The 59,624-nt window shown below is 46.6% G+C and overlaps 1 protein-coding gene across 1 annotated transcript; it reads right to left on the bottom strand.

Annotated features, from left to right (window-relative positions):
- Positions 1 to 978: 978 nt before the first annotated feature.
- On the bottom strand, positions 979 to 47,500 carry CCDC197 (coiled-coil domain containing 197). Its single transcript, XM_029597864.1, has 9 exons — positions 47,083 to 47,500; positions 38,739 to 38,784; positions 37,747 to 37,923; positions 28,290 to 28,447; positions 24,299 to 24,381; positions 15,423 to 15,595; positions 14,465 to 14,575; positions 4,138 to 4,254; positions 979 to 3,660 (listed from the first exon to the last, which is right to left on the bottom strand). Exons 1-9 carry the CDS (start codon positions 47,187 to 47,189, stop codon positions 3,454 to 3,456), a joined length of 1,179 nt encoding a protein of 392 aa, XP_029453724.1. The 5' UTR covers positions 47,190 to 47,500; the 3' UTR covers positions 979 to 3,453.
- Positions 47,501 to 59,624: the final 12,124 nt, after the last annotated feature.

The following is a 59,624-nucleotide window of genomic DNA, read 5'->3' as shown; positions in this document are numbered from 1 at the left end:
ACATAAAAAATGATTTATTCCAACAAAAAATGTTTTCAGTGCAGAAAGCATTTTATATGCACCTAAATCATATATATATGATTTAGGTGCATATTTTTTAACTCTTTATTTTAAATAACTCTTTATTTTAAATAATTTTTCCAGCATACAATAATAAAATGACAATTATAATCACAATCACCAGTGGTGCACTGAGGACAAACCAACATATCTAGTTACAAACTTGAGGCCCAGGTGCAGCAAATAAGAAGAAAACATGAAGAACAATAAAAGGAAAAAGAAGAGACTCTTCCAAAAATATGTCTCTCCTTTACACAAGCACACACATCTTATTTCATGTGTGGAAAACATAAAGTAACATAAGCTCTGAAAACTTTACTCCACCTCAGACTAGAAGTTATGTTCCCAGCCCTAAGAAAACATGATGTAAGCCAGCACACCTTTGCATTGGAGGATAATAGTTAAAGCCGTCTTTAACATGGAATTTCCATGCGAAGGCACTAACTTAAATGCACATTTGGGCCGATACTGTAAAGTGCGCTCTGGAGGAGCGCACTGTTAGCCCCGCGTTTGGCTGCGCGTTTTCGACGCGCTATTTTTACCCCTTATACAGTAAGGGGTAATAGCGCGTCGAAAACACACAGCCACCCCCCCCCGAAACTAATAGTGCCCGCAACATGCAAATGCATGTTGATGGGCCTATTAGTTATTCCCGCGCGATCCAGAAAGTAACGCCTGCCAAAGGCAGGCGTTAATTTCGGCCGGCACCAGGAAAGTGTACAGAAAAGCAGAAAAAACTGCTTTTCTGTACACCCTCCGACTTAATATCATAGCGATATTAAGACGGAGGCCCCAAAATTAAAAAAAATTAAAAATCTGCCCGCGGGTTGGAAGACAGACTCTCAACTTAGCCGCCGTCCGTTTTCTGAACCCATGGTTGTCAGCAGGTTCGAGAACCGATGCCGGTAAAATTAAGCGTCGGCTGTCAAACCGTGGTCCCTCATTTACATAAATTTATTTACTGGATCGCACGCCCAGGAGACCGGGCGCTCGCCCGCTCTCCCGCGAAGTTTTCTGTATCGGCCTGATTGTTGTACACACAATTTTGGTGTGCAAAATTCCTTGCTGCATTGGCAATAAAGTTTGTGCACAAAAATTAATGGCACAACTGCGAGCACGCTTTACACGTCTTCAAAAGAAACAGGTACAAAGGGAAAGCTTTCTACCCAGCTCCTAACTAGTGAGCCATTTTATATTTTAAAAACAGCACCATTATCTTATCCAAAAAAGCCAAAGCAAACTCAAAATAAAAATACTAGCCCAGTGCAAAGTGGGTAACTCCAAGTGATCTAAAAAAATTCTGATTTTGATGGAACTGAATCAGAGCCAGATCAGAAAATGGGAGCCACGCCTCTTGAATGCAAGACAATTCATGGCCAGCAGGCTTATCCATTGTTTTGGAGCAATTCTTGTCGCCACCCAGGCAGTAGAAGCCACAAATTAAACTGCTGTACATATGAACTGTGAACACAAACCACACTCTACTTAAATATTCCACTCTTTAATCAGGACAACAAAGCAAACAGAGAAATAAACAGGTTATGCCCTGAACAGCTATATTGCTAGGCCATACAGTTTCCTGCTGTCACCTTTTGCAGCACCAGTATTTCACCATAACATCCTATAAAATAGTTAGAGATTTCACTACTAGGCCCAGAGAGATGATCCACCATCATTTGGAAAAAAAATATTTACTAGACCAGTATTCCTAGTAAATCATGGAAAGATGAGCAAAATTAGTGATCGAGACGGCAAAAGAAGGCATTTCTGCAGGTAAAACTGGATTTTACCCAGAGAAAAGGGGCTCTGCTAACTGCTCCCCCTCGATGCAGAAATGAGGCATTTCCATACCTGCAGAGAAAGCAGGAGGGGGAAAGAAAGCAAACATACCTGCATAGTTTTGCTTTGACCTCGCAGGTAAACTATTCCCATGAGGTTTGCACCAGCTTAAGTACTGGATTTATTTTTACTTTGTAACGTCTGTCCGTTTTGCTAATGTATAGTTTCCGTTTTCAGATTTTAACTTTTTTAAAAAATTTGCACACTACTTTGGGCCTCCAATTTTGGTTGGGTAAGCGGTAGAGAAGTATTTTAAATAAATAAAGACTCTGATTATTGCCCCCAAAGCAATCGGAAACCCTCAGATTAGTTTACAACATGCACTGGCACATATAAATAAAAATAAAATCAACTTGGTCAAACAAGTGTCAAAATCTCTACTATGTTCCTTTTTATGTGCAGCCAAATGGAATGTGCTGTGTGTCACCTCCAAAAAGGACTGGATGTCCTGGGAAGAAAAGGACTGAAGAAACTAACAGATGTTTTTGTGAGATTATTTCTTCTTCAAGGGCCGTGCTATTCTCATTTTGCAAATGTTCCAAGACAAGCTGTTTTTATGAGCATTTTATTTTCACATGAACCCAGCGTCCTGCTTCCAGTGGCTTTGTGGGAATAGCAGAGCTGGACCTCATTCTCAAGAGTGCTGGGCTACAAAGTCTTCCCTGGGGACCACCACCAGCAAAATCCAATAAATGCAAAGAAAGAAGGTGCACACCACAGCCACCCTGAAAAAAAAGAGAACGCACCTTCATGTTCAACCAGGCGCAGCGAATGTCTTCAGCCCCAGAATGCATTTCACCTGAGCTGAGGGGCATGAACTCCTTTCTCCTAGGAGTACATTCATTTAATACGTGCTAGGGGCTGCCTTGGTGTGCGTCTTCTTTCTCTCCTATAGTAACTGCTGTTCTTTCACAGGTTCCAGGCACCACAGTTTGGCTCCATTTGCCCTGCAGTTTCCATGGTGGCACTCAATTGACAACTGTACTGTAACCGCAACAGCAACAGCAACTGCATGCTTTCTCCCAGGAGCCTTCCTGTTGCTGTTTACACAGCTCTAGCTGTGCGGAAAGGGCCTGCCACTCTAGCCCCGCTTCCCAGCTGGCTTTTTCGCTGGCTGCCAGGTTCCGTGAACTCGGGGGAAAAAAAAGGAATGCTTTCACAGTGACTCTGCGGGAGTCGGAGATCTTACCGACGTATCATGAATGCAGGCAACGGACATTATGGTGAGGCCAGGGAGAGCCCACTTTGGTGAAACTGTGGTTATTTATGCCAATAAGTTATTGAGAGGCTCTGTGAAGAATGGCTATCTAAATACCAAGCCCCCGTTCGTATGTGTGTGAAGTTAGGCCTGTGTCCGCTGGCTTTGCACGCCATAGTTGTGCATGATGAAGCGCTAGCAGCGGCAGTCAGTATTGGAGATATCCATCGTTCCATAGCAATGAAAGAAGTTAAAGATACAAAGTGAATTAGGCAAAACTTCAACATTACAATGCCAATATGTAACCATCTGTAGCACTGCTCTCCCTGTGTAAACAGTGTGACTGTCCCTCCATGTCACCTCTTCAGGTTTGATATTTTTTGACTGTTGTTTAGCTGGGTCTGGATGATGCTGTTGCTACCAACTGCTGCAACTTTGCCCTTCAGCTTTTGCTTGCTGGGTCCAATATTCTTGCTTTGAGGTTTGTCCCCAGCAATAGACAGTCGTGCTTTCACAAGTTGTGAAGTGAGTTGTTCAACATTCATTCTTTCCAGAATAAATTCCTAGTAACAAAAACAGATGCATTATAGACAGATAATAACAAAATGAGCTGTGCGGTGGAGGCAAGCAAGTTCCTAGGTTTTCTCTGGTTGATGCTTGCTAGGCTACTATCGGCCTCAGGTTTACAGAACTGGTTCCCAATGTCGTATCCCAGTTTAGAAGGAGCATCAGGCAGACTTTACACATAAGCAGCAGGAAATTTTGATTCCAAACAGAACTTTATAGTCCTTTCTTGCTCAGATACAGAAGAGCTGCCTCTTGCCTACCACCCCTATCATCCCACCACTAACCTTCTGATCTCCCACAAAACACGGGACGGATCGCCGTGGCTGTTTTGGAAACAAAGATCTCACTCATGACCTGGGCAGGATTTCATCTGAACATTACACCTAAGTCAGCTAAGTAACAGGGCTCTGCTGCCAAGCAGTCATGAGACATGAAGTGGCCATGGAGAAGGATAAAGCGGCGACATTACCTACCTTAATCATATCAAGTTTTGGCAGTAATTCAATTTGTTGCAGAGGGCCATAATGCGGCATATGGCATTGTTCAGCAAGGTTCGCAATGGACATCAGCACCCTACCTAGTTCCACACTCTGTCGGAATACAAAGCAGAAAGCGCATGTGTTTGACAGAATTATCTAGGAAATGGACCTGAGATGATGGAGACAGTTAGTTTACACATTCTGTAACACACATATGGAAACTTAAGATCACGAAACAGGCTTTCTTTGTTTTTGATCTGGCAGATTCCTCCCCCTCCTCCTTTGGGTTTCCAATTCAATCGAAACTGGAGCTGGGATCCCCCAGTTCTGACTAAGCCTCCACTGGCAGCTACTCAGTGGGTTTTTTTTTCTTTTTCCATATCCCCCCGCCTGCTCAGCGCAGTGACAGTCCTGGGCTCCTTGTGGAACTCTACAATCATGGGCCTGAAATCCGGCCAGGCCACTAGGTCTCATTGTTGCATGATGACTACAATTCCCCAACTGACCCCTCCCCGCCCACCAGTGGCTGTGACTGTTGCCTCAGCCAAACTGGGGAGTTGAGGACATGAACCGGGAATGGCACCCAGGTTCCTCCGCATGACACAGAGCCAGCGGGCTGGCCTTAAACAGGCTTTCTGAGATAGTACACCAGATTGCTCCGTTTTTTCCTGACTTGGGGGTAATTTTGCAACGTTGCACATAAGTCAGCTGGCAAATATGAGCAAAAACTACATCAATTTTCAGAGCGGCAAATCTAGGCGCCTACCATTCCACTCGCTGTTTGGCGTGTGTTATTTTGCTGAAAGAATCTATGCATAGAACTTTTTTTTAAATTAAAGAGCATGCGCGGAAGTCCCAGCCCTGCCCAGACTCCTCCCCTGGAACGCCTCTCCCCTGTGCAAATATAATGGACTTCCACCATTCACATACACACAGTCATGCCACATGCTATCACTGCATACACTCTGATAAAAATAAACCAAAAACCAGGGATCAACACTTCAAAGTACTGACTGAATCCTTCAAACAAAAGGGCTATGACTCCAAAGTCATTTCCAAGAAGACTGGTGGTTCACTTAGAACACCCAGGACAAATCCTCTGCAATAGAAAGAAAGGGAAACCACAGAGCCAGTCCCCTTTTGTAGTCACATGCAACCCAGAGCCAGAAAAACCAGGAAAGACCTACAGCCACGACTCCTGGAGAATGAAGCCCTGAAAAGAACAGTCCCTGCTCTGCTGATACTGGCCTTCAGGCAACCACCGAACCTGAGGCAAAAACTAGTAAAGAGGAAGCTTCTAAGAGAAATTCAGAAGGAAGAAAATGGCACATACCTCTGCAATGCATCATGCTACAAACTACCAGCACGTTATCAGAGGACCCCGTAATCACCCACATGGGAAACACTTTCAGCACAAGGGGATCCTACTCATGCTCTTCCTCTGAGTGTATATTATTCAATGCAGCAAATGGGAAGAAGCCTGCTACATCGGTGAGATAGGCCAAACGATAAAGGCAAGAGTCATTCCCTGTACGTACCCGGATCAGTCCAGATAGTGGGTTGTGCCTCCCTTCCAGCAGATGGAGACAGAGAAAAATTCGAAGGGCGCCCTCTCATAACCTGGTGCGCCCTCTGCTTCCCTTCAGTATTTCTCTGTCTCCAGCAGATGTGGTTCCCCAGTAAAGCTAAAAAAGGATAGAATTTTAGGTGGTCTCCTCTCTCTAATTTTCTTGCTAAATTACAAGGCCGCTCAAACGCATCGCCAGCAACGAAACCCGGCCCCCAAACGAGTCGCACCGCTGATGTCACCAGAAACGCGACTGAGGGGATTTAAATCCCCACCCGCTCTCCGGGTGCCCTCTTACCTGCAAGCCGGCGAACCCGACGGACGTCCCCGGCTTCCCTGCAACCTCGTCTGTAGGCGCTGGGAGAAAGGGCCACGCAGCCGGCGCCGGGACCCATCGGGGTAAGGTCTCATTTCTCGCCCTACCACCGCCGGCCCACCGCCGGCCACGAGGCCGCTCAAACGCATCGCCAGCAACGAAACCCAGCCCTCAAACGAGTCGCGCTGTTGACGTCACCAGAAACGCGACCAACGAGGGGATTTAAATCCCCACCCACTCTCCGGGCGCTGCGCAACAAAGGAGCCTGCCCCTTTGTGCGCCCCTTCGTGCACCCCGGAAGTGCAGCCCAGCAGCACACATAATAACAAATCTCCTATAAACTGAGTCCTCAAGTAACATCCTACATGCCCATAACCCCAGGTGGTAGGAACTTCCACAATCAGAAAATCCACAACGCCTCATGTCCTCTACCTCTGTCATCTAACTTCGGACCCCCCACATTATCGATCTAATCATATTGCTCATACCTTAACACCTTATACCGCGATCACCACACACCCCTCCGAATCTCTTCCAAAGCTCATCACAATCTCATCCAACCGCATCCTACCCTCAACCATCTTACACACGATACTGATTCTAGGTACCTTACAGACCTCATAAAGTACGCATCCAGACGACACTCCCGACGTCATCCAATACTCACCCAAACCTCATCCAACAACCATCCTGACACCATCCAGCTCACATCCAGACCTCATCAAGAACTCAACCTGACTTCGTCCAACAAGCACCCAAATCTCATCCAATCCACAGCAAACTATCACCAGAATTACGTCCAACAATCGTCCTGACAAGCTGCCTGGAACCAACATCAACCAAATACCGGCACTCACCCGAAGCCCGACCAGCAGTCATCCGCTCACCCCTTAAAACAAGACTCAACACCCCACAAGACTCAATCCTAGCACCTCTCAACACTAAACCATCAACGTTCAGCCAAGAAACACCATTCTCAACAAAACACCACCTACCCAATGACATCAAAACCAGAGAGCAACTGAATTCAAAGACGACGACATCATCTGAACTCCAAAACACCAAACTAAATCATGATTTCCCCCCACAAAATGATGCTTCAGATGAGATTCAGGCACCTGATCAACGTCCCACTTAAGAAAAGCATCAAAAACTTATTTTACCTCACCTTCTTTCTAATAAACGCTTAATCTTTAACCAAAAGCACCTTCAACAACACCCCATCCACAGAGGAACAACTTGAAACAAAAACCATAACCCCCTGGTCATTTTTGACCCAATATCTAACACCGAAGCTGAAAAAATGCTAAGAAAAATCAACCCAACACATCACGATCTAGATGTAATCCCTACACGCAATCTGAAAGAAATGGCGCACATCATCACCCCAACCATAGCTGCAATTATCAACAAATCACTCGAAGAAGGTGAGCTTCCAACCGAACTAAAAACCGCAACTATCACTCCTATACTAAAAAAGAAGAACCTAGATCCTGCTGATTTGAATAACTACCGTCCTATCTCAAACCTACCCTTATTCGCAATGATGACTGAGAAAACGGCACTGATACAGCTGAACGAACACCTAGAGAACAACAACATTCTACATGTCGCACAACATGCATTCAGGAAAAATCGTAGTACGGAAACGCTACTCGTCAACCTTTCAAAAAAAATAATAAGGAGTTTTGACAACAAACGAAGCCACCTTCTAATCCTTCTCGATCTCTCCGCAGCATTTGACACTGTAGAGCACAAAAACCTGTTATCAAGACTTGAAAGCATCGGTCTTTCCAGTAAAACTCTCAACTGGTTCACATCGTTCCTAAAAGACAGATACTTCAAGGTCACCATTAACAAATTCTCTAATCCCCTCCCACTTGACACTGGAGTACCACAAGGATCCGCCCTCTCGGCCACCCACTTTAACATCTACCTATTCCCACTCTGCCACCTCATCTCAAGTCTCGGCGTAACATATTATATGTACGCCGACGACATACAACTCCTCATCCCAGTAACCACCACAATTGAAGATGCACTGAGCTCTGCAGCCAAACACCTAATCTCAAGCAGAAACATGCTGAACCAACTAAAGCTATGCCTAAACATGAACAAAACCGAATGCATCCTCATAGGTAGAAACAACTCAGAACAAACAACCCCAATACACTCCCTACAAATTGATAATTTCAACATCCAGCTGAAAAATTCAGTTAAAGACCTCGGAATCTGTATCGATAACAAACTTAACCTAAAAAAGAACATAACTAAAACTAAAGAAGGATTTCACAAACTTTACATCCTGAAATATCTAAAACCGTTTCTTCACCAACATGAATTCCGAACAGTGCTACAATCTCTTATCTTCAACAGCCTTGATTACTGCAACTCACTCCTGAATGGCCTTCCTAAATCTACATTAAAACCACTGCAACTGTTACAAAATGCCGCAGCCAGAATCCTAACCGGCAAGAAGAAATCAGAATACATCACCCCTGTTCTGAGACGTCTTCACTGACTTCCAATCGAGCAAAGAATCGAGTTCAAAACTCTTAACAATAATTCATAACGCTATATACAAAGCAGAAAACACCGCACTCAACAACATGATTCAACAACACAAACCTCGACGAACGACCAGAACCACCGACAAACTACACCTAGACATTCCCTCTCTTCCTTTGGCGAAGCTCACTAACACTAGGAACAGAGCCTTCTCCATAGCAGGACCAAAATTATGGAACTCTTTACCACAATACCTAAGCACACTGAGCGCCATCAAATCTTTCAAAAAAGAACTCAAAACTTGGATTTTCAGCCAAATGTACAGAGATGGCGTGGGTTAAGCGGCATACTACTACCATTACCCAATATCCATTTCTGGTTGCACACACTAAACGTGCTCAAATGTTCTCCTCTCCCACCTCTCACCTATCCAATTCTCTCTACTTTCCACTTTCTCCTTCAACGCACCCCTCTTATAGCTAATTAAAGATCCGATTCTCCCTGCCTACAATACCATTCATTGTGCCTGATGTTAGTAATTGTTCGGTTAAAATTTGCTACAGCTGTGATATTAAGAAGTTTCTCGTTCAATTGTAATATACTTTCCAATGTTAATTGTAATATACTTTACAATGTTAATTCGATGTATTAAGTTGTTATCATGTAAACCGGTGTGAAAGCAGATTGCTATACATCGGTATATAATAAACTTGAAATAAATAAATAAATAAGTTTCACTGTTTGGATGGATCAAGTTTAAAAAAAAAAAGGTTAATAATTTCTTGGTGCTCAGTCACTTTGAAACTTGCAGGCAAAACTGGCAGCAGTGTAACTTAGCACTGTTCAGGTTATTGTGGTAAGTTCTGTGCCTTTCTTTTACAGGTTTTTGTCTTACGTGGTGAAAATTGATGGTCCAACCTCTCCCCCTTCACAACGACACGCTGCCCTGAGATGCTGCATTCCTCAGGGCAGCGCTAGCAGAGAGGCGATATTCCTTTGCTTAAAAAAAAAATAAAAATAAAAATCCAGATCGTTGTTTGTCTGAGCAGAGGTTTCTAATCTCTCTTACCCGCTCCTGCCAGGCTCCGGGGGTGTTTTGGTTAGCTTCTCAGCTTCCTCCCCCATGCCGCAATCCTCGCGATGCGCTGCCTGTGGAAAGCCCGGAATGCTGCTCTCCCGCGAAGGCATATGTTCAAGATGTCTCCCCGGCGGGGAGGGTCCCTCGAGGCCGGCTGGATGTTCCACATCGTGCTCTCAAGCGCGCCTGCTCGCGGGTGGGGGGTCGGCCCCAGACCCGTCTAGCGCGGGAACGGCGGCCATTTTGTTGTCAGAGCCGGCTGCTCCGACGCAGCCAAATGAAGATTCAGACACCGGATTTTCTCCCTGTCCACTGGTTTTAACTGCAGTAACCTCCCCGGACCAGGGGGCAACTTCGGGAGACCTTCCTGACATTCCTCCCTCGGAACCTACTCCCTCCAGACTTTTTTCAGCTGATTTTGTTCTTTTTTTTTTTTTTTTATTCTTTATTTATCATTTTTCCATTACAAAAACTAAACATTTTTGCAAATTCGAAATAAATGAGTAAACAGTCCACAATTTAAACAAAAGAAACAGCCTATTTGGGCTTAATCTATTTAACAAACATTTTTCCCATTAAACCATAAATCAATAATTTCTAAATTGGACTCCCAGCAATTTAAAGAGAGAAATACAGGATTAATATTCATAGACAGGAAAAACCTTAACACGCAGACAACAAAACTTTTTTTTTTTTCATGTACTAATGGGCGTAGATGTAGCTGGTTTCCTCAAATCTATAAAAGACCTTAATTGCTCAAAGGAAAAAAATATAAAGATTTCTCCCCCCCTCTTTAGGACGCATTTACATGGAAATTTAAGCATATAGGAAAAACCCAAATCAAGAACCTCTTGACGAAGAGCCAAAAACCCCCTTCGTCTAGATTGTGTAGATGCGGCCAAGTCAGGGTAAGTCTTAACATTAGCATTCAAATATGAAATAGGAAAATTTCTAAAATACTTTCTCATTACAAATTGTAAATCTGTTAAGGAAATGAAAGATACCAGGAGCGTTGCTCTTTCCAATACTTCAATGGCTGAGTTCTCTATTATTTCGGTGAGATTCCCTTGCCAATTCTGGCCAGTAGTTGTTATTGCTGATTTAGGGAGAAAATAGCATTTGATAATCGATGGAAAGTCTTCTTGGGTAAAACCCAGTGTTTCCCCCATAAATTTTTTCAAGGTGGTATATGGGGTTTCCCCTATAACTCTGGGAAAATTCAGTATACGCAAATTTAATTGCCTAGATTTATTTTCCAATGTTTCAACCCTTTTCGCCAGAATTTCTCTGTCTCTAACTGTGGCCGCTTTGAAGTCTAAAGTCCCAGCTTCTTTCTCTTCTAAAGCAGCAACTTTAACACATAAAGAATTTATTTGATTTTGCATTTGCGAATTAGATATCGGGTTCTTTTGTATTGAATGCTCCATTCTGGTATTAAGAGCATTTAAAGCTGATACCATTCCAGCCATCATGTCCCAAAGTATGGCAAGAATGACTACTTGAGGTCGTTCAGGGATTACCAAAGGTACAAATTCGGGAACTCCTCCACAAGGAATTGGCAGAGATCTTCCTGTGAGTTCAGTCCCTATTGTACCTGGTTCCAGCCCAGGACCCCCGGAGTTTCCCACATCAGTTTGTCCAGCTTCAACCGAAGCCGCGGCCATCGATGTCCCCTTTGCACTTACTCCAGAAGAAGTTCCCTGAATAGCGGTCCGGGCTACAACACCTTCCCCGATCTTCTGTGTCAGTGCTTGCCTTAGATCGGGACTCTGCTGGCACAAGCGAAGCTCTCTCCTCGCTTGGCACATCGGGATCCTCATTCCTTGGTTCTTTTGTTGTCTGATTGAGGAAGTTTGTGATTTCTTCCTGAACCGCCGATGAAGGTAGGGAAATGGCTGGAAAAACCCGTATTTTCCCTTTTCTTTTTGCAGGCATATTCTCAAAAATATACAGATATTCGACGGAGCTTTGAAATCACTATTTCCCCCATCGCTCAGCGTGCCGCCATCTTGGGACCTGATTTTTTTCTTTTACTGCACATTGCTTACTTAGCCAGTTTAAGCCAGCACCAGGATTCAGCTTCAGGCCCCCCCTCCTCCCAAGGTGATCAGGTTGGCATATCCTCTGGATACTACTGGGGTTCCTCAGGGGTCCTCCCGAGTTCGGGTGGTTCCCCATCCTTTTCTCTCTGATTCTTCTCCTTAGAGTCCTCCTTTACCTACCTTGCCTGATCAGGGCCAAGATGATCCGGCTTCTTACATGCAAATGGAAGGGGATGACCCTAGGGTCTTACGCCTATTTCAAAGGGATCAGTTAGACCCTCTCATTCCCCACGTCCTAGCGGAGTTGGATATTGATGCTCCACAGGATCCGCCAGGCACCAGTGCAGGGACCAATTAATAGAATTGGTCCAGGCACCAGTGCAGGGACCAGTTAATATGTTTTATTGTAAAGTGCTTTGCTGACTTAATGTTGCTTGTAAACTGAGGTGATGTGCCACACGTGCCGTGGTATATAAAAAAATCTTTAAATAAATAATGGTACAAAAACAACTAGCTGAACACCTAGATAACAATAACATACTTTATCCCTTGCAACACGGTTTTAGAAAACACTATAGCACTGAAACATTATTAATCTCTCTAACAGACAATGTACTGCGAGGATTTGATAGTGGTAAACACTACATTATGGCACTATTAGACTTGTCAGCAGCATTTGACACAGTAAATCATATCATACTACTAAAAAGACTTGAAGAAATAGGACTACAAAACAAAACAATTGACTGGTTCAGATCCTACCTAAACAATAGATATTTTCAAGTACAGATAAAAAATGCAATATCAGACAAAATAGAGCTAAAAACAGGGATCAGCACTCTCAGCAACACTATTTAATATTTACCTGCTACCCCTATGTCACCTCCTGGCTGGACTAGGTATCATACATTACATATACACTGATGACATCCAACTAATACTACCCGTAGATGAAACAATTGAAAAAACATTAAACCTAGCACTGATGTACCTAGATATAATTAAACAACTGCTAAACCAAATGGAGCTAGTAATCAACATAAAAAAATGGAATTTATACTCCTAGAGCGAAAAAACATTGAGTTGATTCAAACCCCCATCAGACTTAAAAATGATCAGAAAGTAGAACTAGCAGAGAAAGCTCGAAACCTAGGTGTAATAATCGACACGGAAATTAGCCTTAAACAACACATATCAGTGAAGGTCAAAGAAGGTTACGCCAAACTTATGGTCCTCAGGAGGCTGAAGCCCTTATTAACCCAAACACACTTTCGAACAGCACACTCATTTTCGCTAGCACAAATTACTGCAATACACTTTTTGGGATTACCGTATTCAACTATAAGACCACTCCAAATCTTACAAAACTCTGCCGCCAGAATACTTACTGGTAAAAATAAAAGAGATCACATCTCTCAAACACTTGCCGAACTACACTGGCTGCCAATAGAACAAAGGGTTCAATATAAAACACTCTGCACAATTCACAAACTAATTAATGAAGAAAAAGCAGATTGGTTAAACACAGCGCTGCACTTACATGTCCCCCGGAGAAATCTTAGATCAGCCAATAAAGCCCTTCTAACCATGCCTTTAGTCAGGACAGCCAGACTGATTTAAGTCAGAGAGCAAGCCCTATCCTTAGCTGGACCAATTTTGTGGAACACAATGCCCCTAGAAACTAGATTACAGACAGATTTAAAACTCTTCAAAAAAAGTCTGAAAACCTGGCTTTTCAAAAAAGCTTTTTACGGTGAAAATGGAGAATAAGAAATATGAACTAACAGGCAATGGAACATCAAAAAACGAGCACAAAGTCATCTAGATGCGTATTTGCATATTTTATTATTTTCTCTCATACATTACTTTTAAAGCTAAATAGAGACAGTATAAAGTACTATACTTATATGGTTACCCTATTAATCATATATATGGACAAGACCCATGTCACCTTTCATATAGATTGTATTATTGAAACATGTAATCGAAACTATATTGGCACTTTGTAAGATAGTATGACCCAAGCTGAACATTAAATATATGTGCCTCTCTGTAAACCGTTGTGATGGTGCATACCAAACGACGGTATAGAAAAGATTTTAATTAATAAAAATAAATAAAAGGGGATGAATGTTGGGTGAGGTCAGGACGGATGAATGTTTGGAGGGATGACATAAAATGGACTTTATAACAGGGTATTATCAAGCTAGGGCGAGAGACATCTCTCACTCTCTCTCTCTCTCTCCCCAAGCCCCATTGCACAGCTTAACACCAGGAATAAAAGCTGTAGTTATTTCCGGTGTTACAAACGTGCGATATTGCCCCTCATTTTCATTAATCCTGCCCAAACCCCTCCCCAATCTTGCCCTTGTGAAAAATTTGCATTCGCGCCATGCAGTAACATAACTATTGCAGGCATTAACGCCGTGACTCATTTTGATGAATGACCCTATTTATTTGTTACGTTTTAACTTTGTATGATGTAATCTTACATTTATGTTTTATGTTTTTATGTATGTATTTCTTGATTGGAAAATGTGTTATCCGCTCTGGACAAATTGTTTTAGGAAGATGCGGCATGTATAAGAAATTGCAAACACCAAATAAATAAATAAAATTTGCATTGACCCGAAAATTCTCCTGATATTTTGAAAGACAATTATCTTCCAAAATCAGGGCTAATTATGCCCCCTGCGGTACTTCTAACCATACCATATATAATCAACTTTCATGCCAGCTGGACTGAAATGCTGTTTTAGGTTACGAATTGGCCAATAAAACCAAAGCCACGATTTGAGGCCACGCCATACCTGGTGTCGGAAGTGACTTCTCTGGAGGTTAATATTCAGCTCCAGGTGCTTGTTTCTCTCTTGCAGTTTGTCATGTTTCATTTGAAGCTGTGAAACTTCGCTGGTCATCATCTAGAGACAATGAAGGCAAAGATACGTTATTGATCTCTCTCTGCACTCTCACTTCATTAACAGGGAGTGTTCAATGTACAATTAAGTCAGCACCTCGATAAGGGCCACAGAAATGAATAACCTTGGTACATACAAATTACTGTCAGCCTCCGGACTTCCTAACGTCAGGTGGGTGATTGCACCCTGCAGAAGGGCACTTTCTGTACTGTGTCACCACAGCATCCCCTGCCCCGGCCAACCCGGAAAGCAAGAGACCAGAGCCAAGAATGGAACCCCCCAATCCATCCACCAGGCACAGCGTTTCCACTGAGCCACCAGACAGGCCCTAAGTGTGATGTAACAACAGATTGTAGCCACCCTTTATGAAAGGGCACCCAGTACGCCATGTTTTCTGCTTTTGTGATGACCACATGAAAAGCTAGGAAAGAAAGCGGACCTTAGTACAGTAGGTCATCTAAAGCAATTGACTCAGAGCGTGCCTGTCTGCAACCGCCCACCTTCGGCATACATAACGCTTCTTGCTCTATTTATTTGACGGTGCAATACAGAAAGAACAGGAGGAAACCCTATGCTAAAAAAAAAAAAAAAACCATTCATTTTTGTCTGTTCACACCCTGCTGTGGGCTCTGATGGGACCAAGGTTTCCTTGATAGGTGCAGCAGGGAAGACACCAACAGTCCCTAATGTATGATACCCCCCCAAATAGGCTAGGTAATATTATGAGCCAATGGCTATTAGTTCTATAAAACCAGTGCTACACACGTCAGAGAGCCTTCCACCCAGACCAGCTATTAGGCCTCTCTAAGTGAGTCAAGCAGTTCTAGGTGTAACACTTAAGTGCCATTACAAGCTTCGTGGTCTCGTGCTCATGGTGCAAGCCCTCCAACTTGTGCTGGGTCTTCTCACAGTCTTCGGTCAGGGAGAGGAGGTGGTCTAGCAAGGTCTTGTTTGTAGCTGACAAAGCCTCGTGCTTCCTGATGATGGCTTTTGCTGGTGAGTCCACGCCATATTCAAGGTAGTCTGTGACCAGAACAGGGCAGAAAATAGACATTATTACATTTAGAAGAAATGCTGAAAGGTTATCTGAAGGTCCAGCTATACTGAATCACTGATTACTGATGTTTTTAGGGAAAATAGGAAAATTAGTTCTTAACTGCTAATTTTCGTTCCTGGAATACCACAGATCAGTTCAGACTCCTTGCTTTTGCCTCCCTGCCAGCAGATGGAGACAGAGAAAGTTTCACTGACACTAACATGAAACCTAGTGCGCCACCTGCAGTCCCTCAGTATTGACCTGTACCCAAGCCAACATGATGTCAAAAGCATCATGCATTAAGAACTTTGAATTCTACCTCCCACACCGAGCAGGAGGGAGGGGAAGTTGTAAACAAAAATGTAAACTTGCTCCCATGAACAAAGTAGAACAACATTGAAACCACAACAACTCTGCATAATATACAAAATATCAGTATGAGCAAAGAACTCTTCTCCCCACAATGGGCGGATCTCTGGCCTGATCTGTGGTATTCCAGGAATAAAAATTAGCAGGTAAGAACCAATTTTTCTTTCCTGTTCATACCCAGATCAGTCAAGACTCTGTTGCATCTGTCGGTCTCAGACGGCTTCGACCTTTGTGCCTCACCTTTCTCTCTGCTCTCCCCGCTAGCCTTGGGAAGATGGCTACTGCCGCGTCTGCATGCCGCTCTCTCCAGCGTCCTCGGAACGGCAATGGCAAAGCCTCACTCCATGTTTCTCCTGAGGGTCTCCTAAGGTGCACGCGCACATGGTACCCACGTCTTTATCCACGTCATGGCGGGATCCTCAGGGGCATCCCCCTCGAGTGACGTCACGCCATCCGGGTATTTAGCCTGCCCTTGTTTGCTAGCTCATCGAGTTAGCAAGGATCGTGAATGGATGGAAAGCCTCCGGTCTGAGCTACTCTGCCGCTTCCTTGCTGCCACTGGAAGCTCTCTCTGCCCTTCGGGGTATTTCTCTAACCTCGGGGGACCCTCTGCTTTCCTTTCAGGTGCCTATCTGGGATCAGGTACTCGCTCCTCGAGGGCCTGCTCTCCCTGGCTCGGTGCCTGTATACAACCACTTCTGCCTGCTGGGATCTCCACCTATACAGCTACCAACTTAGTGAGTAATCTAACTTTCTCAGTCTGTCTCAGCTACAGCTCTGCTGCACTGGGAACCTGCATCTGGATCTCCCTATACTATCTCTGTGAGACGGGTCCCCTCTGCCGTGGGTCCCTGGACTGCTACCTCTGGATCACCTCACTACTGCCACCTCTGGTGGTATACCTCAGCTGTATAATAATAATAATCTCTGTGTTTGTGCATTTCGAGTCTAGTCTAGTACTGTGGTCCCTCACAGGGCTCCTCCCTGTGGGCGTGTTCATCTCCACAGTACCCAAGAATCCACTCAAAACACCTCAAAACCATAACAGACTCCTGGGATGTACCTAAGCTCCCCTAAACAGGATAGGAACTCGAGAGTCCCGCTCGTAAAACACTTTCACCAAAGCCAATGGAATCTGGAGCCCGGACATCCAAGCGATAATGTCTAGTGAAAGTGTGCAACGACTTCCAAGTAGCCGCCCTGCAAACCTCCTGCGGAGACTTCTGGTGGAACCCAACCCAAGAGGTCGCCTGAGAATGAGTCAAGTGAGCCCTTAAACCCTCAGGTACAGGACGACCCTTAGAAAAATAATCTAAGCCAATAGCCTCTTTCAGTCAACATGCAATCGTAGCTTTTAAAGCTTTTCACCCCTTCTTTGGAGCAGTGCACAGCACAAAGAGGTGATCCATTCTCCAAAAATCATTAGCAACCTTAGGATACCCTCAATAATGCCCACCTCACATCCAAGACTCGAAGCTCTTTCACGAGAGGCACAGACAAATCCAAATCCAGAAAAGCTGGAAATTCCATAGTTTGACTAAGATGGGACACTGAAACAACTTTTGGCAGAAAGGAAGGCGCCATGTGCAACGATACCCCAAACTCTTGCACCGAGCACAAATGGATTTCGACATGACAAAGCCTGAAGCTCCGAGATTCTCCTGGCTGAACAAATAGCCACCAGAAAAAAAAACAAACTACCTTCAAAGTTCATTCCTTCATGGTAGCCCTCTGCAGTGGCACAAACGGAGCCTCCCACGTTCCTCTAAGCGCCAGGTCAAAGTTCCAAGAGGAACCGATCTGTCTTACCAGCGGATGAAAAGTCTGCACTCCTCAAAGAAAACACATCACTTCCGGATGCACGCGCAGAGGATTTCCCTGAGAAATTGTCAGCTGCTCCAAGTGGCGTTCCACCCAAAAAAAAATCAACTCCTGGGCCTTCTGAGCCACTGCTCGACTCTTGGTTCCTCCCTGCCGGTTAACGTAGGCCACCGTCGTTGCATTGTCCGACAGAATCCGAATGGGATGGCCGAGTTAACTGTGGCAGAAAGGCAAGCAAAGTGAAGAGCACCTCTCTCGTCTCTAACCGAATGACAGACCATGATGCCTTCCGACTGATCCAGACACACTTCCCCCCCCCCCCCCCCCAGCCAGAAAGGCTAGCATCGGTGATGAGTATCGCCCTATTTGGAACCTCAAATTCCACACCATGCTTCAGACTGGAGCAGAAGGGAAAGATAAAACTTCTCTGATAATGGATTCCAACGGGAGAAAAGAGCTTTCTGAAGAGGTTGAGTAAGTACAGTACCCATGGCACCAGCTCCAACATCAATGCCATGGAGCCCAGGACCCATAAAAAATTCCAGACTCTGGGGCATCAAAAGCCTCAACAGGTGACAAATCTGACCCTGTACCAACAGCACCAAATGTGAGTTGTGGATGGATGCATGTGTTGCATTTTTTAGTGTATGAGGAGTGTGATGGTTTTATGGTACTATTATTGTCCTGGCATGAATTTGATATATTACTTAGTTTAGACAAAGAATTGTTACAAAATATCTTTGAAATGTTTGTAATAAAAATTATATAAATTGATGTGTTTCCCATTTTCTTTATTGTTGGTAATGCAACACTAGGTTCAGAGGCGGTGTCAGTGAAACTTTCTCTCTCCATCTGCTGGCAGGGAGGCAAAACCCGGGAGTCTGGACTGATCTGGGTATGAACAGGAACAGATTATTTGCTAACTACAAATAACAGTACTGTATTAAGAAAAATAAGAGATTGGTGTGATTTAATACCAAATAGCACAGAAAAGCTGTCCCCACCATCAGATATATCCAAACTCAAGCTAAAAGGAAGGATTGTGTCTGATCCAGAGAGAAATCAAGAATCTCTAAAAGGTGCTTTATGTTTCTGAAAACTTCGACTTCTTCCGTCCAACTGATCAGTTTGGGATGTGGACCCTGCATGACAGGAGGCTTTTGGCCAGATGAGGCTTATCCACACAGAAGCACAAAACGAGAGACAACTCGCCCCGCCAGATTCAAACTTATCAGGCCTGCACAAGCCCCATGTGCAGAGAGGAGAAACAGGCAGTAAAGTCCAAATCAGCTAATCTGACTGGCCAGTTCCTTTCCGTGAAGTTGTGCTCTGGCCTCAAGGAGCCTCACTATTAGAGTGGAGGAGTAGCCTAGTGGTTAGAGCAGTGGGCTATAAAGCAGGAGACCAGGGTTTCAGTCCTGCTGTTGCTCCTTGTGACCTTGGGCAAGTCACTTTACCCTCCATTGCCTCAGGTACAAACTTAGATTGTAAGCCCTCTGGGGATAGGGAAATACCTACAGTACCTGAATGTAATCCACTTTGAAGTCCTGAAAAAGGTGGAATATAAATCTAAATAAATGAATATTAATGGACAGGCTTTAGACATCAATATTCTGCGCCAACATCTGAATATCTAGCCCTATTCAGTGGCCACAACTTAACCGGATAATTACTTATCAGGCTAAGTGGTAAGCGGGACAGAGGCGTAATAGAGAGGAGCTCTAGTCAGCTAACAGACAGGCCGGTACAGTGCATGTTGATGGCCCTATTAGGTATGCCCGTGCGATACAGTAAGTAAAATGTGCAGCCAAGCCGCACATTTTACTTTAAGAAATTAGAACCTATCCAAAGGTAGGCGCTAGTTTCTGCCGGCACCAGGAAAGTGCACAGAAAAGCAGTAAAAACCCTCTGACTTAAGTCCCGAAGAGTAAAACAAAAATTTAAAATGGGCTGGCGCCTCCTTTTGCCCGTTTCTACCACACCACCTAATTTACATACTGAAGCACACGCACTGGCGAGTGGCCGGTGCGCGCGCCGGGACAGCGGGCGTTCGTCCGCTCTCCCGCGTTTTTACTAAATTAGCCCGTTAGCCGGATAAGTGGCGATATTCACACTCATCCAATTAAGTTCACTCTGATATTGAGGTCTAAAGTTAGCCAGATATACTGATCTGGCTAACTTTAAAGTTATCTGAGTATATTCAGCGGTGTGACTAGCCTTTCAATATCGACCTCCAAGATGTTAAGAGAGTTGGGATGATGCTTTGGAGATGACACATATCAGCTTAACTTATTTTCTTTCAAGGCAAAAAAAAAAAAAAAAAAGCAAGCTCTTTGATTTTAGATATGATGCTTTTTCTTTTCATGTTTCAGGGTGGGTTTTTTGGAAGTGCCCGAGGTAACATACATGATAGTGTTATGAAGCATCAAAAAAGAAAATTGAATTAAATTCAACTAAGAAGACTCCTGACCCCATTCACACCAAAATAATAAAGACAGGATTCTTAGCCATTAGCTCCTATTATCAGCAGCAGCATTAGCTGGATTGCTCAAAAAGGAAAACTGGTTCTTACTTGCTCATTTTTGTTCCTGAAATACCACAAATATGTTTTTACTCAACACATAATTAAGTGCTGGAATTCATTGCCAGAGGATGTGGTGAAAGCTATTAGTGTAGCTGTATTTAAAAAATGGTTTGGACAAGTTCCTGGAGGAGAAGTCTATAAACTACATAAACCACTAATAAGGTGGAGTTGCAGATATCTACTGCTTAGTCTTGGGATAAACAGCTTGGAATCTATCTACACCTTATGATCCTGCCAGGTACTTATGACCTGACTTGGTCACTGTTGGAAACAAGATACTGGGCTTGATGGATCCTTGGTCTAACCCAGTATGGCAAGCCTTATATTCTTATGTTCTAATCTGCCCCCCCCGATGGCCTTCACAGAAGACTGGGCAAGCCTAGCCTCATTGTGAGGCCTTACCTCCTCCAGCTCCTTGTCTGGAATTATCTCGAGAAGGTCTACATGCTCCTCAAAAGGACTGCTACCTTCCTGCACCTTGCTGTTGGTTCGAAGCCGAAGAGCTCCTGTTGGAATGAAATCTCCTCGCATCCAGAAAACGAGCGTGAGGCGGGAAAGTCTTCTTTTCGGGCTTCTTATCCTCCAGCAACTTATTCCCTTACGAATCCCGCAAATGCTTCAACAATTGCTTGAGGTCTTCCCCAAACAGCAGCTTTCCTTTGAAGGGACTGTACAGATGCGACTTGTACCATGTATCAGCCAACCAATTCTGCAGCCACAGAAGTTTCCACGCCAATACCACTGAGACCATATTCCTGGTGGAAGTCCTGACAAAATGGTCCAGTGCATACGCCACGTAGGCCACCTCCACTTCCAAATGGGCTGCCCGCTTGGCCTTGACCGAAGATCCCAACTCCTTCTCCTGTGCCTTCTGAACCCATCACAGACAGGCCCGCTGCATGACACTACTACAGATTGCCAATCACAGGCTCAATGCCGAGACTTCAAACATTCTCTTCAACTGAATCTCTAATTTCCGATCTTGGGCATCCTTAAAGGCAGCCGACCCTGCCACTGGAATGGTAGTTTTCATGGTCACCCCCGAGACCGAAGCATCCACCTTCGGCATCATCAGGAGTTCCAGTATCTCCTCAGGCAAGGAATACAACTTCACCATTGCCCTACTGCCCTTAAGCCCCACATCCAGAGAATACCACTCTCAGATCACCAGCTTCTTTACCTTCTTAGGAAAAGGAAAGGTTTTCAGGGATCCCCGAAGCCCATCAAGGACTGGGTCCACTCCTTCATTGTCCGATTCCTTCTGTGTGACCTTAATCCCCAGCTCATTCAGAATCTGAAGAATAAGAGGACGCAACTCCTTTTTCAGAACAAGTGGGTCATCCCCCTTCGTTATCGGCGCCTCCTCGGGATCCGACTAATTCTTCCTGGCATGAGGAACAGTAGCCATTCGAGCATCATCAGGATCCTCTGCAGGATCATCTCCAGAATCACTTCCAGAAGCCCCCTGGGGATCCCCCGCATCATCAGAATCTGTAGAAGACTCCTCGTCCTCTCCTGAACGGCCTCCAAGGCCCAGGAGATGCAGAATTCCCCCAGATTTCCCTGGAGGCCTCCCATTGCGCCTCTCAGCCAGAAGCATAGACTTCCGGGGCAGCTGTCACTTTCCTCCTACTCCCCACTTGGCTAAATAAGTCTTGTGGAGTAAAAGGACAAAGTCCGGCGAAATCACTGGCCTCCCTGCTATCTCAATCCCCAGGCAATCCCTGGGGGAGGAGAATCCCTGGCCTCCCTGGAAGCTGCCTGCTTACGACCACGTGGTGTCAAAATGGCTGCTGTTTCCTGGGTGTCCCCCAAGGCCTGCACGCCAACCCCTGAAGATCCATCCTGCTGGGATGGAGCCTCCACGGAGGTTCCTTCACCCCCGGACCGTCCCTGTATACAGCATGCCTGCAAAGAAACGAGGCTGCCTCTCTTCACAGGCCCGACAAGTTTTCCCGTGGTCAGCGGCCTGTGCCATGCCGCCGCGTGCCCTCACAAACGCCGCTTGGCTAAAAGTGCCCCTATTCGCTGGACTTTCCCATCCCCGAAGAGGCAATCATCTGTGCTCCCCCATCTCATCCTCCTGCCTTGACTCTCACGGCCCAGACACCAGCGCTAAGCTATGTCATCCCGGGCTGCTCCTTTCCTGTCGCTCGGCTGAACCTTTTCTTTTCTTTTTTTTTTTTTTTAAAGATACAGCCCCCAAGAAAAGGGGAAAAAAAAAAGGATACTTCCCTGTGTCCACTGGCAGACACCGGTGAGGGGATCCCAGACCAACTGAGGGAACCAGGGCTCCTGGCTTTCAACCCTCTAGATGCTTCGGGGGGGGAGGGGGGGGTAACTAACCCCCTGCTCGCCCAGTTCGACTAGAGGGATGGCCCACAAAGGCACCTAGCATCTCGGGAAAGTAATATTCTCTTCCAATCTTCTTCTTTCTTTCTTTCTTTAACTCCAGACTTCAGAATTTGCACCCCTACCAGCTGCTGGAGACAGAGAACTACTGAGGACTGCAGGTGGCCCTCTCGGTTATGTAGCAGTGCCTCAAACTTTTCTCTGCCTCCACCTGCTGGTGTGGATGCAAAACCCACTTGCCTGGACGGATCTAGGGTATGAGCAGGACCCCCACTGTTTGTTTAAAAGATGTGTTGTTTCCTCCCGTAATCATGAGATATTGTATTATAGTCTTACACTTTTTGGGGGATTAAAAGGCATGCTCCAATCACCTCCACTTTTCTATGTAATTCCGCTGTGAATTAGTAGAGCTGCACTGAGAGTTACTTAAATTCATTATGCTGAGAGTGGGACAAGGAGGAACTACTTTGTTTTTTTGGGTTTGGTTTTTTTTTTTACTGTAAACAGAAGTATTGTCTCACTAATGAAATAAAAGTCAAGAGCATGCAAGGGCAGAGTGTGCTCTGCATGCCAGTGGTGCTTTTACATTATTTTGGCTAGCGCCGTCCAACCCTTAACACCTCCAACGTTTTTACGTCAGTCCCGTATAGATTTACTCACCCCTGAAGAACTAAGTGTTTGTTTGATTCCCGACATGGTAACTCGCCAACTCGCCAAGTTAATTTATAAACTACTTATTGTTTACACTATAGTAACACTATGTTTGCAAATTCTTCCTTGCTCTCTTGTCCTGAATTGCACTACCCTGTTTTTTGTAACTTCCTCCTATACTTTTGGTTACCCCATGTTTTGCTGTAAACCGGTACGATAAGATATTTTTATCTTGAGCATCGGTATATTAAAAGATTCTAAATAAATAAAATAAAATAAATAGCGCATACATTCCAGGACCTCCCTTACAAGACCAAATACCCACTGGATCCTCTTTTTAAGGCTCTGTGGAATAAAACTAACTAACTATCTCTTTTGCAGTGACAACAGCTGAGGTGACATTGTAGGTTAGACCATGAGCCTCCGGAGGCCTGGCCTAAAATCCCTGCTAATGTCCCATCTGAAGCGACCCTGTCAGTCTGGAAACCGTCCAGAGAAGACGTCCCCCCTGCATCCCTGAGCCATGAAATCATCCGACACAAGCAGTTCTGCCTTTGGCTGCGAAGTCTGCAGCTGGACTAGCAGGGGGGGGGGAATGTTCCAGGTCAGGAACGGCAGAGTTCCAAGGGAGAGCTCCTCCTGCACGCATTCTGTCTGGCGCAAGTCTATCCTGTTAGCCCCCTTCCATCCCCCAGCTCCAAGAAACGCTCTCCCATCTCCAGGTGCTCTCTGATAAATTTCCATTGCCACAAAACCGTTTGATGCTCAGACGGGCTGGTTCTGAGGAGCGGCTTGGTGGGGAGGATTCGGCGGCATAGGCTTACATGGAACCTCACCCCCAAAAGGACTCCGTACAAGGCAGAATCAGCACAGCATTAGAACTTATCTGAGACTCTCACAGGGACGTACGTACTTTCAGGCACATTATCCACAACGTTCAGTAAGTAGTCTTCATAGATTTTGTACTTTGCAATCATTTTTTGCAGCTTCTTTTGTCTGTAGATAAAAAAACATGGATGAAATTCAACGAATGCACACTTTTTCTTTTATTTCTACGCTCCGTCAGTAGTTTGAAAGGACTGTATATTTCAGCATTCGGGAGGCTGACCTGAAGATACAGGGGAGGAGAACTGAGCTAACATAGAATTAGAAGCGTGATCTTTTTTGACTAACTTCTTACTCCTTTATAATACTGTTAATAAGTCTGAGCCTTTCATCCCCATAGGATCCCGATGCCCTTTCCAAGTGAAGGCTTCAGAAGCAGGGATGCGGTCACCTTTGGGGTGAACAGCCTTCGGGTGTACATAACCTGTCTGGACTGCATGAACATTTCCACATGGAAGGGGTAATGTTAGTGGTTAACAGGAGTACTCTGTGCCTAGTGACTAAATGGAAGTAAAGGGGAACAAAGGTCACTTAACCAAGGTCACACACAGTCATTAATGGAGGGGGATTTGAACTCGTGTCGCAGGAGTTCCCCTGATCTTTACAGCAACATTCTAACCATCTGACCAAATCTCGCTACACCTTAAAAGGGTAAATTTTTAAACTTGCGCGAGCGCATCCATGTGCGCACGTTATAACAGTCGCGCGCATGATATAAAATCAAGGGTCGGTGCATGCAAGGGGTTCACAATTGTGCACCTTGCACGCGCAGAGCTGTGCTACCTTCCTCTGTTCCCTCCCAGGACGCTCTGAAATCGGAGAGGCCTCGGAGGGAACTTCCCTACCCCCACCCCACCTTCCCTTCCCCTACCTCCCCCGCTCTTTCCCCCCTACCTTTTTCTTTTTTTGTCTTCTGTTTCAAAACTTACTTCAGCTCTGGGGCTGAAGTAAGTTTTGAAACAGCCCGCAGAAGGGAGGGAATCAGAGTCATTGCTGAAGGGTGACTCCTGGAGGCCACGTTCAGGGCCCACAATTACCAGATCCTGGGAAGAAGGCCAGAGCCCTGGTGCATGGCCCTCCAGCAACAACTGGACTAAAATGAGTCAGGAGGGAATAGAAATCCCTGCATAGCTGCAAATGAAGGCTCATGGTACAAGATCCAAGCCCCAGTCTCAGCTGAGCTGGCAGCCCAATGCCAGATCCCCCCCAAAAAGGAATCCTCTAAAGATGCAATGATGCAGGAGCTTTCAAGTCCTCATTGATCCCTTCATCAGATCTTAGTTCCCTGTGGTCTCATGACCCCACAGGCAAACACATCTTCAGGCAATTTTTAGGATGGACCAAGAAAAGGGATCAGAATCTTCACAAATCCATTTCATGTTACAATTTCTTTCCCTACCTTTCTATGACTGTTTTTAACGTGTATTCATCTTGCACATACATACAAAGTTATGATGGCTGAATACATGTTAAAATGGATTCAATGATTACACCCCACTCTTCCACCAGCTCCAGGGGGATCGGAATCGCTGGGACGGGGTGATTTTTCTTGGTTTGGACGCATTGCAGTAATTAAGATGAACATTCTCCCACGTCTAAGCTACCTTTTCCAAACCCTTCCCATTCTAGTGCCCGATAGCATTTTGGCCCAATGGCAACGTAAACTGCTCAGATTTATCTGGAAACGGAGGCCACCTAGGGTGGCCCGTGATATTCTTTTTCAAGAGAAATTGCGGGGTGGATTACAAGTGCCTAATCTAACTTGGTACTTTGCAGCATCCCAACTTGGCGCATTTTTGCAGTGGCACTCAGGTGGGGCGGATAGCATCTCCACAGCCAGGCAGGCCACCACGTCATATCCGGGCTTGGCAAAGAGGGGGCCCAGAGTATAGGGACTTATCTCCCTTCACTCAGCTTATCTTCCAAGTATGGGTAAAGTGGAAACCCAGAAGGTGCAAACAGGTTTCCCACTTGACGTCATTTCTACATGACAGCCGGTTCCCTCCGGGCACTACCCCTAGCCCACTTACCCGCTGGAGGGATAAAGGTCTCCATAAGTGGGAACAGTTATGGGGCAGACAGAAAATACTAAGTTTTACTGAGTTGCAGGGGATATACCATCTGCCCGACACTGATCTCTTTGCGTACAATCAAGTAGTTCACTACTTTGCCACCGCTCACATAAAGTCTGAACTCCTGAAGGGGAAAACCCTCTTTGAAAATGTGTGCTCCGTCACTACCTGGGTGGCCAAACCTATCCCTAGAATTCTCACTATTATTAAGGGGACCTTTCAAGGCAAGGCAGCTTCTCAGAAAGCGTGGGAACGTGATCTGGGAGGCAGCCTTGAGGCAGAGGAGTGGGACCACATTTTCTGTACTACTAGCAGGAGGAGTTCAGTCTCAACAGTTATTAAAGAAAACAGGTACAAGGTCTTATACCGTTGGTACTTAACACCGGATAGACTGAGTAAAATGTACGCGGGGAAGTCTAATTTCTGCTGAAAAGGGTGCGGGCAGGTCGGGACCTTCCTGCACATGTGGTGGGAATGCCCAAATATTAAACAATTGTGGACGACTGTCCATGGATTAATTCATCAGATATCCAATATCAACCCTCCCAATGAGCCCAGAGCCTGCTTGTTAGGTGCCCCCTTCGAGGCAGGCTCCTTGGACTACCAAAGGTGGATACAGCAAGTATTTGTAGCTGTTAAATGTGAAATGGCACTTTGGTGGAGAAGGACAGACACCCCCTTCTTTGCGCCAAATTCGCTCTCGTCTGGATAAACTATTTTACATGGGAAAGCAGACTGCCATCCGCAATGCCCGCCTTCACGGTTCTGAAAACGTCTGGCAGCCTTATATCCAATGGAAGGCTACACTGGACACTCAGTCCTCATCTTAATGGATATCTAGTATTGCCTTTTGTGGCTCCCTATAGTGGTGCCCCTTTCGGGACTGTACTCTCCATCTTAGGGGGGTGCCATGTGTGGGGTGGGCCATGCAGTTTACCTTACCATGTGTTTTCTCTATGTGTCCTGGTATTCTGGTACCTTGCTCCTTACACATTGCTAATTTCGCGTACTTCAGTTCGTGCGGTATTAATGTACGTGTGCACAGCAGTAGCCTTAGCATGCAATGTAATATTCAGGGGGGAGGAGGAACTTTCGGGAAGTTAAGTACACACCCAGGGGCGTATACAGTAGGCGGATGCCGCCACAATCTACAGGGCACTGAGCTACAATTACTGCATTTACTGCATGTTATTGACTGTTATTTCATGTTGCGCATTTTCAGTGTATTCTACTATATTCCATACAATTTTACGGTTCTTGGTCGATGGACACTTTTAGCATCTAGCATATATAATCTTGTACATGATGTCCATGTTGTTAGGATGCTGGCTTTGGTTCCAATGTCTGTAACATAATTTATGGATGTGTTAATAAACTTTAAATTACAAAAAAAAAAAAAAGAATGGATTCAATGGCTGAATATTTGGAACAATCTCCAGTCCAAAGATTTTAGGCATTCATGTCTCCCTCTCGCCCCATTAAATTTAAAATGATAAAATTAGCAACGTTAACCAGATGGTGGAAACGCCCTCCCCTCCCCCCAGGCACCAAAGAGAAGCAGGTGGTTTTTCTTGTACAAACAGGGTCCGCTTTCATTCAAACCCTTCACAGCCAGCTCTCATATCGAAGCACGAACCAAGCGTGGGCCGCAGTGGCAGATTTCCACCCCCGTGCCAGTTACGTTCCCACCCGCTGGTAACAATCTGAGTACAGCCTCCAGTACTGCTTCAAGTCAGCAAATATTGCAATGAGTTTAATGCTAAAATTAAACACAGACAATTCTTAATCCAGTCCCGGGTAATCGACCAACAACAGCAAGCTATCGGGCACATTTGGGATTAAGATTCAACTCCTCCACGCCCTCTTCAACGTCTAGAATTATCCCGGTTCTCTGAAGGGGGGCCAGGCTTGCATTTTTAACGCACGCTTAGTGAGCTGGACACGCACCTGACCTTGAGCTCCTCCAGCTGCTGGATGAGTCCATTTATCTCCTCCTGTTTACTCTGGTTCTGTTTGACTTCGCTCTGGTGTTTCTGCAGGGCCCGTCTTCTCTTTGCATCGTTATCCTTAAGGAACTTGTCAAACTTTAAAGCTCTTTCCTTGTACTGACAAAAACAAAAATTCATGCTTGATAGCTTGCTGGCCACATACACTTGAAATCGCAACTTGAAAAAACTGTTGTACTACCTCGCAGGAAGAGGGCAAACTCTTAATCCTGCTTTCCACCCTTTACTTCATCCAAGGTAGAAATGACACTTAACAAGGACCCAATTTCTAGACGGTGAGCATTAGGTCATGCAATCACATTTTCCGTATCAGAGATGGTGCATATCCCATGTCTAAAAACCACAGAGAGCATTCCCCCATTTACAGTTCCAACTGTACAAAGTGGAAATCTCAAGCAAACAAGAGAGGATGATGGTATTTATGTTACAGGAGCACGCTTTTGGCTTTTAGGGGAACGGGGAGCCCTTTGAGTGGCAAGGCTTAGTCCTGTGCAGGCACCCAGATAACAGTTTGCAGAAAAGCAGACAGGCAGTGTCAGGCGACCAGCAGCAGCATTGAAAGAGACGTTAGGGCGGGGGAGAGAAGAGAAGCCAAGGAGGAGGGAGGAACTTGGGGAAAAAGGCCTCAAACAAATAAGGAGTAGCGTGCAGGGTACGTGAGTACAATGCACATACAACATTCCAGGACCGCCCCTATAAAACACAGCAAGCTGAGGTACAGCGTCCAGTGGCTTAGTTTTATTGTGGGCTGCCGCTTACAATGAAATAGCGACATTATGGAAGTTCTGCATTAAAGTTCAGCATCCACACGACGGCCGTTCAAGCATGCGCCCAGGGTAGCGTGCTCTGCATGAAGACCCTGGCATGCATGCTAAACTGGAGCCAGAGGAAGTTAGCAAGTATATGAGAAAGTTAGTGTGTACCTGCATGAAAATGAGAGAATGCTGTATGCAAATTAAGTTTTATAGAGTACACAGTAAATAGTGAGGTAAGCCCTCATCCATGTACTATTTACTGTGCACCTCTAAAAGCTAAATGTTGAAAACTTGCCCTGGATCAGGTGTTAACTCCTTACACTATGTAAAGGGCTCAGCTAACAGCCAGCACCGGGGATTGCAGATGGACCAGATGTATAAGATGACACTATAAAGATTTACCCACAGGCCTTTGAGCTAGAACACAGCTCCCTGCACTTCTCTATAGAAAAGATTCCAATACACACTGGTTTTTGTAAACGTCCGACACAATACCACATTTACTTACAACACAAAAATGACTTTTCAAATAAAACAGTATGACATGACAACCGGTGATCAAAAACTGCTATACACGCCGCAAAGAGGAAAGAACAGGAGCAATGAGGTCTTCTGAAAGCCCCCACACTCTGTCGGTCCTGCTGCAGAGCTCTCACACCCTACTGGTCTGGATCCCTACGGCAGCTGCAGTCTGAGCTCCCCCCCCCCCCCCCCCCCCATCTGTTCCAGCTTCAGCCGGAGCTCGCAACAGCGAAGCCTGCCCTCCTAATAACTTGAGATTGCCCACGCAGTTCACTACTCGACTAGCCCAAACCTAACAGGATGCTCGCAGAGAGGGGACGGTGGGAGTGCCAGTGTCCTCTGCAGTGAGAGGTGGCAGATTTCCCTCCCTGACCTCAATAGGATGGATGTGTCGGGCCTGGAATGCACTGGAGGGGGGGGGGCTACGACGGGAGGGGTATGGCTGCTGCAAAAGGAATTATGGGAGATGTGGAGAGCAGGACGGGGTAGAGATGAAGCACAGGGAGAGAACGACAGTCCAAAGTATTTCCAAACACAAGGCTGCCACGGGGTGTTTTTTTCTAACAATGTAGTACACTACAGAATGTGTAAGGCGCAACGGCATCACTGTATAAAATAAAGGGCCATCCCACAAATTTGAGAGCGAGCTCCATGAAGTTACTGAAAGAAGGGCTATATAGACCGGGCCCGGGCCTTCCCCCTTCCTCCCTGCTTCAAAATCTTTAAATGGCCTCCCCTCCCTCCCCTACCCCAGGCTGACACCCAGCCCTTACCTTTAAATGTGACCCCCTTGCCCTTGCCGGGATCTCTGTGCTCTGCAATCCCGGCCACTTCCAGCATTACTTAGGTAATAAGGTAATTAGGTAATGTTTATTCCGCTGAATGTACTGGACAAGTTATCCAGCTAAAGTTAACTTGTCCACTAAACGGCCCACTGAATATTGGCCTCATAGTTTTTAAGCAAGGAGGCGGAGCAATGAAGAAAAGAGGACCGAGTATGTTCTGTTTAGCACATGTGCGCAATTTTCTGAATGGCGGGGCAGCGGCCATTAAGGTGCATGATAACAGCACATGTGCACCATTCTGGTTATTTTTCAGCACATATGCTAAAAGATTTAGTGCACTGCATGCCAAGTGACACTTTATCATGCATTCCATAATTGCTAATGTACACACCGTAAAAAAAAAATTTAGCACGAGTTTTATTGCAGCGGTTCATGCTAATGTCATTTAACATCTGAAGGTGGACCAAAGGAAGATTGGTTCTTACCTGATAATTTTCATTCCTGTAGTACCACTGATTAGTCCAGACTCCTGGGTTTTGCCTCCCCTCCAGCAGATGGAGACAGAGAAGTTTTCACAAACTCTGCCCTTTACCATGAGGTGCCACCCACAGTCCGTCAGTATTTCTCAGTAACAAAGCAGAATGGATCAAAACCATCTAACAAAATAACTGTAAACTCCAAACTGGCTCACTAACCCCCAAAAGGGCCTAGAACCCAAACAAACACTGTGAACAAATTGATCTGCAGAACCGAAATTGAAAAGGAACATACTGCACGAGCGGACTCTCAATTGCCATGATGCTGACAATGGGCGGGACTCTGGACTGATCCGTGGTACTACAGGAACGAAAATTATCAGGTAAGAACAAATTTTCCTTTCCCTGTACGTACCCGGATCAGTCCAGACTCCTGGGATGTACCAGAGCTATCTTACCTAGGGTGGGACCCAGAGAGCACTCCTTCTCCAAATCCCCCGGAATCCAGAGTTTGGATATGCAGCCGGTAATGCCTCGAGAAAGTGTGTTAAGACTTCCACGTAGCTGCTCTGCAAATTTCGAGGTGAAATGTGTTGACATTCTGCCCAGGACGCTGCCTGTGCCTGAGTAGAATGCGCTCTAAGATCCACCGGTGAGGGCTTCTCACGCATAAATAAACTGAGCTTATAGCCTCCTTCAGCCAACAAGCTATCGTACTCTTAGAAGCCAAATTGCCTCTTTTTGGACCACTCCACAGCATGAAAAGATGGTCTGATAAACGAAAAGCGTTCATAACCTCCAAGTACTGCAGTAACACCCTACGAACATCCAATTTCCGCAAGTCTCGCACGAGAGGATCCACACGATCCAAATCCACAAACGATGGAAGCTCCACCGACTGATTCAAGTGAAAGTAAGAAACCACCTTCGGAAGAAATGACAGGACCATACGCAAAGAAATACCTGACTCAGAGATCCGCAGGATGGGCTCCCTACAAGACAACGCCTGAAGTTCTGACACCCTCCGGGCCGACGAAATAGCTACCAGAAATACCACCTTAAAAGTGAGATCCTTCAGAGTTGCCCTCTTCAATGGCTCAAAGGGCGGACCACACAGAACTGTAAGGACTAAATTCAGACTCCACGAAGGACAAGGCGGTCAGATCGGAGATTGCAAGTGCTTCGCTCCTCGAAGGAAATGCGCCACATCCGGATGCATCGCCAATGACAAGCCGTGAATGGAACCCCGGAAACAACCAAGGGCTGCCACTTGGACCTTCAGGGAACTACAAGACAACCCTTTAGCCAGTCCAGCTTGTAGAAAACACAAAATGTCAGCCAGCGACGCCCAGAGTGGGTCTACATCCCATTCCACGCACCAAGCTTCAAAAACCTTCTACACCCTGACGTAAACTAAGGACATGGATGGCTTGCGTGACCTTAAAAGGGTAGCGACCACCGCATCCGAATATCCCTTGTTTTTCAAACGGCACCTCTCAAAAGCCATGCCGCTAGACAAAAGTGATCCGCCTCTTCCAAACAGACAGGTCCTTTGCGAAGGAGAGCCAGGACGTCCTGCAGACGTAGAGGGTCCGTCACGGCTAGGTTGAGCAGGTCCGCAAACCATGGCCGCCTCGGCCACTCCAGGGCTATCAAGATCACCTCCACTGGGTGAAGCTCTATGCGATGGAGTATCTTTCCGATGAGCGGCCATGGAGGAAACACATAGAGTAGCACGTCGGACTGCCAGGGGAGCACTAAAGCATCATGCCCTCGGCCCCTCTCTCCCTGCACCTGCTGAAAAACCGTGGGGCCTTGGCATTCTTGAACGTCGCCATCAGATCAGGCAGGGAATGCCCCATTTGTCGCAAATGAGCCGAAAGGCCTCGTCTGCCAAGTCCCACTCTCCGGGGTCGAGGCGGTTCCAACTGAGAAAGTCTGCCTGCATATTCTCGATGCTCGCTATGTGGGATGCCGCGATGCGGGACAAATGCTGCTCCACCCAGCATATCAGTCTCTGAGCTTCCTCCGCCACTGGCCAATTTCTGGTCCCTCCTTGGCGACTGATATACGCCACCGTGGTCGCATTGTCGGACAGAACAAGGACTGATGTTCCCTGAATCAGAGGAAGGAACGCCTGCAAAGCCAGGAATACCGCTCTGGTCTCCAGCCAGTTGATGGACCACTGAGACTCTTGTGGAGACCATTGCCCCTGCACCGAGCTGCGTAGACATACTGCTCCCCAGCTGGAGAGACTGGCGTCCGTTCTAAGTTGTCCGAGCAGAGCCACAACTCGAGACTGGCCCTCGTCGACTCCGGAAGTGGCAGTGGCAGATGAAACTGTTCGGAGACCGGATTCCACCTGGAAAGCAATGCCGACTGTAAAGGATGCATATGCGCAAAGGCCCATGGCATGAGCTCCAGGGTGGAAGTTATGGATCCCAAGACCCGCAGATAATCCCACACTCTGGGAAGGCGTTTGGCCAATAGGTCCAAACCTGACCCTGCAGCTTGGCAATGCGGTCTGTCGTAAGAAAAACTTTCCCTTGCTGCATGTCGAAGAGTGCCCCCAGAAACTCCAAGGACTGAGAGGGAATTAGGTGGTCCTTGGCCAAGTTGATCTCCCACCCGAGCGATCTCAACAGCTGCAGCACTCTGTGAACCGCCGCCTGACAAAGTTCCTCGGATTTGACTCGAATCAACCAGTCGTCCAGTTAAAGATGGACCAACAATCCTTCCCTGCGAACATGCGCTGCCACCACCACCATTATCTTGGTGAATGTCCTGGGGGTGGTGGCAAGTCCGAACGGGAGAGCTCAGAATTGATAATGCTGCCCCAGGAAGAAAAACTGGAGGAACCGCTGGTGGGCTTTCTATATGCCGATATGTAGATATGCCTCCATCAGGTCCAGTGATGCCAGAAACTCTCCTTTTCTTACAGAGGCACTAACTGACCGCAGAGTCTCCATGCAGAAACGAGGAACCCAAAGGTGTCTGTTGACTCCCTTTAAATCCAGGATGGGCCGGAAAGTCCCCTCCTTTTTGGGAACCACGAACATCGGCCTTTTCGCTGCTCTGCCAACGGAACCGGAGTAATGGCCCCCAGCTCTAGAAGGCGCTGCAACGTCTAGTGTACTGCCTTTCGTTTTTCTTGGTACGCGCACGGAGAAACCAGACATGTGTCCTGCGGACGGCGTACAAAATCTAATGCATAAGTGTGTCTTATCACTGTTAGGACCCACTGGTCCAACGTCACCTTGGCCCATTCCTCGTAAAAAAAGAATAGTCTGCCCCCCACAACTGGCCCTGAAGAACGGACCAGCCGCATCTCGTTGCAAGGACTTGGCGCCAGGGGAAGCTTGGGCATTACCAGGCCTACCGAACCGGCGGCCTCGAAAGGACTGAGACCAAGACTGCTGTCTGTTAGCGCCTGGACAAAAGGCAGGACCGGAAGATCTGGACGGGCGAAATTTCCGATTTCCCCGAAAATGAGGCCTAGCAGAAAAGGAGCCCCGCGACCTGGGACGATCCTCTGGCAGCCTGTTCACCTTATTTTCTCCGGCTGAAACATATCCTCCAGCTGCTGTCCAAACAGCAGCTTACTCTTAAAGGGCAAGGAGCCGAGCTGAGCCTTCGACGAAACGTCCGCTGACCAAGTTCTCCTCAGACTGCTTTTTGCCAGCTTTCTTAGCTTTAAATGCCTTATGCATCAGGAGAATGAACTCAGACGAAAAGGAAGAGGAAGAGGAGGAGTCTAGAGCCCCCTCAGGGATATCCTCCGTGTCTGTGATGCCCTGGTCTGCCATTTCTGTTCTCCCGGAGGCCCGCAGTTGAAGGGATAGAATGGGAGGTAGAATCCCCTCCCCCATCGTGGCCCTCGTGGCATCCCTAAAGTTGTCCAAAATGGCGTCCGTTCCTGTGCTCAGCAGGAACAGATCAGCTGCACAAGCCACTGTCCCCGCTGGGGCTGTGCGCGCCGCTTGCCAAGCACCCTGAACACAAACGGAGGGTCCCTCCCCCCGGGGATGCAACAGGAGCACAGCCAGTCTTGAGAGAGGCGCACGCGGGCCGAGCCGCAAGCGCGGCAAACCGCGCTCCAGGGCATCTCCAACGAGCACACAACGAACGGCAGAAAAGCAGCGAAAATATTAAAAAACACAGAAAAACAGAAAACTTTTTTTGGGGTTTTTTTTTACCAAAAGGCTGTCACAGCAGGCGTTCGCAGGTCCTGCTCCTTCTGGGGGGAGTGAGCCGGGCTCCCCGGTATCACCCCCAGAGCTGCACTCACCGGGTATTAGGGCCCTCAGCCCCTACCAGCAGCTGCCGGTAACAACAGAGAGGATGGTCCCCTCAGGACCTCACAACCCTCGGGGCGGCTGAAACAATCAAACTCCTCCTATTTTACCTTTTTTTTTTTTTTGAAAGTCTAACTTTAAAATAAACAATGTTTGTTACATCGTTCTATGTAACATGTTTTTCTGTATGTAAACCGGAGTGAAGGCAACTCTGCTATACCTCGGTATATAAAAAATGCTAAATAAACAAACAAATCCTCTCTGTCCAAATACCTAACTCCTGAACAAGTTCAACTTCCCAGCATCCTTTTTTTTTTTCCCCAATCAGATCAGACTGTAGGTTTTGCACCTCCACCATCGGCTGGAGACAGAGGAATACTGACGGACTGTGGGTGGCACCTCAGGGTAAAGGGCAGAGTTTGTGAAAACTTCTCTGTCTCCATCTGCTGGAGGGGAGGCAAAACCCAGGAGTCTGGACTGATCCGGGTACGTACAGGGAATGTGATCTTTCTGCCAATTCAATAAAAAGGGAATCGCTGCCTGAAAAGATGCCAAAATTCCCCCAACACCAACAAGCTACTAGAGATCTTCATCAGGCCAGTTCATACAGACATGCCAACCCAGGGGATCTGTCTTCTGTCTAAGGTGTGAGGAATGTATTCAGGATGCTATAAAGTATTTTCTAATTCAGAATCAGTGACGAACAACAGAAATCAATTTTTCTGTAAAACCAGACACGCTTTGGGCAGGTAACTCTTTGCCTTAACTCAGTGGTTCTCAACCCTGGTCCTCAAAAGATTTGGTTTTCAGGATCTCTGCAACGAGTACTCATGAGTTGTACGCCCCAAGTCTCATGTCCTGTATGGGCTTGGACAAAGGACAATCGTTCCTACTAATTCTACTGGACTTGTCGGCAGCCTTCGATACGGTCAATCATGCCACCCTCCTCAACCGCCTTTCAGACATTGGAATTACAGGCTCTGCTTACACTTGGTTCAAGTCTTTCCTCTGTAACAGAGGCTACAAAGTTAAAATCAATAATAAAGAATCTCCCCGCTACAATTCCTCACAAGGAGTTCCTCAAGGCTCCTCACTATCCCCAACCCTTTTCAACATATACCTTCTTCCTCTATGCCAACTGTTAACCAACCTACAACTAAAACATTTCTTATACGCCGACGACGTACAAATCTTGATACCCATCAAAGAAACCATCTCTAAAACCCTCAAATACTGGGAAAACTGCCTACAAGAGATCAACCAACTCCTCGCTAACCTAAACCTGATTCTAAACTCGGCCAAAACAGAACTCCTCCTCATCTCCCCTGAAAATAGCAACTCCCCACACTCTGCAACAGTTAACACCATTGCTACACATGCAAGAGACCTAGGGGTAGTAATAGACAAACACCTGAACCTAAAAGCATTTATAAACAATACAACCAGGAACTGCTTCTACAAGCTGCAGGTAATCAAGAGAATGAAACCACTACTACACTTTCATGACTTCAGAACAGTCTTGCAATCAGTAATTTTCTCCAAGATGGACTACTGCAATTCAATATTGCTAGGTCTCCCAGCCTCATACATAAAACCACTTCAGATGCTACAGAACGCGGCAGCCAGAATTCTGACAAATTCCAGAAGAAGAGACCACATCTCGCCAATTCTATCTAATCTTCACTGGCTGCCAATACACTACAGAATCCTACACAAGTCCATCACCATCATCCACAAATCCATCCACTCACAGGCCCCTCTCAACCTCCAAATCCCCCTCAGAATGCACTCATCATCCAGACCTATCAGAGACGCCTACAAAGGCTCCCTGACCGTTCCTCCAACTAAATCTACACTCCATAAGGCACTCAGAGACCGGGCCTTTTCTACAGCGGGCCCCTCTCTTTGGAATACCTTACCACCGGACCTTAGACTTGAACCCTGCTTACCAACATTCAAAAAAAAACTTAAGACTTGGCTATTCAGGCAAGCCTTTCCGGAGCCAAATATCCATTGAGAGACCTCACTGCACAATGTTAATATCCATAAAGAGACCTCACTGCACAATGTTAATATCCATAAAGAGACATCACTGCACAATGTAAATAAGTTACCTCTGTAAATTTTTACGCTACTATCCTTATTTCCTTCCTCTCCCAGTTCTACAACCTTGTTTTATTGTAACTTTTGCTTCCGTTGCACTTGTTAAAAGAACAGTTTTTGCACCCCCTGTTATATGTAAACCGGCATGATATGATCTTATCATGAATGCCGGTATAGAAAAACCTTAAATAAATAAATAAATAAAATAAATAAAAATGTTTGTCTTAGACTGTAAGCTCTATTGAGCAGGGACCGTTTTTTGTGTGTGTTGTTTTTATAGTGCTGCCTATGTCGTGTAGCACTACAGAAATGTTAAGTCGCAGTAGTCTGTATGTATATTCGCTTGGCCTATGGCCTTGGTTACCTTGTCTGTAGTTCCATTGTTCAGTTACCTTGAGAACCAGAGAGAACCTTGGCTTGAGAGCCAGCTTTCTGTCAGGGAGTGGGAGCGGTGCCTCTTACCTCCTCTTGGCATTTGAGGAATTCGGCCCTTTTCCTCTCCAAGGCTCCCATCCGTTCTGTAAACTCTTGCCGCTTGGCCACAAGCTGAGCGCTGACGTGGTCGAACTCAACCTGTTTCTTCAGCACCAAGGTATGTTGCAACGTGTTAGCTCCCGTCTCCAGAATCTTGCTGGCAGTCTCAGAAAAAAAACAGATACTTTTTAATTGGTTAAAAATAATGTTTAAAAAAAAAAAAAAGCAGACAAACCCCAGATTCGTTCCACCTTTCATTTCCTTCGTCGAATAACTGCATCAGTCTAGGCTAAAAGAGCCAAAGCAAATACCCTCATCATGTTGCTTTGCTTTGGTTCTGGGCCCAACACATTACCCTTTCTTACTGTGACTATCTGAGTATTCGAGAATCGATAACGTATCACTACACAATGATAATAAATGGGCAGCGTTGTCTTTTTCCCCCGTTTTCCCACATTTAAATCAAGTCTTCTTGGAATTTCCTATCCCCAATAAAAAAAAAGCTGGTTTCTACTTCCAGTTGGAGCCTGGAATTCAGGGTTGTTTTTTTTCCTTCCTTAATGAGAGGGTCATTGAGTTCTATTCTGCAGCAGGAACTATGAGGTTTAGAGCGGACGCGCAGGGTCTTAAAATCTGGCAATCTGCGAGGTCACAGACCGTGCGTTCTCAGGCCGGTCTAGGAGCCCTGCTGCACGGTGTCCTCTCTGTGCTAAGCCACCACTTCCCTCTGTCCGCTTCACTTTGTAAAGACGGAACATTAGACAGCCATTCAGGCAAAACCAATATTCACTCTACAGAGGTTAAGAGAGCAAAGAATGGTCAATCAGTCTACATCACAGTTATGTCAATGCTCAGTGGAACGGCCGCGGGAGATCCTCGCATGGAATGTGATCCCCGTTTCCTTCACTAGACACAAGCCCCGGTGCTGGAACCTGGAACTTGACGTGAACGGTCAGACAAAGGTACAGTACACCTCTAACCTCTCTTATGATAGGGATCCGGGTGACATCGCCTTCTTCTTCATCCCTGTAAAAAGCAAGGACAGAATTAACCCTTCGTAACAAGGTATTTCTCTCTACTCAAGTAATCGGCATTTCTCATAGGTCCGCGTTTATATATACATATCACAATACGTTCAAGGACTGACAAATGACTAACGCAGACCTCTCAGCTGGCAGCAAAATCCTGGAGGAGCCCCAAAATGTAAAAATGAATAGTAATGATAGCAATAATCCAGGTCCTGAGCCTACCTTCTAGTGGCAGTGACTGTAGCAGAATAAAGCACACACAAAAGGCAGGTATTCATCCACTGGGAATATGTTATGTGAGATCTACTATTAATAAAAAAGACTTTCACAAAACTGGCATTTAAAATAGCCCACTGCTCACGCACTGATAACATTATAATAAGTGGGGACTTTAGTTGCCTATCGGATACCAGAAATAAAGGCTCGGCTTCCAACAAACGTTATGCAAAAGGTGTCATCCACCGAACAAAATGATCCAACAGCACGGAGGGCGAGTAACCCAGAGACAAGATTATTCCTAATATTCACAGTTACATTAAACAGCAACCTGGATACCACGCTGACAACCCTGTGTGGGGCAGAAAGCACCACACAAGAGTGGATATAACCTCAGATCAAGCTGCCAACAAAAGTTATTTGGACAAAGTTAATTAGTTTGAGTTATAAATAGCTACATGTATCCAGGCCAAAAGAACACATAGCACAGAAATGAATATTAGATTTCTCCGATAGCAAATCGACTGAGAAGGATTTGGTAGCGGAGAAATGGCAGAAAGGAGACTGAGTGAGGGTATAAGAGTGTCCCGCTACTTCTACAGTTGATAAAAAAAACAGAGGAAGCAAACAGAAATATCTAAAAGATTTAAAGAGGATAATTGTCAAACCACTCTCCCAGATAAACAGCCATTTACCTGGTAACCTGGCTGTCTGAAAACTGGGCTCACTCAGTCCGGCTAAAAACATGTGCAGGGCTCGATGGCGCACACACACTTTTGGCTGAACTGAGGCAAGATGATCCCGGGGGTGTGCTAAGGGTGGGACCGTAAAAGTACGTGCACACAGATTGGATTTTCAACCTATGCAGGCTGTTTCCCAGCAAAAACCTTCCCTGAAGAAAAAGCAGGTTCTTTGCTCCAATGGGCAGTTTTCAAAGAGAACAAATGCATGTACTTTCCCCTTTGAAAATTAGGTACAAGGTCTGAGGGTACAAAGTGCCCACAGACTGCCCCTGACGAGCTGTTTGAAAATTGTCCTCCTAATCATAGCAGACTCAATGAGAATAAACTATTTTTTTCCATGAATATTATTAAAAACTTGCATGAAGTAGGAGATTTATATAATATCTGTTACAATTCCCGGCCGCAGGACGGCAGCCCCTACCTCCCGGCGCCAGGCCCCGCCCTCGGCCCTCTTCACCTCAGCCGTGGCGGGCAGCTGCCGTCGTGGTTCCGCCGTCTGCCGGCCATCCTGCTCAACCCGGGACAGTCTTCCGTCCTCGCCTCCCATCAACGGCGGGAGAAGGCCGCCGCGCCAACCACACCGCCTTCTTCCTCAGCCCCTGCTCCTAGGCGTGCACACCTCTGTCGGGGATTTAAAGGGGCCACAGCGGGAAAAGCTCCCGCGGCCTCTAGTTATGACGTCAGTGGCCCGGGGTATATAAGGCAAGCTCTGACAGTCAGAGCTTGCCTTGGCAACAGGTTTCCTGTTCATGAGTTCATGAGTTGCCTTTCCTGTTCCTGCGTTCCTGTGCCTGTACCCGTCTCCAGTTCCTGCTCCTGCTCCAGATTCACAGCTCCAGTTTCTGTTCTCTCGGACGGACCTTGGCTCTTGACCCGGATTGCTCCCTGACCACGTCTTCTGCCGCCTGCCTCTGATCCCTGGACTGGACCTGACCACATCTTCTGCTGCCTCTGACCTCTGGACTGGGCCTGACCACGTCTTCTGCTGCCTCTGACCTCTGGACCGATTCTGACCACGTTTTCTGCTACCTCTGACCTCTGGACTGGGCCTGACCACGTCTTCTGCTGCCTCTGACCTCTGGACCGATTCTGACCATGTCTTCTGCCACCTGCCTCAGACCACTGGTTCCTGGTTGCCGTCCGCCTCATCTGGCCATGCCACACCGGATCATCCACACAGAGGTTCACCTAAGACCAGCCGGCCCCGGCACCCAAGGGCTCAACCTGTGGGGAACGTGGGCTGGTGTGGTAAAGTTCCTGCTGCCTCTGCTTCCCGTCTGGCTTTGCCTCCCGACGGTGGGGACCTATGGGGGTCTCCCCTACAGACAGTGCCAACACCACCTCGGGCCAAAGGTCCACGCTCGCAACAGGTTATCACGGCCATGGACCTGGCTGAGGCATCCGCCCTGCAGGCCATTTTGGGCCTGGCCCTCAAGATCCAGCAGAAGCGGCAATATATCGAGGTTTTGGCGGCTTCCATTGAGCGACTCAATGCTCGCTTGGACTCTGGTCCTGCTCCAGCCGCCGCACCAGCACCTACGTCCAGCCAGCACCACAAAGGCCATCCGTTTCGCTACAGGCACCTGCTCTACTCAATGGTGACCCAAAGCTATGCTGAGAGTTTATAAATCAGTGCTATATGCACTTTACCTGCAGGCCGCCGTCTTCCCGGATGAGATGACCAAGATAACCTTCATCCTCTCGCGATTCGAGGGTAAGTTTCTATCCTGGGCCTCCTCGCTATGGGAGCATTTGGATGCCCTTCTCCATGACCTGCTTCGCTTTGTCGCAGAATTTCGGAGGACTTTTGATGACCCGGAGAGGTCTGTGAATGCCAGCTATGACCCCCTGTACCTCCGCCAGGGCTGGTGATCTCTCAACGACTACATCATCGAGTTTCGCATGCTGGCCACGGAGTTGGGTTGGCAGGAGGATTGCCTCCGTTCCATCTTTCTGGATGGCTTGTCCACGCAACTGAAGGACAAACTCACAGCCCACGAGTTACCAGACTCCCTGGAGGGATTACTCGACCTAGTCGGCCAGTAGGGGTCCTGACCCTAAGCACAGCCAACCTGGCCCTCCAACTCTCCCTCCAGTGAAGCTCACCTGCGGTTCCTGCTCTTGCCCAACCTTAGCCCTGGTCGATTCAGGGACTGGCGGGAATTTCCTGTGGGAAAACCTGGCACACCACCTGCATATTCCCATCAAGCCGCTCGAGGTTCCCTTAACCATTGCCTCTATGCACGGGGACCCCCTGCCAGGAAGAATCTCGCGGGTCTCCGCACCAATTCAGCTGCAGGTTGGAGCCCTCCACCATGAGGAAATCGAATTCTACATTTTGGAGAAGTCCATCCATCTGTTGGTTCTGGGCCTTCCTTGGCTCCAACGCCATTCCCCACAGTTCAACTGGGCCACTCTGAAACTCTCAGCATGGGGCCCTCACTGTCGGGGTCCTGCCTGAAACCCATCAAGCCTGTGGAGGTCTCCCTGTCTCTCCCGTTGTTCACGACGATCCCCGGAGTCCCAGCTCCATGTGCAGATTACTCCGATGTGTTCTCTAAACAGATGGCCAACATCCTGTCACCTCTCCAGAAGTTTGACTGCGCCATAGAACATCTGCCAGAGACCTCGCCCCCTAGTGCAGAGTTTACCCACTCTTGGTTCCCGAAACCAAGGCGATGGCCGAGTACATTAAGGAAAACCTGGCCAAGAGCTTTATCAGGCCCTCTTCTTCGCCCGAAGGGGCAGGCTTCTTTTTCGTAACTAAGAAAGATGGGTCCTTATGCCCCTGTATTGACTACAGAGGCTTTAACGCCATCACCTGCAAGGATATATACCCGCTACCGTTAATAAATGAGCTATCTGACAGCCTGCAGGGCGTCACCATCTTCTCCAAACTAGACTTGAGAGGCGCCTACAACTTAGTCCAGATTCGTCCTTCGAACGTCTGGAAGACCACCTTCAATACCAGGGACAGGCATTATGAGTATCTCGTGATGCTCTTCGGCGTTTGCAATGCCCCGGCGGTCTTCTAGCGAATGATGAATGAAATATTCCGGGATCTCCTGTATAATAAAGTTCTCGTTTATCTGGACAATATCCTGATCTACTCCCAAGACCTACAGATGCACCGTCTGGTCATGTGCCAAGTTCTCCAGCGTCTTCGTGACGCTCACCTGTATGCCAAATTAGATAAACGTGTGTTTGAGAAGCAGAGTCTACCCTTCCTTGGCTACATAGATCCAAGAACGGCTTCACCTTGGACCCCAGACAACTCCAGTCTATCTGGGACTGGCCTCAACCGTCCAGCTTATGCGCACTCCAGCGCTTCCTGGGGTTCGCCAATTAATATCGCCAGTTCATCGCCAACTACTCCGTCATCCCAGCACCCCTCACTGCCTTAACACGGAAGGGTGTGGACCCTAAGAATTGGAACCCCAAGTCTATCTCGGCCTTTAAGGCCCTCAAGGAGGCCTTAAGAAGCCATGCCTGCAACACCCTGATCCCAGTTGACTGTTCGTCATTGAGGTGGATGCTTCCTCTGTGGGGCTTGGAGCCATCCTCAGCCAGTGCTCCTCCAAGGGCAAACTCCACACTTCTCGCCCACTGAGAGCCACTACAGTGTTGGCAACCACGAACTACTCGCCAACAAGTTGGCCTTGGAGGAGTGGCGTCCCTGGCTCGAGGGAGCCCAACATCGGTTTGTTATTTATACCGACCATAAGAACCTCGAGCATCTCAAACAGGCCCAGCATCTCAACGCCAGACAGGCCCATTGGTCGCTCTTCTTCTCACGGTTCGACTTCGACCTTAAGTATTGCCCAGGAGAGAAGAATTTACATGCAGACGTGCTTTCGCACTCCTTTGAACCAGAAGACATGCCAGATACCGCACAGCACATCATCGCCCCAGCACGCATCCATCTGCTCGCATCCACCCTGGTGCCTGTCGGGAAGATGGTAGTTCCCCACAGGCTCCGCGAGAAGGTCTTGCACTGGGCTCACAACTCCTGAATCACCAGACATCCCGGGTATGCTCACACCCTAAGCCTATTCCAACGTTATTACTAGTGGCTGAATATGATCCAGGACCCCACATGTGCCCAACAGAAGGCCCCAATGGGACGGCTGTGGAGACTTCTCCAACCATTACCCGTCCCGAAGGCACCTTGGGTTCATGTCTCCATGGACTTCGTAATGGACTTTCCCAACTCCAATGGCCATACAACGATTTGGGTAATCATGGACCGTTTTTCAAAGATGGCCCATTTTGTTCCTCTTCCTGCTCTGCTCTCTGCTTCCGAACTTGCCCGCCTTTTCTTCATCCATGTGTTCCAGCTACACTGCCTGCCTAAATACATCACCTCCTACTGCAGGCCCCAGTTCGTAGCCCGGTACTGGCTGGCCCTCTGTCAAAAGTTCGGGGTGAAGCTATGTCTAACCACCGCATATCATCCCCAGGTGAATGGCCAGGCAAAGCGTACCAACTGCTCATTGAAGACTTTCCTGAGAGCATTCTCCAATGAGGAGCAGAACAATTGGTCTCAGCTCCTACCCGGGGTGGAATTTTCTCATAATTCCCACGCTCCAGTGAATCCACTGGAGCCTCACCTTTCTCTATTGTTTACGGCCGACAGCCTCAACCATCTCTGCCTATGCGACTGTCCTCTTCCCCTGCTTCCCAAGCCACCGCCCAGGCTCTCCATGCAGTGTGGACCAGCACTTCCAAGATGCTCCAAGAGGCTGCCAACCATGCCAAAAGATTGACTGACGCCCATCGAAGACCAGCCCCGGTGTTCCATCCTAGAGATAAAATGTGGCTAAGCACAACCACATATGCTTGAAACTACCCTCTCAGTGCCTGGCTCCAAAGTTTATCGGGCCTTTCTCAGTCACCAGATGCGTTGAACCAGTATCATACGAGCTCTGCCTTCCGCCTTCCTTAAGGATCCACACCACATTTCATGTGTCACTACTCAAACCCCTGATCCTATCGTGGCCTTCACGCAAACCTCCCGAACCTCCTCTGCTCACTTTGGATCTAGCCCCTACCTACCAGCTACGTGAAGTCCTTGATTTCCGGAAGAGAGGCCAAAAATGGGAGCACCTCCTCTCTTGAGAGGGTTATGGCCCCGAAGAAAATTTGTGGGAGCCAGCTGCCCATATGCTGGATAAAAGGAACTTCTGAGACAGTTCCACGCTTCTTATCCCGGTAAGCCCAGACCTCCAGGGAGGGGCTGTAAAGGGGTACTATTACAGTTCCCGGCCACAGGTCGGCAGCTCCAACCTTGTGGCACTGGGCCCTGACCTCGGCCCTCCTCATCTTGGCCGCGGCGGGCAGGCATTGTCAAGGTTCTGCCAACTTCCGGTCATCCTGCTCAACCCTAGGCGCGTGTACCTCTGTCAGGGATTTAAAGGGGCCGCAGCAGGAAAAGCTCCCGCGGCCCCTAGTGATGACATCTGCGGCCTTGGCAACAGGTCTCCTCACTTCGTCTGCCAGAGTTCCTGAGTTGCTGTTCCTGTTCCTGCATTCCTGTGCCTGTACCCATCTCCAGTTCCTGCTCCGGATTCCCAGCTCCAGTTCCAGCATTCCAGTTCCTGTTCCTTTGTTCCTCTGCCCTCAGACGGACCTTGACTCTTGACCCAGATTGCTCCCTGGCCACGTCTTCTGCTGCCTGCCTTGGACCACCGGCTCCTGGTTGCCGTCCGCCTCGTCTGGCCATGCCACACGGGATCATCCATGTAGAGGCCCACCTAAGACCAGCCGGCCCCGCCACCCAAGGGCTCAACCTGCAGGGAACGTGGGCTGATAGTGGCAAAGTTCCTACTGACCGTCCGGCCTCGCCTCCCGAAGGTGGGGACCGGTGGTTGCGCCAACACTACCTCGAGCCAAGGGTCCACCCTCACAACAAAATCTTTCAAGAAATTAATGCAAAGAATTAAATTAATCAATGAATGCAAAAGAAAACAGCCTTTTCTGAGGACCCATGCAATTTGAGGGAGATGGTGACTGTGATAAGCATCCTTAATACCAGGAAGAGTTCAGGTCCGGATGGCTTCCCTATTCATTTTATAAAAGATTTGGAGAAGCACTGAGGGAATCATTGTTAACGATGCTCAACCAAACAGAGGTGCAGTCTGAATTTATGAGATCTGGCATCAAAATGACTTCTCTTAAATCTTACTCCAAGTCACTTAAGCTAATAATACTGGGCCCAATATCTGTCTTTCTAGCGGGCCACTGAATATCCGGTTCTATTCAGCAGCCACTAGATAGCCAGTCAATGGTGGATCAGGACAGCGCTACTTAGCCGGATAAATTAACAGGTCTAAAATTAGACGGATAAGACTGCTGAATATCCCATCTACGTTAGCCAGATATGTCTATCTGGCTAATTTAGATACCCAGCTAGCTTTTCAATATTGAGCCCACCATCAAATACCGACCGAAAGATATTAGCTACAATGTAAACTATGAGGTAAATGTTCAAAGGGTTTAGGTGCCTAATTATGGGAATTAGGGTCCTAAATTGGCCCTTTTCAAAATTTACTAGGGCTGAGACCCTAAATTTAGGCTCTTACTTTCATTAAGAACCAAAATTTAGGGGCCTAAAAAGTGGGTGTCTACAAGGGCGGAGTTAGGGCAGGGCAAAAAGTTAGGTGCTTAACCCTGATTTTCAGCACCAGGCACCTAACTAAAGCCTAGAGCCTCTAAGCTACAATGTATTTTCACAGGGGGTAGTTACCGCGATAGTGGGGCCCCCTCCCCAGAAAAATCATCAAGTCTATGTGGCGGGTTCTTTTTGTCTTGCAGCCAGACACCACGGGTCAAAAGAATGTGATGGCAGCCACAAGCTCAAAAGACCGCCATCGCCTTAAAGGGCCGCTGGCCCAACAAACAAATGTTGCAGCAACATGGAAAAGTTGAGGGGGTCAGTACTACTGATCCCCAGCTCAACCCAGGGCCACTAGTGACCAGCAGGAAGAGGAGATGTAAGAGTGAGCCATGGAGATCAAGAAGGAAGAGGTAAAAGGACCGAGGGAGAGGGGCAGCCCCTCAGGACTGGAGAGGTGAGGAACAGATGGGGGGGCTCCAAGCCTTGGAATCTCTCAGTCCTGGGAAGTTTCCTCCCCACAGAGGTGGGGAGGAAACTTAAGAATCCGCCCGCAAGCCCCGAATGAAAGTTTTACATTGTTCTAATCTGATCGCAGAAGGAAATTCATTTTAGGCTCTTGCAGTATGATGACAGAGCTTAAAAGCAATCTGACATGCGATTGTTTTTTCATTATTTATCGATGAAGCAGGGCAGGCAGATCCCAAGCACGTGAGAACCTTACCTTCCTTCTTCCAACTGCGTCACAAAGACGTTTCTCTTCGGGTTTTTTATCTGCAGACAGTAGCGGGAATCGGAGTACCCGAGCCCTAAAGCGTCTCCTCCGCTCATAGCGAAGCTAGAAGTCAGCAAAGCCGCTGTCAACTTTTTCTGCAAAGTCTCGGCAGGTCAAGACCGCGTCCGCGAACTTGGGAGATCGGAGTGCCCGAGATCAGCCCGGAAAGAAAGGGATCGCAGGGCGGAGGCACCGGCGTTTCCAGCCGTGAGAGCAATCTCTGGCGTACGGGGACTTGGATCTCTACAAAGGGAAGCGGAGCGCAGCCTGCCACTGTCCCGCGCGCTGCAGGCGGACTGCCGGTCAGTGTTCTGTTGTCATGGCAACGGTGACCCGGGCCGGAGCATTCTGGCCAATCGCCTTCACGTTGCCACAGCGACTTCCCTCCCCGCCCCCTTTGCCGGCGCCAGAGAAAGTTACTAGGGGTGCCTGAGGCTACGACGCTGCAAGCAAGGCGCAGCCTCCTGTTTTAATTGCTTTTCAGCCAGTGAAGAGCCTTCTTTTGCGGAGCCGAGCAGATGGCCAGAAAAAGACGCAGGGGACAGGATCCACGCTGGACCTGCTAAGACCTCCCCCCTGCTGCTGCCCCCTGTCCAGCCCTGCATTTCCAGAGTCATTGTTAAAAAATACCATTCTAGAAGCACAGTCCAGATGTATTCCACACATTAAGAAAGGTGGAAAGAAGGCAAAACGATTACTGGCATGGTTAAAAGGGGAGGTGAAAGAAGCTATTTTAGCCAAAAGATCTTCATTCAAAAATTGGAAGAAGGATCCAACAGAAGAAAATAGGATAAAGCATAAACATTGGCAAGTTAAATGTAAGACATTGATAAGACAGGCTAAGAGAGAATTTGAAAAGAAGTTGGCTGTAGAGGCAAAAACTCACAGTAAAAACTTTTTTAAATATATCCGAAGCAGAAAGCCTGTGAGGGAGTCAGTTGGACCGTTAGATGATCGAGGGGTTAAAGGGGCACTTAGAGAAGATAAGGCCATCGCGGAAAGATTAAATGATTTCTTGCTTCGGTGTTTACTGAAGAGGATGTTGGGGAGGTACCCGTAATGGAGAAGGTTTTCATGGGTAATGATTCAGATGGACTGAATCAAATCACGGTGAACCTAGAAGATGTGGTAGGCCTGATTGACAAACTGAAGAGTAGTAAATCACCTGGACCGGATGGTATACACCCCAGAGTTCTGAAGGAACTAAAAAATGAAATTTCAGACCTATTAGTAAAAATGTGTAACTTATCATTAAAATCATCCATTGTACCTGAAGACTGGAGGATAGCAAATGTAACCCCAATATTTAAAAAGGGCTCCAGGGGCGATCCGGGAAACTACAGACCGGTTAGCCTGACTTCAGTGCCAGGAAAAATAGTGGAAAGTGTTCTAAACATCAAAATCACAGAACATATAGAAAGACATGGTTTAATGGAACAAAGTCAGCATGGCTTTACCCAGGGCAAGTCTTGCCTCACAAATCTGCTTCACTTTTTTGAAGGAGTTAATAAACATGTGGATAAAGGTGAACCAGTAGATATAGTATACTTGGATTTTCAGAAGGCGTTTGACAAAGTTCCTCATGAGAGGCTTCTAGGAAAAGTAAAAAGTCATGGGATAGGTGGCGATGTCCTTTCGTGGATTGCAAACTGGCTAAAAGACAGGAAACAGAGAGTAGGATTAAATGGGCAATTTTCTCAGTGGAAGGGAGTGGACAGTGGAGTGCCTCAGGGATCTGTATTGGGACCCTTACTGTTCAATATATTTATAAATGATCTGGAAAGAAATACGACGAGTGAGATAATCAAATTTGCAGATGACACAAAATTGTTCAGAGTAGTTAAATCACAAGCAGATTGTGATAAATTGCAGGAAGACCTTGTGAGACTGGAAAATTGGGCATCCAAATGGCAGATGAAATTTAATGTGGATAAGTGCAAGGTGATGCATATAGGGAAAAATAACCCATGCTATAATTACACGATGTTGGGTTCCATATTAGGTGCTACAACCCAAGAAAGAGATCTAGGTGTCATAGTGGATAACACATTGAAATCGTCGGTTCAGTGTGCTGCGGCAGTCAAAAAAGCAAACAGAATGTTGGGAATTATTAGAAAAGGAATGATGAATAAAATGGAAAATGTCATAATGCCTCTGTATCGCTCCATGGTGAGACCGCACCTTGAATACTGTGTACAATTCTGGTCACCGCATCTCAAAAAAGATATAATTGCGATGGAGAAGGTACAGAGAAGGGCTACCAAAATGATAAGGGGAATGGAACAACTCCCCTATGAGGAAAGACTAAAGAGGTTAGGACTTTTCAGCTTGGAGAAGAGACGACTGAGGGGGGATATGATAGAGGTGTTTAAAATCATGAGAGGTCTAGAAAGGGTAGATGTGAATCGGTTATTTACTCTTTCGGATAGTAGAAAGACTAGGGGACACTCCATGAAGTTAGCATGGGGCACATTTAAAACTAATCGGAGAAAGTTCTTTTTTACTCAACGCACAATTAAACTCTGGAATTTGTTGCCAGAGAATGTGGTTCGTGCAGTTAGTATAGCTGTGTTTAAAAAAGGATTGGATAAGTTCTTGGAGGAGAAGTCCATTACCTGCTATTAAGTTCACTTAGAGAATAGCCACTGCTATTAGCAATGGTTACATGGAATAGACTTAGTTTTTGGGTACTTGCCAGGTTCTTATGGCCTGGATTGGCCACTGTTGGAAACAGGATGCTGGGCTTGATGGACCCTTGGTCTGACCCAGTATGGCATTTTCTTATGTTCTTATGTTCTTATGTTCAGTGTTTGTGCCCCTTAAAAAAGCTGCCTGTAAGCAGTGTGGTCCTGGGCACAGAGCAGGAAGACAGGTGGATTGACACTTGATAGAAGGGGAGAATAAAGAGCAGAGAGGTACAGGGACAGAGGTAAGAGTAGAGCAGAGGCATATAGGGGAGTGGGTAAAAAATCATAAAGGAACACAAGCAAATGTGAAAAATGTGCGCTTCTTCAACAACATTGCCAGATGGGAAATGCAATGAAATGGGGTCCTTGGTCATGGTCCTAACAGGGTAGAGAATAGATGAGAGGCAGGCCTGGGTTTTTTTTTTATTTTATTTTATGTTTATTGAGTTTTATAATAACAAAAACAAAGATTACGTTGCTTGGAAATACAGCAAAAGATTAACATATAAGAAAAACATTCCATTTGATACAGTCAATATTGAAATTATTTTAACTTTCACTTTTTCTCAGGAAATATTGTGGGAGAGAGATAGAACACTAGAGGAGTACTAAGTAGAAAACAACTTAATAAAGGCAAGACTCTCTTGTCATACCATCTTAATTCTACGCGAGATTGTCACTGGGTGACCTTCTTGGCATTTAAGAATTCCCTCAAATGCTCAGGATTATAAAACACAAAAACATTTCCAGAATACTTTATAACACATCTTGCTGGATATCTCAGAAGGAATTCAGCTCCCAGTGCACGAGCCTCTGGGCGCATTTTTAAGAAATCTTTCCTGCGTAACTGAGTTACTCTGGATAAATCAGGAAATATACGGATAAGCCCTCCTAAATAGGTAACATTTATTACTTTAAAGTAATGTTTCATAATTAATGCCTTATCAAACTCAGAGTATAATGAGACAAACAAGACCGATCTTTCCAATACTTTAAAACCTGAGCTTTCTAAATAGTCAGACAAGTTCTCAGAGTCTCCCATATCCCCTATCGGGGATATCTGAATTTGGCTTTGCCTTTGTTTCAAAAACAAGATTTTCTTCGGTGTTGGCATCTGCTCTTCTGGGATCTTCAAAATTTCCTTTAAGTATCTTTTAAATGTTATTAATGGTAGTTCACCAACTACCTTTGGGAAATTCAAGATCCTTAAATTCAACTGACGTAAATAATTCTCCACAGTTTCAAGTCTACGCATTGAAACTGCTTGTTCTTTCATAGACACCACACTTAATTCAGATAATTGTTTTAACTCGTTTTTTACTTGTGTTATGTCTTTAGTTTGTTCTTCATTCTTACTCTTGAACTGATTTTCCAAGGAAATTATTTTGTGGGAGTTTTCATCCGTTTCACGGGTATATTCGTTAACTACCCTGGTCATCCCCACTATCAAGTCCCAGAGAGACTCCATAGTAATCACAGCCGGTCTTTTTACCTGGAGGGGGCTTCTCAAACCTCCTGTTGCTCCACTTTCTCCTTCTCCAGCTGGTATTCTCTGGGGTGTACCCCCGGCACGTTCTTCACTCTGTGTCGGTCTCACCGGAGTCGAGGGAGGAGCCTGCATGGAGCGCCCAGAACAGGTAGCAGCTGAAAGACGAGCACCATCATGGTCGAGGAGGTGGGTGGAGATCTGGGGGTGGATCAAGGCCTTGTTGGGGGGGGGAGGGTAGTGGGATTCCCTTTGTTAACTTTCTACCATTCAGGCACCAGTGTGGGGCACCGGATTCTCTGCCTTTGCTTAACTTATCTGTTGCTCACTCTCTATGGGGCAAGGGAGTGCTATCTCCCCATCCGGCCTGCCGTCTTCTCCTCTGCTGTGTTTACCATCCCTCTGCATTTCCACACTCTCCATTTCTCACCCCTCCATCCCGCCTCCTCTCTGCCTCTGAGCCATCGCCCCTTCTTTCTTACTCCTCATCTCCCTTTCTGACCCGTAACATTTTCTCTCTCCATTTCCTCTGCCTCCTCTCTCTCGTTTTCCCCCAGCTCACCCTTTCCTCCCCTCCCCTCCCTCTTCTCGCTGCAGGCCAGGTCTCAGCTCCTCTTGCCCACATCGTGCCAGCCGCCGCTGTTCCTCCCCGGTGGCTTGTGCTGGCCTCAGCCGTGGCCTCTGCTCCCCAGGTGCAGCATTTGCCGTCACTTCCCCCATTCCCAGTTTGAGAACTGCTGCTTAGTTCCAGTACGTGTTAGGCCTTAAAATGATTTTTCAGGGATAAACTGGACAGGGAGCCTCAGTACAGCCAGGGCCAGGGATAGGCAACTCCAGGTCTAGAGGGCTACAAACGGGACAATTCATCAAGAAAATGAATCATGGAAATAACTCAAACCTAGCTGGCTGAAAAAATATTGCTTAAATGTAGTTGGCTATCTCACTGCAGAGCAGCTTCCTGAAAATCCGCTCCTCTGTGAGCAGAGTTTACCCACCTTCCCTGTTTTAACGATGGAGATTTTCTCTTTCTGACTATGTTCCCACTGACTTCCACTTAAAAATGTCCTTTCCCGCTATTGCCTTTCACTGTGGGACTGTGGCAACACCCTCTTCCTCTCACCAAATCTAATCCCCCCGGCACTGGAATGGATATAAGCAGCTACTGCAGGAAGGTCATTTCAGCATGTTTTGGAGGCCGAATGCAGCATCACCTGAAAAGAAAAACCAAAGAGAATCTTAAGTTCCCACACCATTTAAGAACTGACGGGTGCCCTTGATATAAAGGTAAATAGGAATATGCCCCAGCATCAGAACACAGCCACAGGCCTGGGGGGTCCTGTGTTTTAAATCCATGTCCCCACACTGTGGGGGGAAGGACTGCATAGTAGCAGATACTTCTGACCCATGAGCCGGGGCAGCCAAGTCTACCGTGGACCCTGAGATCCATCCTCCTGTATCCCAAACCTGTTCTAACCTGTCCCCTTTAACTGTCTCATTGGACTCATTGATACCACACAGGAGAAGACTCATTTCACATGTAAGGGAGGCCTAGCTGGTTATACAAATTGAAATCTCCCTGCCAGAGCCCTCTTCTAGCAGAGTGAGACACGAGCATCATGACTTGCTGAGACTAAAGATTACCAGGAGGAGAGGTGAAGCTGCCTATATTATATTTTCCCTGATTATTTTGTAGGGATGATAAATTACTCCATATGCTTCACACCAAGTGAGAAATTTCAAAGGGGTTATTTGATCAACTGGGTATTGTGTGTGACTAATTAAAAACTATAGCTCACACTAGGTGAGATATTTCAAAGGGATTAATTAATGTAATTAAAGAGGTGGTAGGGGAGGCTGAAGCCTACCTGGTACCTCTCATGGCATGAGTCACTAGTAGAGCGAGTTGCTGAGACTTGGAAAGAGAGCATCTTCAAGGATACAATTTAAACAGGAAAGTTAGAGTATCCAGATAGGATATGGTAAAATTTGAGGAAGTTCAGGTGGATTTAAATGAAGAGCAGACATATTTCAAATGACCTGAATCAACTGCTAACAAAAAAGCAGGTTGTGAAATGGAATAAAAACCACAAATTTAGTTGTCTGTATACAAATGCAAGAAGCCTAAAAAAATAAGGTTGGCAAGTTAGAATGTGAGGTACGAAATGATATTACATACATAATAAGCATCTTAGAGACCTAAGGAAACGAGGATTAATCATGGGACACTAGGGTAACAGGGTACAAAATATATAGAAATGACATGGCAAATCAAAATGGCAGTGGGGTGGCTAGATATGTTAAGGATGGCATAGAATCAGGTAGGATAAAAATTCTGCAGGAAGCACACTGCACTCTGGAATCCCTAAGGACAGAAATTCCTTGTGTGATGCTGAAGGGTATAGTAGTGGGCGCATAATACCAGCCACCTGACCAGGATGATTAAACAGACTGTGAAATGGTAATAAAACTTGCAACAAAATAATAATGTGAGATTTTAATTTATAACAGTATTGATTGGGCATGCTAGGCAGGTACATTTCTAAATGCTATAAATCACTGCTTCACAGAGCAGCTGGTTTCAGAACCAATAAGAGGAGGTCACTACTTTAGAGCCTGCTCTCAGTGGAACACAGGACCTGGTGCAAGGAGTAGTGGTGGTAGGGCTGCTTGGCATTAATGGTTCTCCTTAAGCCTAAACCGGACCTCTGCAAGTCCCTAAAACAGTTACAGGTAATTCAAAATACAGTGGCTAGAATTCCAGCAGAGTTGAGGGCCAGAGATTCTGTCACTCAGGTTTTGAAAGGTATGCCTTGGCTCTCAATAGAAGATAGAATTTTAATTAAATGTTTTATCTTAGCGCTTAAAGCTTTTTATCAGATACCAGCAATCTATCTCCAAGAAAAATTAGGCAAGTACAGACCAAATCGACAGCTTCTTTCATCCCCACAGGAATTAATGACATTTCCTATTAAAGTAGAAATGCATCTACCTCATAATTCGATTTGTGCTTTTACCACAGCGGCTTTTAGGCTGTGGAATAGCTTGCTTGATAAACTTTGCTTGCAGTAGGATTATTTGACATTTAGGACAGACCTTAAAACTTGGTTTTTAAAGAAATATTATTTATGATGGGCCAAGGCTGATTAGAAAAAAATAGAGTAATTGCAGTGGGAGTGGGAGGAATGGATTTTTATAGAGGGGGATGTACTTTTTTTAAAATTAAGGTTTTATATGGGGGTTGATGAATTGTTGCAATATTTATTATTAGTAAAAGTTTTTAAATTGTATATTGTTAATTTGACAGTGGGTTTTTTTTTTTTTTTTTAAGAAGCTATTAAAGCCAAAAAGACATATTTAAAAAAATGGAAAGTAAGTCCAAACAAGGAAGATAGAAAGAGCATAAGCACTGGCAAGTATGATGTGAAACATTAATAAGGCAGGCCAAGAAACAATTTGAGAAGAAGCTTGCCAAACTGTCAATTGGATCACTAGGTGACCACAGGGTGAAAGGGGTTCTTCAGTCCTTACTGAAGAGGATGTTTGGGTAATACCTGTTATAATTAGTGAGGTTTGGGTGGATCTTTGGACACTGTGGCAGTTGACCATACCCACGGGGGGCAGTCCCGTGAGGGGCCACAGGTCAGGCTCAGCTTAGGACACACAAACACAGAGATTGATCTTTTATTAATCAATGTGGTGAAGCCACCAGAGGTGGCAGTGGTGAGCAGTTGAAGTAGCCCGGCTGGGCTAGTATCCCTCAGGCGCTGGAACAGCAGTTCCTCCGGTAGCAGTGCTGTAGTGGAAAGAACTGAGAATAATGAGTACAGTGGAATATGCACAAAGCCCCAGTATGGAGAACCCCAGGATAGGAAGAGCAGGCCCTTGAGGAGCAAGTACCTGATCCCTGAGAGCGGTTCCACGTAGGAGATGGCACCAGGGCTGGAACAGAGGCAGGCCCTCGAGGAACGAGTACCTGGTGCCAGGGAACAGCTCTGAGGTGAAGATGTTAGTACTCACTGGTGTCGAAGATAGCGAATCCTTCTAGGCAGAGGAGCAGGTAGGAGCAGGTAGCGAGTCAGGGAACATGGGCCCTCGAGGAGCGAGTACCGCTTTCCTGATAGCGACCTGAAAAGCAAGTGAGGCCCCCGAGGAGCGTTAAGAGTCCAATGGTAGATTGGAGGCAGAGTAACTGGCTACAAGAAAGGAAACGTAGAGTAGGAAGAAATCAGAGATCCCCAAATTAAAGCCATTGGGCTGGATCTAGCCTGCGGGGCTGCATTTCCTTTGCTTGGCTGGATCTGGCCCAGGGAGAAAAGGTTGCTTTTTACTTTTAGGTGTGGCAGCAGACTGGTAGGGTTCCCCACGTCCTGCCAGCAAGAGAAAAGCCAGCTGGACCTGTGCCAGTGAAAAAGGAAGAGGGGAGGAGGGAGTGTGCCACATACACACACCCTAGGGGGCAGATGCAGGGAACATGGGGTGCAGCAGGGAGGATCACCAACTTCTGGAAAATCTAGAAATATTACTGCCCCACCCCTGGGAACCTTGTCCCCCCTCCCTTTCTCAGCATTTCAGGCCATCCAAAGGACCAGCCATGATGTTCCCCCCCCCTCCCCTGACTCAGCAATCTCCAAGTGGGACCCCACTCTCGGCCTTCTTGATGATTTGAAATTCCCTATGTGGCACTTCCCTTGAAAAGTTTGGAGACCCTTGAACTGAATGATTGGTTTCCCCAATGGAGAGAACTGAATACTGGAGTGCCCCAGGGATCTGTCCCGGGGTCAGAGCTGTTTAACATCCATTAATCATCTGGAAAGGGGAGCAAACACTGAGATGATCAAATCTGCAGAGGACACAAAATTAATCAAAGTTGTTAAAACATGAGCTGATTGTGGGGAATTGCAGGAGCACCTTGTGAGGCTGGGGAACTGGACATTTAAACGACAATTGAAATTTCAGTGCTGGCAAGTGCAAAATGATGCACATAGGGAAAAATAATCCTGACTATAAGTGCACAAGGAAAAGGATCTTGGAGTCATTGTGGACAATGCCCTGTATTGAAATCCTCAGCTCAGTGTGCAGCAGCAGCAGCAGCCAGAAAAGCAAAGAAAATGTTAGGAATTATTCAGAAAGGAACAGAAAACAAAACTGAGACTATCGGAATGTGTCTGAATGGATCCATGATGCGAGCGCACCTTGAATATTGTGTGCAGCTCTGGTCACCGCCACCTCATAAAAGATAAGGCAAAACTTGAAAAGGTGCAGAGAAAGGCAGCAAAAATGGTAAAGGGGATGGAGCAGCTCTCTGTCTTGTGAAGAAATGTAAAACAGGTCAGGGAGGAGAGACTAAGAGGTTTATAAAATCATGGGATGGAACAGATAATTAGGGGATGTTTATTTACCCTTTCAAATAGTATTAGGACTAACTGGTAGCAGATTTAAGACAAATCGTATTTTTTTAGTCAACGCACAATTAAGCTCTGGAATTTGTTGTCAGAGGATGTGGTGAAGGCTAATAGTATAGCTAAGTTTAGGAAGGTTTGGGCAAGATTCTGGAGGACAGGTCCATTACCGGTTATTAGCCAGATAGAATTGGATATCTCCCCCTCCTACTTCTGGGACCAAGCAATATCGAATATGATTTCTTATTAGGATCTGCTGGTTTCTTCCAAGTGACTCAGACTGGTCACTGTCAGAGATTTGAAACCGGGCTCGATGGACCATTAGTCTGACCCATCATGCCATTTTGTTTGTTCTAAGTTCAACCCCATTCCCTGGGAGGGGTGAGGGTGGCAGGGGACAAGGAGACCACACAATTTAACAGTGTATCTGACTTTAAAATTTATCTATATATAATTAGTTCAAGCCTTGCTAAAAGATTTGCAACAAAATGAATTTGGTTTGGAAGCCCTAGTGTGTGTTTAACCCTTTGCAGACATTAATTCTGATGTACAGCTTATATCAAACACCTTTATGCTATTTTGGATCTTGTGTCCTAATTAAAGGTCGAAAGTGTGTGCGTGACACCGTTATTGGAACTCAGGGTTGATACCACAAGAGAAAGCCATGGAGGGGCCTGACCTGAAATGGCTTTCCTGCTCTTTATAAATGTTGGATGCCATCGGCTTCTGGTGGAGTGAGCACACTGAGTTTTATTTGCTGCTGTTCAAGGGGGGTGACGCGGTGGTATGTTCTCTCCTAGCATGAAATCGCATGCATTGAAATGTGAGCCACAGCACCCGCCAGATGCACTAAAGGGTTTTCCAGTTTGGTGCCCATTTGGGCCTCCAGTCTTGGGTCCTAGTTGCCCAAGGCTGATATTTACACTGCAGCTTACAGTACCACAAAAAGTCTTAGAGTGGTAACTTTCAAAGGCCTTTCTCTTACTCTGTAAAGAGATAATTGCCCAGGTAAAATGTCCTGACTGACAGCCGCTCCCCTCAAAGCTACCTAAAAGGGCGAGCAGGCTCCATTGCGTAGGCACTTTTAGTCGCAGCAAACAAGAGGCATTACAAGTTTTTCATTTTTTTTTCCCTTCGATGTCCGTGCATGTGCCTCATTAGGTATCGGGGATCTAGGTTCATATTTTGGGAGCCTGAGCACTTCTCTTTTTCTTTGCTGTCCTCGATAATGGTCTCTGCTTGGACCACGGAGGGGTGGGTGTGATAGCATCCTGGGGTGATTCTGATTATTGCTCTACACTGTAATCATCATTTTTCCTTTCTTAGGTGCCTTCCCTTCGGTCAGGGCTGACCTTAGCAGAGTGCGAGGCCTGCGGGGGATTCGAGCACAGTAGGGCCCTGGAAATCTGAAATTACAGTGTTGGGGATGGGGATACTATGGCAGTGTGGGAGCCATGGTTCATCCCTCCCTAAGGACAGCCCTGCCTCTAGTGGTCTTTATGGTCATCTCCCTGTATGGAGTTCAGATATCCATGAGTTATTTATGTTACACTAATGCCTTATTCATTGTAATGTCATTTCTTTTAGTTTTCTCTTTCTGTTTCAATATTCATGCTGAAATTTCAACAAAAAACAGGCTTTCCTGCGGATGTGCCTAGGTGGCTGGGAAGAGGGAAACGGCCCACGTGTTTTCGATTTGCAAACCTATGTGTGCTATTCCCCGTCCCCCTTCAGACTGACAGCGCAACAGCAGTAAGCAGCTCGCACCGATGAGATCCTGCATGCGAGAAGAAAGCATCAACAGGAGCTGGAAGGCGAAACCAGAAAACGATTGAGGAAGAAGACACTTGCCATCTGATTTTAAATGATGCTGTTGGAAAATCCATCGCGTGTCTCTTCTAAAACTGTTTTTTGCTGTGCTGTATGGATGCTCTGAGACCGCAGTGCCCCAGGGTCATAGTTCTGTGTGAGATACAAATTCAAGTCTGCTGCCCTTTGGTGCTGACTAGGATCGGGCACTCTCGGGCAAGTTGGAGCAATTTTTATGTGTGTGTTGGGGTAGAGGGGGGTGTTGCGGAAAACTGATTTTTGACCTGTGTAAAATGGAAGTTGCAGCATCTCTGGTTGCTGCAGTGATGAGCCCAGTCTGGGCAGTCAGGGGGGAGGGGAAGGGCATTGTTGGCGCTGTGGCGGTCCCTGCTGGCTGCAGGAAGAACGCCGAGGGCCTGTCTTGAAGGAGTCTCATCTTATTTTCTGTCATTTTGGTTGGGGACAGATCCGGTGTGTCACCTGAGCATGCTGTCTGGGACAGGGTTGAGAGGGCAAATTTATGTTTTCCAAAAATAATAAAAGAAGAAACACCATTTAACAAATCCCTGCTGTTCCAGTTTGATTGATAGCTTCTCTGATCCTTAAGGATGCCGCATCACCTCCTGTTCACCTGCTGGCTCAATCTGACTCGCCTGGCGGCTGGTTGATTTGCGGCAGGCGCTTCTTGCGCTCAAAAAGTTCAACAGCTGCCTATAGGCAGAGGAACTCCTGAATGTATGTGGGGAGAGCATACACAATCACAGCACCACAGAGCTGACTGCCTGATATGACATTACCACCCACAACTGTGGTTACCAGCCAGCCAGTATTCACGTGGCCTGGCAGTGTTCATTAAACCAGCAATCTGATTGCTGGTATCCTGTTGACTGTCGATCTCTGCAACCTTCCCTCCCTCTCCACAAGACATCCTCCCCCCCCCCCACCGTCAGAGTTCATCTCATCCTCTTTTCCCTCGAGGACTTTTTCTTAAGGAACAGAGGTTAGTCCTGGGCTCGACCATGGAGGCACTGGCAGCAAAGGCTAACAGCCAGTGCACACTCCATTCCAGGGCGGCTCAAGAGAATCTGCTGCCTGAGGCGAGGGACGAGA

This window comes from Rhinatrema bivittatum, chromosome 4, assembly GCF_901001135.1.
Source record: "Rhinatrema bivittatum chromosome 4, aRhiBiv1.1, whole genome shotgun sequence".
NCBI classification, from domain to species: Eukaryota; Metazoa; Chordata; class Amphibia; order Gymnophiona; family Rhinatrematidae; genus Rhinatrema; species Rhinatrema bivittatum.
This window is presented reverse-complemented; position numbering and strand designations above follow the sequence as displayed.

Excerpts from the sequence above, each read along its gene's own strand:
- CCDC197 (XM_029597864.1), bottom strand. The coding sequence starts at position 47,189 with ATGAGCGGAGGAGACGCTTTAGGGCTCGGGTACTCCGATTCCCGCTAC. Across the intron at positions 37,924-38,738 it reads GGATCCCTATCATAAGAGAG|ACTGCCAGCAAGATTCTGGA; the intron begins GTTAGAGGTGTA and ends TTTTTTTCTGAG. Across the intron at positions 14,576-15,422 it reads AGCACGAGACCACGAAGCTT|ATGATGACCAGCGAAGTTTC; the intron begins GTAATGGCACTT and ends CATTGTCTCTAG.